At 37.6% G+C, this 72089-nt stretch overlaps 1 long non-coding RNA gene across 2 annotated transcripts; it reads right to left on the bottom strand.

Annotated features, from left to right (window-relative positions):
- Positions 1 to 13220: 13220 nt before the first annotated feature.
- Positions 13221 to 50839, bottom strand: LOC136145178 (uncharacterized). 2 transcript variants are annotated; one of them, XR_010658714.1, is made up of 4 exons: positions 50674 to 50839; positions 26697 to 26854; positions 16030 to 16168; positions 13221 to 13567 (listed from the first exon to the last, which is right to left on the bottom strand). It is a non-coding gene; the product is annotated as an uncharacterized lncRNA (long non-coding RNA). The 2 variants fall into 2 exon arrangements; XR_010658715.1 differs by lacking the exons at positions 13221 to 13567; positions 16030 to 16168 and adding an exon at positions 24694 to 25015.
- Positions 50840 to 72089: the final 21250 nt, after the last annotated feature.

Here is a 72089-nt window from a genome sequence, read left to right on the forward strand (position 1 = left end):
TACATAACATACTCATATATCTCATGCTGCTATTTACACTGAGTAAGTTATTGATTAGCACCTCCAAATTGCTCTCAAGTTTGGACACTCATCTGTGTCACTTGGGGAGCTTTAACAAATACCCGTGCCTTAGTCACACATCTGGAGATTCTGACTCAATTGTCCTGAATGAGTATAGGCATTACTATTTTTAAAAGTTTCTTGTTCAGTTACTAAGTCCTGTCTGACTCTTTGTGATCCCATGGACTGCAGCACACCAGGCTTCCTGTCCTTCACTGTCTCCCTGAGTTTGCTCAAATTAATGTCCATTGAGTCCGTGATGCTATCTAACCATCTCCTCTCTTGATCCCTCCTACTTTTGCCTTCAATCTTCCCCAGCATTAGGGTCTTTTCCAATGAGTTGGCTCTTCACATCAGGTGGCCAAAGTACTGGAGCTTCAGCTTCACCATAAGTCCTTCCAATGAGTATTCAGGGTTGATTTCCTTTAGGATTGACTGGTTTGATCTCATTGCTGTCCATGTCATCAAAGTAATGTCTTTGCATTTTGATATGTTGTTGAAGTTTGTCATAGCTTTCCTTCCAAGGAGCAAGCATCTTTTAATTTCATGGCTACAGTCACCATCTGCAGTGATTTTGGATGCCAAGGAAATAAAATCTGTCACTGCTTCCACATCTTCCCCTTTTGTTTGCCATGAAGTGATGGGACGGGATGCCATGATCTTAGTTTTTTGAATGCCTAGTTTTAAGCCAGGTTTTTCACTCTCCTCTTTCACCTTCATCAGGAGACTCATTAGTTCCTCTTCAATTTCCACCATTAGAAAATTTCCTTGGATGTTCTAAAATGCAATCAGGATTAAACGCTATTGGTAATATGCAAAAGAGAAGGAGAGAGAGACTGAATATTCCATCCATATTCTAGGTCAGTGGGAAGTTGTACATCTACCTGAACTGTTTGACAGAAGGAAACCTCGGTTTGATTCCTGGGTTGGGAAGATCTACTGGAGGAGGGCATGGCAACACGCTCCAGTATTATTGCCTGGAGAATCCCCATGGACAGAGGAGCCTGGTGGGCTACAGTCCAGGGGGTCTCAAAGAGTTGGACATGCTTAACGACTAAGCACAAGCACAAGGAAGGGTCAGAAGCATTTTCTTGTCATGTTATGTCTTGATGGACTAGCTCACATTGTACTTTGTCTCAGTCTAAAGACCCACACCATCCTCTTAAATTGACTACCTCCAAAGCCTCAGTGTCAGTACCACAGTAACTCTGCCAGGGTCTTTCAGCCTAGATTCAGAAAGGTTCCATGCTTCACAAATTATGTTTTTGATTCACATCAAATCCTTAAGTGATTAGTAATTTTATTTATACTGCTTTAAACTTCTCTTTTTAAAAGAAAGAAGATATCACATTGTGTCAAAAATAAACCTGGCCAAATAGTAAGTCGATGCTCCAGATTAAGACTGCAGGGCTCTCTGCTCCCCATTCTACTGCTTAACTCACTGAGGCATGAGGTTAGGGTATGGCTTTGAAGCCAGCCACAGCCTCTTTGGATTAATCCTTAGGCTTAATGCCTTAAGACTTAGTGAGCTGCAACGTGCCAATTCCCACATGTGCCACTTCTCTTAGTGATGGGTTCGTTTTTGCTTCATCATTTCTGCAAGCATCGTAAGTGTCAAATGGGTCGATAAAAGCATCAGTATTAGGACAGTTCATATCCCAGTGGTCAGCAAGGGCTCACATGCAGAGAATCAAGTGGCGTATCACTCCACGAATGTCTCCAAGACATGAGAATTAGGCTGCATTGACACGTTTCTCAGATGGAGCAAAACAATAATTTCTAATCTGCTACATTCCATTGTTGGGTTGCTCAGTCACTCATAGAGACTTCTGGTAACAATTAATACAGTCATAAAAAAGGGAAAATAACAGGGGAAAACATGCACACAAATTGAAAGCAGATATCTGAACACTGTTATCCCACAAATTTAGATCAACCACACGTCTGCCTGGAAACTTGTAAATAGCATACATAAGTGATGTTATCATATAAAGTGTGGTGGGGAAATCACAATGGAGCCCATTTGTACATTCTGGAATTAATATCTATGTGCAGATAATTAAGAGAACAATAAAAATACGCGAAACAAATGTACACAGGGGAAGGTAAGAACTGAACATGGTCCAAATATGTCATATTGTGGAAACCTTGGGGAAATAAAGCTTTATGGGATACTGGCAGACAGCATTGCTGCTGGAACCAGGATTTTCAAGCCTTTCAGCCTGGAAATAATGTTTTCAGTTAATAAGGGTGTGTGGGTGGAATTAACTCACCACTCCCACTATTGTAACCAGAATTATGTGCCTCATTTCCATACCCGGTCCTAAAAATTATTCTTGCAATTCCTCTTATGAGAAGGCTTTTGAACAAGCCATGGTAGCACCAAATGATATCAAGATACACCTTCTTTATGTTGCTTATGTGCACATACTCTTACTTTGCAAAGTTTTAGATGTGCAGACAGGCAACTGGAACACTCCAGCATGTTCCAAGAGAACAGACCTTAACCAAATGTGTCAGTTTTAATTTTTGACCCAATTAAAATTCTTTGAAGACTGCTGAGGTTATTAAAAGGCGAAAGTATTACATCTAGCAGTGTTTTCACAAGCTAGTGCTTCCTGGTTTTAGGAACATGTATTGAAAGGATATTTGCAACAATATAGACACAAGGCCAGATATGGTTTGAGTGATATAAATCTTTTGTTTATGTATCTCACATACAGTGCAGCAGGCTTTGGGTTGGGGGGTGGAATGTCTCATATTTGAGGCACAATTAAGTGCACATGTAGCTTTCTGTGCACAATTCACTGTGCACTTTGATTTATAACAGACTAGATTTCAAAATCGATAGGTTTATATAATCGTGTGTGCTCCTGGGTGTGTGTGTGTGTGTGTGTGTGTGTGTTGGAGAAAAGGGAGTTCAGATTTGTTTTAAGAAGTCTTTTGTATTTCTTTATAAATTCCAGTGAGATTTAAAAATATATAAATATAATATTTATATTATATTAAAATATATAATATATTAAAAACTATATATTATAGTTAAATATATTTTAAACTATATTTATAAATAGCTTAAAAATGAAAAAAATTAAAACACAATGAAATTTCTAGACATGCTTTCCAAATACCAAAAGACCTGCAGTTTCTTTTGAGAGAGATAAACAAAAAGGATTAAGCTCATTGAATAGTGTAAGCACAAAGGATTCTGTCACAAATTGCTTTCAAACAATACTTTCCCATGTTCACTTAACTTTGTAAAATTGTTAATAAGGAAAAAAGAATGGTACTACTCTCAACAGTGAATAGACATTTTAGATGGTCCTTAGTAAAGTGCTCTGTCAAAAAGCCAACATGAATAAAAAATTAAAACCAAATATATTACCCTATAATAAATTATTTTTCTTCCATGATCTTTGTCCTATAGCTTCTGGTGATTCATAATCAGTTATTTTGTATGCCTCCATGAGAAACACAACTTTCTCATATGCTAACAAGTCTTATTTGACTTAAAATGGAAATGTTATCCTATTGGCATGTGGTATGAGCTTCAACAAATGTAAAATATCTCAATTTGTTAGTAATGGAAGGGTCCTAAATAATATTTGTTTTTAGTCAAGGAAGAGGGCAGTTAGGAGAAAGGATGACACATTCAATGAAGCTTTAATCCTGTGCCATCTGTAGATGGCAGTTATGGTGTAGTCGCTCAGTCATGTCCAACTCTTTGCACCCCATATACTGTAGCCCACAAGCTTCCTCTGTCCATGAGATTCTCCAGGCAAGAATTTTGGAGTGGGTTGCCATTTCCTTCTCCAGGGAATCTTCCCCACCCAGGGATCAAACTCGAATCTGCTGCATTGAAGGCAGATTCTTTACTATGGAGCCCCCAGAGAAGCCTTGCCACTTGTGGGACTTGAATGAAATTATTATTCCCCAGCCTGTTGCTGGGAAGATTTGGAGAGAAAGCTTTTTGTCTGTGATATTGTCCATCCTCCTGTTAGTCTCAGGGTTGGTAATTCTAAACACATGAGTGCTCTTTCTATCTAGGACAAAACCGGTGGACAAAAAGGTGGCATGTCACTTGGTCTACATAGAGCCACACGGAGTTGCCCTTACCTGCCCTTCCCCCGTCCCTGTTATGCCCTTTCTCAGCCTTGCTCCTTAAACAAAACTGTCTCTGAAATGTAAATTCATTCATACTACCCGGGACTAAAGGTCACTGCTCTTCTGGGCCTTTGGGATTTTAAGAAATCCACTTAGCTATCTGGCTTAAACTAAAATCTTATAGCGACCTTCAGAAATAAAAAGAACGTCCAAGTGAGTGTGTGAGTGTGTGTGTGTTATTCCGGGCACAGTGAAAAGTTCTCTTGAGGTATAACACGCTGAATGGGGACTACACTCTATTCTGTCCACTTAGGAGGACAGTCCTATGTTTGGGAGGTCCTCAGAGATCAAAAGTGCTTCACATTTATACTACTGTTAGCATTTACAATGTTAGAAAACAATAACACAAATAAAGCTTTAGTGACTTGTAAGTGTTCTTCAAGATCTCCTTTTCTTAATTAAGATCTCAGAGCTAGTCCAAGAGTTACTCTTTTCCAGGGCTCCTAGTATATTGCACTCACTCCGTATTGGTTTGTTTCAATAGAAATATGATGTGACTGCATTTTATGTTTGGCTGATACCATCTGGAGGTGGGTTCATGAGGGCCACCCTCTTGATTGCAAAAGGAAACCAAAATCCAGTGGTAAATCAACTTGGATAATAATGAGCACAAAGAAAAAATATAAGTACAAGAATTACTGGCTTTAGTAGTTGCTCTAATATTGGGAGCTGACATGTAATAAAAACAAAAGTTAAATTTCATTAACACTTGCAGTAACTGGGGTACCTAAGACTCCTCTCCCCCCAATAAACTCACTGCTCTTTAAGATGGAAACAGACTTATTCAGAACCCATGTATATACCTTATCTTCAGGTGCATCATGATCTTAAAATGATTCTCTAAAGATTAAGCAGGAATAAGAATTTTAAATTCGCATCCAAAGCCTATTTTGAGATATGTGTGCAGTATCTGCTCCTTTTCACATAAGATCAGCTACTCCCTCCCCTCCACCACTTCCTTTAATCTTTCAAACTCTTACCATCTGCTATTTTAGTCACTGGGTGAATGCAGAGGTATAGGAAATACACATATGATATTACCTTCATAAATTTTCCAATCTCGTACAAAATATGATGCACAAACAAATAATTTTATTACAAAGGGGCAGTTTCTTCCAGAAAAGTTGTACAAGGTGCTCTGAAGGCATGAACAGGAAGAGATTTTGTGATATTTCAGGTGATTTTTGAAGGATGAGTAAGGATTGTTACAGGAAGAGGCAGAGATATGACAAGTCAGTCACATCAAGTAGATTTAACATTTCAAAAGCCATAAGAACCTCACATGGCTGGAGAATAAAGGAGAATAAAAGGGGACAGAAAAAGTGATTAAGGGTCACCATGATCAGATAGGTGAGAGTCTAGACTGAACAAACCAAGTCTGAATATAAAAGTAGTTTGGACCTCACCTGATATACAAGCTGCTGCTGCTGCTAAGTCGCTTCAGTCGTGTCCAACTCTGTGCGACCCCATAGACGGCAGCCCACCAGGCTCCACTGTCCCTGGGATTCTCCAGCCAAGAACACTGGAGTGGGTTGCCTTTTCCTTCTGCAATGCATGAAAATGAAAAGTGAAAGTGAAGTCGCTGGGTCGTGTCTGACTCTTCGCGACCCCATGGACTGCAGCCCACCAGGCACTTCTGCCCATGGGATTTTCCAGGCAAGAGTACTGGAGTGGGTTGCCATTGTCTTCACAAGAGGGGATTTTAAAAACATTTGTCATAGTATGTATGTTATATGGAGTGCACAGATGGTGATGGGGAGAGGATTAGATAGGAAAAGAGAAATAGGACAGTTCTGATTGAGCTGAAAATCTTCTTCCCGTTTTTAAGTGTGAGAACCAGCCCTGGTAGGAACCAAGTCGCAGACTGTCAGACTCGCACTGATCAAGTGGGAAAGCATGCAAGATCTGCAGACCCTTCGGAGTGCCGGCTGACACTGTGTCTGCCTTGCACATGGTGGAGAGTGCACAGTCAAAACAGTGAGTGATGCTCATTCCTCATGCCTCATTAATATGAGACGAAAGGGGTAAGACTCACATTTTCAGCTCCACATCTTTAATAGAGAAATGTCAATGGGTGGTGGCAAATTGAAATGACAAAAGATTACCCTTTTTTTTGTATTTCCAATGGAGGTGCAGGGTATGAAAAATGTGTGTATATAATCCATTATCAAAATCCAGAAAAAAAAATTCCGACCAGTGTAGTCATATTGTCTACGATTCTCTGTGCTAGTCTGACATAGAGATTCTTTCTGGTGTCATGGGGAATATCTCTCAAGAAATTATAATATATATAATGTTTAAACATCTAAAAGAAGAGACAGACAACTTCTCTAGCTGATTATTTGAAGGGATGTTTCATAAATAGACAATAGGAAATAAACAAAATTACAGTGGCCATTTGAATTATTTTCTTTTAGGATGGAAGCAGTTTAGTACTGTACATAGCTGGTCAAGACATTGCACCTGAACTGAGCATGTAAGCTTCTAAGTCAACTAATTCCAAAAAGGAAAAGCAACAACATATCATTCATTCATTCATTTACTCATTTTCTATTTCCGCAGATTCACCATTTTAAGTAGCTTTAAGTAACTTTGTGTACTGTGGATACAAAGTTAATAAAAACAATGACTCCATTCTTGAGGAATGTTCCTGCCGGTAGAGATAAAAAGTAGGCATGCAAAGAGATTGATTGTATTCAATAACATGATGTGGCAAGTACAATGGAAAGATGGAAACAATTCTTTCTAGGATCTTTCAGGAAGGGTTCCCAGAAGTGATATTAGAATTTTGTCTTGAAGTGTGAATGGCAATGAGCCAGGTTTGAAAGAAAATGTCCAACAAGGAAATTGTAGCTTAAAAACGTATCTAAGAAAAATATTTTAAAAGTCTTAAGATATAATAGAATGACTTTCAAAAGCAATGGTAAGCAATAGGTAACAGATACATTTGAAGTCAGCAAGCAGCTTGGAGTCTGTCTTTTCAGAAAATGCTGGGTAGTCTACTTTATTTTGCCCAGAACATTAACAAAGGAAAATCTTTCATTTTATTCTGTGGTGAAATTTCTCCTAATGCCATGGTTTTCTTCCATCACAAACTCATTTTTAATAACATCATTATTAGAAACATTATTTTGGCTATAATATATAAATTATATATAATATATAAATTATACATTATACCACCATATTGCTGTCATTGTTGTAATTATATATTTAAATATTTTAGCTCAGTGGGAAATGATCATTGGACTTTGAATTTCATCTGTTGAATTACATTCTAAGTTTTGTTTCTTAATAAGTATACAAATTCAGGTCATGTATTTACTGTGTTCTTAGGACTTAATTTACTAACCTTTAGAAAGGAGATAATTTCCCTAAAGTGGAAGATAAATGCTCACTGGATCAGACTTTAAATTGAAAATATAAAATGCTGTAAATGTGATTGTGACATTATTATAATAATGATTATCTGTGATATCAATGCATGTCTCTTTAGGCAGAGGCAGAACGAATATCCTGTTAATGAGAAATGTACTCTGCTCAGCTTTTTCTTTTGGAAGAGAATGGGGGAATCTAAGCAAAACTATTTTCTCATCTTAGCCCTATTAATTATCAGTGATGTGACAATCTGTTTACCTTTCTGAATCTCAGTGTTTTTCATGTGTAAACTGTGAGTGGAAATAGCTAACACTTATACATAAAATATCTTTGCATTTACAATTTTGCACCTAATAGCTTGTGTAATTTATACCTAACATATTAAGTAAGCAATTGTATAACCCCTCTGTTTCTTTGTGCCGAAACTGAACCTCCAAAAAGTGTATCACTTGTTGGAAGTCCCAGTTTAATAACTCAGGAAGCCAAACTTATTTCTCTCATTTGTTCTCGTACTGTAGGTTCTTTTAAAACACCATGCAGTTGCCGTACTGAATTCTTGTTGCATTGCATTTCTTCAGGGCTGTGGAAGAGACCACATGAAATAATGTATTCAGATTCTAACTAAATTAATGCCTATCCATAAGGTCCTATTACTGTTTTCATGCTCTAGCAAATAATGTAATATATCTGTGCTTATATCCATGTATATCTGAGACTTTTCACATTCACTTTAAATTATATGGTTAATATTTTATTCCCCCAAATTATAAGATAAAATAAATGCTCTTCTTGAGTTTTTATGCTGATGACTTTTTGTAAGTATAGAAGATTTTAATTTTATTCCAGATATGTAAGATAAGGTAGCAATGTTTTGCCAGTTCGAGTGTTTTAGGAAAGAAAAAACCCATTCAAACACACGGATGCTCCTAATTCACACACTTAAGCTCTGTTTGCTTAAATTTCATTATAGGTTATGGCATTCTCAAAGAATTAGCTGTGGGCAAGGAATAAATCTTTATTCCCTGAGAATAATCAAGTGAATCACCCTGGGATAGGAAAACAGGAGTGAAACAAGGATTTGAGTACTTTCAAGCCCAGTATTAGATTTGAGGACCCTTGTCTGCCTACACTACAGGATTTTAAACAAAAAGGTATCCATTTACCTTAAGAAGTACAAAGTTTATTTAAGAGCCCCTGATTTCTTTAGAATATGATACGAGTCTTGGCATTGAGCAGAAACACGTGATTTCACAACATGTGTCCACATGTGGTTCACGGACTCCACATGTGTTCTGTCAATGGGTCCTGTGACCTTGCTGTGGATCACATGTGTTTTACATATGCTTTGTATGGTTCACATCTGTTTTAAACATTTTTTTTTCCTCTGACAGTAGACACTCTTGTTATATTACCATTTGCTATAATAATTAAATTCAAGGAACTGAACTTGAGAGGATTTGTGGGGGAGGGCATTTGTTAGTTTTGATTTATATTTGGTGCTGTGTTGAGTGATACCCATTATAGCTGCTTATCGTATCTCTTTGTAGGCATACTGTTGCTGCGTTTAACCTCACTGAAGCCAGACTAATCCAGAGATGTTCTTAAATTCCTATGACTCATATGAAGGCTATCATTTTAGAAGAGACCTTGAAAACATACTCTGGATTTAGGAGGAAACAAACAAATAAAAAAAGCCCTGACATTTCCAAAAGGAAAGACTTCTTTTTAATTTTATATTGTAGATTCAGAGCTTAAAGCACTTAAACACATAGAGTAAGTAATATAATATGAGTCATATAACAAAAATTAAATTTAAATGAAAACCTTTTGTGGTATATTGTAGTCACAAAGAAGATACAAAATGAATGTGGACACTGGACTGTTTTACTTATTTCAGGAGAAAAGAAAATTCATTGTAATTCAATGAAATACTTTCTATTATAGTACACTTAATTATCTCCTCCTTTTACCCCCAGGAAGTATCTTTTTAAAACTCTCAGCTGTATCTGAATACAGCTACCAATTAAACAGGGAAGTAATACTTTTTATTAATTATAGCATATTTGTTTATATCCATCTTTATAGAACATTCTAAAATTAGAAACTTGCCCCTTGAATAAAGCAATACAGAGCTTAATGAAGTCTGAGAAGCAGTGACTCTATTTTGTATCTTTTCTTGATGTGTGGATGTAATGCTCATTAGTGCTAATAATTCTTGGAAATAAATGAAGAATATTGGTTTGTGGCTATCTTATCTAAACACTGAGTAGGAACGTGGCGCTCCCCAGCCAACAAGGTGCCTAATGTTCAGTTGGCCAAATGTTAAAAGAGATTTGGTGCTGTAGGCGATTAAATCCACAGCCTGCCCCTGCGGACCAGGCAGCCGTAAATAAGCATTTTAAAAGAATCTCAGCCTTTAATGAAGAACAGGGGAATTTCGATCAGTAATCAGAAACAGCTTTGGAAGTATAGGGACAGTGGTATGCATATTTTGATTTGGTGCATAGAACATGCATTGTTTTAGAGACATTCCAAAGAATGGATCCCACTATACTAGTAAGTTCCACGGGTTTTGGACCTCTAAAGAATTTAGAGGAATCCATCTAGAGTAAAAAGAGGCATCCTGGCAAGAAATGCTTATACTTAATTAAAAATAAATGGCATAGAATGAAATGAGACAAAGAACATGTACATTAGAAGAAGGAAAATATTTAAAATACAAAGTGTAGCACTTCTAATGCCTGCAGGTATTGCCTATGAATGTGTGTACATATTTAGAAAGAGCTTTACAATATAAAAGAAAACATGCTTTTATCTTTTTTTTTTTTCAGCATTTTTTTTTTTTAATATTATTTTATTAGTTGGAGGCCAATCACTTTACAACATTTCAGTGGGTTTTGTCATACATTGACATGAATCAGCCATAGAGTTACACGTATTCCCCATCCCGATCCCCCCTCCCACCTCCCTCTCCACCCGACTCCTCAGGGTCCTCCCAGTGCACCAGGCCCGAGCACCTGACTCATGTATCCCACCCGGGCTGGTGGTCCGTTTCACCATAGATAATATACATGCTGTTCTTTCAAAACATCCCACCCTCACGTTCTCCCCTAGAGTTCAAAAGTCTGTTCTGTACTTCTGTGTCTCTTTTTCTGTTTTGCATATAGGGTTATCGCCACCATCTATCTAAATTCCGTATATATGTGTTAGTATGCTGTAATGTTCTTTATCTTTCTGGCTTACTTCACTCTGTATAATGGGCTCCAGTTTCATCCATCTCATTAGAACTGATTCAAATGAATTCTTTTTAACGGCTGAGTGCTTTTATCTTATAGTTTGTAATAACAAGCATATTAATGCAGTATATGAAATCATTCAGCTAATGAATCATCAGAATTCTCAGGAGGAAATACAGTTCCATTCCCATGTAGTTAAACATACTTAAAACAGACTAGGAAAACATTAAAAGTAAAGGCAAGTCAGAGGAAAAAAGTAAGAATTGGTAATGGGAGCAACACAGTTAGATGGATGAAATGAAAGTAGATTAAAATGCTTCATCTTGGGGATCACTATTCTAACTAAACTGAATAGTCAAAGTTTGTCAATGTTTTGTTTTATTTTTCTCCTTCTGCTTGGAGTCAGTGTTCACCCCATACATCTTGTTGCTCTTGAGATTGAAATTTAAGAAGCTATGGATTCAGAAGTATAATGTAAGGCAAGTAATGTCTATATGTGGAGAAAGGTCGAAAAGTGGTACCAAGAATTGGTAAGGCTGTCCTTTGACTCAGACCATGCCGCTGCCCATCACGCTTTCAGAGATGACCTCTTACAGCACTGTTGATACCTTGCTGGGTGAGGTATTTCTAAAAGGTATTCCAGTTACTTATTGTCTTGCTCACTTTCGTGAGAGGAATGACCAACAGTATGTGGTGAATGAATGAAAGTCACAGGCAAACCCAAAACATCATGACAATAATAAGTCCATCACTTTGATCTTATACCCAAAGCAAGCAAATCTTGACAGTGTACTTCACTGTCTCCTTGATCCTCTCACTTAAGTATCTAACAATTATCTCACATTTAAATAAATTAACAGCTAGTTTTCTGATTCTCCCTGATTCCCCAAACAGTACATATCTCACAATTTTGCCAGCTCCTTAAAGTCAACTCCACCCTCCAGATACTCATACCAAAACACAGAGGTTGTCTATAACCTCTCTGCTTCTCTCACCACCAAATCCACTCAGTATCATTGGTTCTGTTCCCAAAGGCTGTGTGTTCAGTCACTCAGTCATGTACAATTCTTTGTGATGCCATGGACGGCAACAAGCCAGACGTCCCTGCCCCCCACTATCTCTCAGAGTTTGTTCAAAGGCAGTATACTCTGAATACATACTATTTTCCCATCTTCATCCTTGTTACCCCCATCCAAGGTATTATCATTTCCTGTTGGGATTATTGCAACAGCCTTCTAATTGCATCAGTTCTTGCCCTCTTTCAGTCTATTTGCAACACATCAGTCAAAGACTTTGCAAGCCATGGTTAATGATGATTTTTTACTCCCATTCTTCAATGCTTGCACATTCCACTGAGAGTAAAAGCCACATTTCTTTAAAAAAAAAAAAAAAAAAACCAAAAAAACTGCATGATCCCATCTTCCGGAGAGTCGCAATCATTTCTCTTCCCTCATTTTGTTCTGGACACTCTGACTTCTGCAATGCCCAATACACCAAGCACGATTCTGCTACAGGGTATTTGTGCTTACTATTACTTTTCCTTCAAACATTCAGGGCTCAAATATGCCCTTGGATTATTCACTCTCTTCTGTAGGTTTGTTCTCAAATGTTAACTCATTGGAAAACGAACACTCCCTAGCTCTTGCAATTTTTCTTCACAGCATGTATCTCCAACTAATATGGCATTCATATATCCACTGTATCTACCGTGGTATCAGCCATATAGTATTTAGTCAGTAAACTTTTATCAAATTAGTAATGCCTTCATTATAAGTGAAGAAGAATAAAGGCCTGGAAATCTTATCAAGTCTCAACTTGTCACAGGAAGCTACAGACTAAAGAGCTAGAAAGTAGTGTCCACAAAAGGCAACATCAAAAAAAAAAAAAAAAAAAAAAGAGAGAGAGAGAGAGAGAGCTTTAGCTGTTTGTTCCCAGGACTGTCCGAAGGCTGTTGAAGGACACAGGACATTCAATGGGAAAACAGACATCAGACATCCTTCACATGTTTCCTCTCTGCTAGTGATTCTTTTTCTTGAACACACAGAAGATTCTAACTTTATGAGATAAAGACTACAGCCATCTTGTTCTCAACAGTGAGGAAGGACTTCAAGGTACAGAGATTTTAAATAACTTGTCCAAAGGCACTTGGTTAGAAAATGTCAGAGTCGGCGTTGAAACAAAGGCAAGAAAGCTTAGGACCTTCTCTCTTAAAAACTGTAATATATTTCATTGAATACTTTTGTGGTCAAAGAAGACTCATACACTTCTCACTTTATTACTTAATAGAATTTCTGGAATTTAAAGTTTAAGTAATTTTGAGATTATTGTGACCCTACCAGCTAGGCCCTGGCACCGCCTGAGATTTTGAAACCTTGCAAAACTCACAAAACATGATGGAATAGGCATCTCTGTTTTACTTTTTTTTAAACTGAAGTAGAGTTTATTTACAATGTTGTGGTAGTTACAAGTGTACAGCAGAGTAATTCAGTTATACATATGTATCTGCACATGCATGCTAAGTCATGTCAGCCGTGTCTGAATCTTTGCGACCCTATGGATTATAGCCTGCCAGGCTCCTCTGTCCATGGGATTCTCCAGGCAAGAATACTGGAGCGGGTTTCCATGCCCTCCTCCAGGGGATCTTCCTGACTCAGGGATCAAACCCGTGTCTCTTGCATTGCAGGAGAATTCTTCACTGCTGCACCACCAGGGAAACCCAAGATATATATCTGTAGATATATAGATATGAAAATGAAAGTTAGTCACTCAGTCGTGTCTGACTCTTTGTGACCCCATGGACTGTAGCCCACCAGGTTCCTCTGTCCAGGGAATATTACATATATATATATTTCATATTCTTTTAACTTATAGGCTGTTATGACACATTGAATAGAGTCCCTTGTGCTATACAGTAGGTCCTTGTTGGTTGCCTATTTTACATACAGTAGTGTTTATCCCAAACTCCTAATTTATTCCTCCCCTAATGCAAAGTAGATTAAGCCATGAACAGTCAACTTTAAAAAGATATAATTCTCAATGAGGATGATTATGCACTTAGACTATAAGCCTAAATGTGTTTACTTAATCCATTCATTGTAGAGTAAGAACTGGCCAATTTTTGCAGGAATGACTTTAACCACCTTGAACTTATTAATAGAACTGTTACATTTGGACAGCTTCTGTGATTTACATTTTATACATTTTATAAACCCAATAGACTATCCCATAGCATCTAGATACTTATTATTTATACAAGAAAGTAAGATTTTTTTACACCTATAATGTCCAATGGGCTTCCATTGTCACTGACGGTAAAGAAACTGCCTGCAATGATCCCTAGATTGGGAAGATCCCTGGAGAAGGGAATGATTACCTCTCTAGTAGTCTTTCCTGGAGAATTCCATGGACAGAGGAGCCTGGTGGGCTATACAGTTCATGGGGTCACAAAAAATCAGACACGGCTGAACGATTAACACACTTTCACTTTCATAGTGTTCAATATGCTGTGCTATGACTTTGTACTCACAGTTGTATGTTGGTGTGGGCAAATATCAGATGCATACATATACATGCCATAGACACATACGCTTGCATTTCTCCTTGGAAATATTTGGCAACGCACACAAGGTTGGATAATGCGTTTGCTGTTAGAACTTGGCCTTAGTTCTTGAAAATATATTTATTAGCTATGAGAAAAATTCTTAAATTCAACTTAAGGAAAGAAGAATCTCTTTAATTTTTGTTTATTCTTCCTTAGATGCTTTACCGTCTGAGCCACCATGGAAGCCCAATCCTAAAGACAGAGGACACCTAAAAGTTTATAGTACGATTTTCCCTAGGACTAAACATGAGACACAGAAATTTTCAATGGTTGTGCAAAAGGTATACTGTTATTAAACAGCAAAGAGAGAACTTGATAGTTGGTGTGTGGCTTCCCAGTCTATTGCTTTGTGAATGTACAGATCAAGAGACCTGGGACAAGTATTTACCTTAAATAACCAAGCTGCAGGCTTCTTAGAGACACATAAAGGTTCTCTATGGCTCCCAGGAGTCCTTTCTGTCACTATTATTGTGTCACATATCTCTGACCCTTCTTTTAATTTATTCCCTTAATTTTTTGTGTCTTTTTATATGAAATGAAACACTGACATTTCAAAAAAAATGAATGCATCAAATGATGGTATGTTTTGAATTTAAATGTGTATGTGTAGACAGATAAATAGATAGACAAATAGATCTCATTATTTCTACTACATCAATAGACATTTAATATTCAAACTCAGAACTCAGATACCTAGGGAGAGGTGAGTCTGGGAGTATACAGATGAAGATAAGCCACCCTTTTCTTTTCACATCAAAAATAGAAAAATCCAGTCTTCTCTCCTATTTTTTTTCTTGATTTTTAACAGTAATTCATCTCCTATTTTTCAGCACTGATTGTTATACTAGTCTTTATACATATATGTGTGTGTGTGTGTGTGTGTGTGTGTGTGTGTATTCATACATTCAGCTGTTACGCTTTTCCCATAGAAAACACTTCACTTGGCTTCTTTTGTGGATAAACATTTAAAGCAAAAGATGAACAAAGTAGGAAGTAGGTATGCTGAAACACCATCTTTCCCAGTGTATTGCTGAGTACTCTAAGCTCTGAAGAGCTTTTAAGAAATATAAGCTCTTAATGCTAAGATCATTTTTGTGTTAACAAATACTTTTCTATAAAGTCAACTCTCCAGCTGTATAAAATATTGTTTTATTTATTTGGGAGTTTAAAATTTTTTATTGCAGCCAAGACATCTATCTTTTATGATGATGCATTTTGAATACACAGTTGGGTTAAGCCTTACTACTTTGGTCTAATAAACAGAGAGATGAAAATTGAGCAGCTGGATGAAGCCAGGAAACTCTTGACTTTTGTGTCACTTGCCTCAGCCACCTGGTTGCCTACAAAGAGATCCTGACCTATGTCATAGAAGCACTGATGTGGAGATTAAATAACGAATAGCTGCAAGTGATTTTGAAGGGCAACTCAGGATGACTTTAGGGTGTTAGTTTACCCTGAGTGCCCCGTGAGAAGTCAAAGAGCAATCCATTGCACTTGTACCGTGGCGTCAGACTTGACTCCTGGCAGGTAACCAATACTCTTTATTTTGATTATAGTAGGAGGCCAGGATTAAAAAAAAAAAATACTCACTTAAGGATGAAATTATATTCAGTCCAAATGATGGAAGATCTTACAATTCTGAGCTTTTTTTGCCGTTCTTTGTCAAAGTGAAAAGGACTTTAATTCAGTTCAGTTCAGTTTAGTTGCTCAGTTGTGTCTGTGAAAAGGACTTAGAGAAAGCCAAAAGATGTTCATTTTTTAAAAACTTTTAATTTCATAAATGCTGAAGTAAAACACTATCTTCTTGGGCTAGGGCTTTGTTATATTGTTTTCTTTAAAATATAAAGAACAAATTTTTGAGAGTTCTTAAAATTAAGAACAAATTTATTAAATTAATTGAAAAGGCTGATACCCTTTTTCTGTATAGACTCCATAAGATTTGAATATGGGTTATTTTGTGCAAAAGGATATAGACAGTTACTTAATTGAATGGTAAATAACAATCAAATGATGAAACTGCTTTAAAACGTATGTCTTAAAACTTAAATAAATTTATTCACACCAATTTTTTTTAATCTTCAATTGTAAGAGAAATTTGTTAACAGTGATTTAGCCATTTCTTTGGAATCTACTTACCATACTTCTTGAAATGCGTGCTTGTGTGTTCAGTCATGTCCGACTCTTTGCAATCCTATGGACTGTAGCCCAGCAAGCGCCTCTGTCCACGGAATTTCCCAGGCATGAATACTGGAGTGGGTTACCATTTCCTACTCCAGGAGATCTTCCCGACGCAGAGATTAAACCATGTTTCCTGTGTCTCCTGTATTGGCAGCAAGATTATTTACCACTGTGCCACCTGGGAATTCCTATTCTTGAAATAGTTTTCTATTTTTTCAAAGCAAGGGTAATCCTTCCATTCCCCACTTCTCCCCCCTGCCAGCACAAGTTCTTGTTATCTCATATCTGGGCTATTTTCTCCTTCTCACCAATCCCACCCCTTCCAGGCCCTCCTAGACAACATCCCACTCCATCTATTATCATCCATGTTATGTGACCTTGGGCTTCCCCAGTGGCTCAGCAGTAAAGAATTTGCCGGCAATGCAGTAGACGTGAGTTTGATCCCTGGGTCAGGAAGATCCCCTTGGAGGAGGGCACAGCAACCCACTCCAGTATTCTTGCCTGGAGAATTCCATGGACAGAGGAGTCTGGCGGGCCACAGTCCATGGGACTGCAAAGAATCAGGCACAACTGAAGTGACTGAGCACACACACACCTATGACCCCCCATCTCCTAGAGTACAGAGTTCAAAGCCCATATTCTTGCTCTGAAACCATTCCACATTTCCTTTTCGTCTTCCCAATTTTATCTTTGCTTTTATTTTTCTGCACAAAACTTTCCAGCCAAATGATTTTATTAATTAGTCCTCTTGAGAATTAATTCAATAAGCACCTACTTATCATCTACCTTGTGTAAGATCAAGGCTCTTGTGTCTGTGATGCTTCTGAAGCTACAAGGCAGCAGCTCCCCAACCCACCTGGTTGTGAATATGCTCTCCCTCCAGTCAATTGCTCTTTTCCTAGTTTCACTTGAAGACTTATCTGAAACATTCTAGTCTTAAGGATCGAGACTCTTCTATGTATATAAAGACTGTATCACTTTATCAACATATTTGCTGTATTAGCTAATTTATAGAAGATCGGGAGCTTGTGTCGTGTGTTTATTTCTAGCCTATATAGGCTGTTTGCAATATCCTTCCTGTGTGTGTGTGCTGGTTGCTCAGTCGTGTCCAACTCTATGTGACCCCGTGGACCTTGGCCCACCAGGCTCCTCTGTCCATGGAATTCTCCAGGCAAGAGTACAGGCATTCCCTTCTCCACAGGATCTTTCCCACACAGGGATTGAACCCAGGTCTCCTGCATTGCAGGAAGATTCTTTACTGTCTGAGCCACCAGAGAAGCCCATCCTTCATTTAATACAATCTTAATAATCATTTATTGAAAGAAAACATAAGGAAGTAAAAGAGAATATGTTTTAAGTTAGATACAAGCTTGAACCCTGTTTGTGCCCCTATCTAGCTTTCTTTAGGCAGTTTTATTTAATTCTTCTGAGTGTTTTTTCTTCATTTTGCAATGGTCATGATAATAAATACTCCATAGGGAGCTCTGAATGCTAAATATTTAATCACCTTTTTCTCTTTAATATGAAGAGGAGCTGAAACTAGAACTTGTGGATTTTTTCTTTAGATTTTTTTTTTTTAATTTCAAAGAAAAGATTACAAAAGAATCATAATCCATTCTTGCTACAATCAAACATGAATTGTCTTTCTGGTTTATGTACATGTTTAACATTTACATATGTGTGATTGCATTATGGCTGATTTTCTTTGAACTGAGGTTATTGTCTCAAAAGAAAGTCTGGTTTTAATATTTAACCATAAATAGAAGAAGTGCATTTCTGCTTGCAAGTGTCATTAGACATAAGAGATTAAAGATTTGTCCATTTGAATCATAATTGCCTAGTAACAAATTTCATAGCGGAATATTAACGAGTTCAGATAGTAGCTAAGTTTCTCAATGGCTCCATCTGTGGTGTATACTGCTGGTCACTCAGGAAGAAGTGGGTCTACCTCTCTGGATCATGGCGCAGCATTTCCACCTCATATGCCACAATCCAGCCACCCAAATTTAGAAACTGTAAGTCCTGACACCTTGCAGCTCTCAGCAAAGGAAAACTGTCACCATAGGAAATAAAAGTGCCAACCTCTCAACCAGAGAGAACCAGTCATGGTAGTTGGTTCTGCAAACCACCTAGATACTTCCTGAGTTTTAATAATAAATGATAGCTTGAGATCACAAACGTGGTAGATACTGAGCATCTTTCTCTAGATCCTGAAGCATCACAATGCCTGAGGGTTGTGCAGGCAACTCAGGGACTTGAAAAAGCAGAAAATATAGATGTCCAAGAGAGAAAACATTAGCAAATTCATTATTATTCTCACCTCAGAAGGGGAAACGACCTGAATAACTATGAAAAATGAAAGAATAACATTTTTGATTTGGATGAGATACAAATTTGGGATTCCCAGATGGCGCCAGTGGTAAAGAATCTATTTGCCACAATGCAGGAGATGCGGGTTCGATCCCTGGGTTGGGAAGATACCCCGGAATAGGAAATGGCAACCCACTCCAGTATTCCTGCCTGGAAATTTCCATGGACAGAGGAGCCTGGAGGGCTACAGTCCACGAGGTCACAAAGAGTGGCACATGGCGATGAGTGCAATGGTTATGACTACCTCTTATCTGCTTTCTTCTTTTTTTAAAAAAGAGCTTTTTGAAAAAATTGTGTTAAGATAGGAGGGATGCGTGCATGCTCAGTCTTGTCTGACTCTTTTGTGACCCCGTGGACTGTAGCCCGCCAAGCTTCTCTGTCCATGGGATTTTCCAGGCAAGAATACGAAGCAGGTTGCCATTTCCTTCTCCAGGGGATCTTCCCAACCCAAGGATCAAACCCACCTTTCCTCTGTCTCCTGCATTGGCAGGCAGATTCTTTACCACTGTGCCATCTGGGAAGCCTCACGGCAAGGTATACATAGCATAAATCTTCCTGTTGCAACCATTTTAAGTACACAGTGCAGGGTTTTAAGTAACTTCACATGATTGTGCAACAGTCACCACTACCCATTCCCAGAATTATTTTTAACATCCTGTCCTGTACCCAGTCAACTCTATTTCTCCCTTCTTCCCTCCTGATTCCAACTTTGGCAAACCACTCTCCTTCTTGCTGTCTGTATGAATTGGAGGACTGCAGGTACCTCATATATTGACTTTCTTTTCTTCACCTTTCACTCCTAAACATATAGTGTTTAAAATGTGTTGTCTTTGGAATGTGGACTTCATTACAAACCACTCACTAAGAAGTGCTGCAGCCCAGGGAGAATTCCTATGCTGGTGGTTTGATCTGATTCTACTCTGAGCAGCCCAGCCTGCTACTGCCTCCAAGGATGGGGGCTCGGTGGGCTGGCCTCCTGAAAGGCCCCACGGGTTTACTTTGAGAGACTGTTATGTGACCCTGCTGAGGCAACCTTCCGATCACAGATGCCCATGCAAAAACCTTTACCATTAGAGTGTAATGGAAAGCAGATTTTAACATTCAGGGAAAATGTGATTTCAGATATATTAAAGATCTTTATGTGGAAAAGGCATCTTTTTAACTGAGTCCCCACAGGAAACACGTTTCCCCTTGGGTGTTATGTAACATAAGCATGATTCGGTCTTCAAGATAGAGTTCAGGCAATTTAATGGGGGACAAGCAACAAACTCGAACTATCCAGACTTGAACTTGAAAGAAGTACAGATGGAAAAAATATAAAATGATCAAAATTTATATAAGATTGCTCTGATCAGGAAATCAGTTCATCAAAAGAAATGGTTTGCAGAGTATTTACAACTCCATAATTTAAGATATTCTTTTCTCCATAAGCTGCCTTTTAATGCTTCATTGCATGATAGATGCAAGGTAGAATACTATACATAATAAATTCCTACAATTGACTAATCCTTTCATAGTTATTTGTGTGTATAGAGAATAATGTATTGCCCTGCAGAGAATACCAGGTTTTAATTCACTTAAGGGACTTCATCAACATAAAAATTGGAAAAATATGTGTTAATTTGCTCTTGGATCATCTGTCAGTGTTATTATCATTAGCAATAATAATCATAATATTGTATACACTACTCATAATTAAATCATTTTTCCTTTTCATTCATATAATGCTGAAGGTTTTCCACACTCATTTCTAAACATACAAACGTCAGTGCTAAGGTACTACAAAGGTATTAAAACTGAATTTTTATGCATTGATCTAGCAGGAAGCAGTTTCCCCTGATGTCAGTGAAAGAAAATTACTGGTTTATTCTCTGTGCCCCTTTCCAGAGAAATAAACTTGCATTTATGTTATAAGCAGCCAAACAGCATCTTTTATATATAAAACTTTAGAGTCAAATGCCAGTACTTCGATCTGATATAATTCTCTGATAAGCATTATGGTATAATGTGTAAAATGCCAGGTAAACAAAGACTTATAGGAAGAGAATTCCTCAAGGGAGACCAAGATCCAAACCTGTCAATCAAAACCTCAGGCACATTTCTACCCCTACATCCAGCCAGTGGTATTGCTACTGAGTGAGCAAGAATATAATATTTGAATAACTGTAAGGCACACAGTAGACCTTTGTTATGACCTCTGGCTTTGCACATAAATAATATCTTCACAGGGGGAAAATCATCAGTCTGGAGACAGAGAATTTGAAGAAATTCTTTGCCAAACATTTGCCTGTGCCTATTTTCCATCATTCCCCGTGCATCCTGAATGATCTCAGAGTTTACAAGCTTCAGTTAACTCCTGTAGTACCCATTTTGTATTTCACATCCATTTTATTTTTTTATTTATTTTTTCTTTCTTTTTTTTTCATTTATTTTTATTAGTTGGAGGCTAATTACTTTACAATATTGTAGTGGTTTTTGTTATACATTGACATGAATCAGCCCCCCCTTCCAATCCCCGCTCCCACCTCCCTCTCTACCCGATTCCTCTGGGTCTTCCCAGTGCACCAGGCCCGAGCACTTGACTCATGTATCCAACCTGGGCTGGTGATCTGTTTCACCCTAGATAATATACATGTTTCGATGCTGTTCTCTCAAAACATCCCACCCTCGCCTTCTCCCACAGAGTCCAAAAGTCTGTTCTGTACATCTGTGTCTCTTTTTCTGTTTTGCATATAGGGTTATCGTTACCATCTTTCTAAATTCCATATACTTGCGTTAGTATACTGTATTGGTCTTTATCTTTCTGACTTACTTCACTCTGTATAATGGGCTCCAGTTTCATCCATCTCATTAGAACTGATTCAAATGAATTCTTTTTAATGGCTGAGTAATATTCCAGGGTGTTATGTACCACAGCTTCCTTATCCATTCGTCTGCTGATGGACATCTTCCATGACCTGGCTATTATAAACTGTCACATCCATTTTAAAATAAAAATGATTCATCACTGTTTAACCTTTACCATTATCTTTCTCTCTCTCAAGTTAAACTTGAACTGTAATGATCATTGCTAAAAATATCGATCATGTTTTCATGAGATATTGAGGAAATCCATGTCTTTCTTACAGACAGACTAGCACCCCAGTTCCTGTTGGTGAGAAATTTGGGGGCTGTTATAAAAAACTAAGCAGTATTTGCAACTGTCTTTTGCTTATCTTTCCAGTTAGGCTGATTTTCTCATTGTTCCAAACACAGCAATCTGTTTTCTGTTTTCCAGTCCATGCTTTTTGTATTCCATTCTGCCCTCTGAAATAGTCTTTGTCCTCTTCAGTGACAATCCTAGCAATCTTTTATAGCTGAACTCCTCTCTGAAGATTTTTTACATCATTTCAGACAATTTTATCAACATTTAATAGGTATATTACTACTTTTGCTCTTGTAACTAGCTTGTATGTTTGCATGCACAGATATATCAGACCACTTTTTAAATCAAATATCAACTGCTTGAGACCCAAGGATGTATCTTCTGTTGTTTTCTGTAATCTCTTTAATGCTATTGAGTCTTATCTCACTAAAATCCATCCTCCTTTTAAATTATAAGGAGATGTGGTACACATATACAATGGAATATTACTCAGTCAAAAAAATGAGATAATACCATTTGCAGTGACACAGATGGATCTAGAGATTATTATATGAAGTGGAATCAAACAAAGGCTAATATTATATGATATTGTTTATTGTGGAATCTAAAAAAAATGATACAAATGAATCATTTGTATCTGTATTTACAAAACAGAAATAGATTCACAGACCTAGAAAACAAATTTACGGTTATCAAAGTGGAAAGGAGGGGATCAATTAGAAGTTTGGGTTAACAGATATCATATTATATAAAATATACAAAAATTATATATATAGGCTTCCCTGGTGGCTCAGGCAGTAAATAATCTGCCTGCCGTGCAGGGGACCTGGGTTTGATCCCTGGATTGAAAAGATCCCCTGGAGAAGGGAATGGCAGCCCACTCCAGTATTCTTGCCTGGAGAATCCCATGGACAGCAGAGGCTGGCGAGCTATAGTACATGGGTTGGACATAAGTGTTGGACATAAGTGACTATGCTTCACTATATATATGTGTGTGTGTGTGCGTGTGTGTGTCTGTGTGTGTGTGTGTGCATGTGTGCATGTGTGTGTGTCTGTGCATGTGTCTGTGTGTGTGTCTGTGTGTGTGTGTGTCTGTGTGTGTGCCTGTGTCTCTGTGTCTGTGAGTGTGCGTGCGTGCGTGCATGTGTGTCTGTGTGTGTGTGTCTGTGTGTGTCTGTATCTGTGTGTTGTCTGTGTGTCTGTGTGTGTGTGAGTGTGCATGCGTGCGCATGTGTGTGTGTGTCTGTGTGTGCCTGTGTCTGTGTGTGTGTGTCTGTGTGTGTCTGTATCTGTGTGTTGTCTGTGTGTGTGTGTGTGTATGTGTCTGAGTCTGTGTGTGTGTCTGTGTGTGTATGTGTATGTCACTTTAGTCATGTTCGACTTTCTGTTACCCATGGACTGTAGCCCACCAGGCTCCTCTGTTCATGGGATTCTCCAGGCAAGAATACTGGAGTGGGGAGTGGGTTGCCATGCCCTCCTCCAGGGGATCTTCCAGATCCAGGGATTGAACCCACATCTGCTGGGGCTCCTGAATTGCATTCTTTACCTCATGCCACCAAGGAAGCTATATATATATATATATAAATATATATATATCTCATGGAATCATCTTGCTGCATACCCAAAACTAATACAACATTTTGTAAATCAACTACACTTCAACAACAATTAAAAAAATAAGGTATGAGCACTATGAAACTATAAATAAATTATAAGCCATCTTTCTAAAATGATAATCTGTTTGCATTGATTCAAACCTGAAATCCTTGCTGACTGTGACAGCAGGCTCTGTGATCTCACCTGTTCCATCTCTCTAGCTTCATCCTAAAGCTTCATCCTTTGCTTTTGTGCTCTTGTGGTCAGGAATTGGGTGTCTTACAGCAGTGCATTTTTTATAGGTTCACCATCTCCGTATCCTGTCAATCCTTCTCATTCACCTATTAATTATAAGTCATCTTTTAAGATTCAGGTCACGCATCACTTCCTCACGGAAACCTTGTCCTTGGAGACCCCGCTGAGTAACACATGACCTCTGGCAGCATCTAAGCCTCCTTTGGGTCCAGGCCTGTGTCATATTACATAGTATTCTGAAGTTCTGCCAATGTCTCTTCTTTTCCCTGGGGGACTGTGAACTCTTCAAGGAAAAGGGGCTGTGCTTTATCTGACCCTGGATTGCTTGAATGTGGCATAGGACTGGACTGTAGCCTGCCAGGCTCCCCTGTCCATGGAATTCTCCGGGCCAGAATACTGGAGTGGGTAGCCTTTCCCTTCTTCAGGGTATTTTCTCAACCCAGGGATCGAACCCAGGCTCCCGCATTGCAGGTGGATTGTTTACCAGCTGAGTTACAGGAAAGTCCTATCACATGATAAACAGGTAACATCCCACAGAAGCGAGGGTACAAGATTGCTACCTTCCTGCTTCTCTAGTACCTTGTGGTTTACTGTCTGGGGCTGAACTTCAGCTACACTTTTAAGTAGCTTAATAACGATGACCCATAAAATAAGTAAATGCGTTTGTAAAGTTTTCCAGAAGTGGTTTATTTTTATTGTGTGGAGCTTTAGCAAGTAACATTGAGTTTTAGCTTGATTTTATTATGAATAAATATGGACCTTTTTAAGGCGGTTGGTGATGAACCTTGATTTTTTTTTTTTTTTTTTTTGCTTCATTAGTCTGTGTCCTTGCTGAAGGTGGTCACAGGTTTAGGCAAACCCAGAGACTATTTAGCTGTTGGCTTTCTGTTTCCCTGAGTTAGCGGGTGACTACTGTCAGCTTCTTCAATTGGCTTCAAAGAATGGAACTGTTCTGGCTTCAGTCCACTTTCACCTGTCAGCTCCGGGATGCCGGACTGCTCCTGGGAGAATCACGGAAAAGTGGATGAGCCCCTAAAAAGAGACATGATGGTGGGGAGAAGGCATCCAACAGAGGATCCAGAAACAGCCAAGAAGCGAGATTGACCAAAGATGGAGTTATATGCGGAGATTGTTTTTCATCTCAAAATGTGCCATTGTATTCTACACTCTCCTAGAAACATTTCAAGTGCTCCATTTCCATATATTGTATGTTTGCTTATTTTCACTTCACGTTCTTCATTCCCATTGAATTACGTGTTAATCTATTAACTGTTGCTCTTTGGTACTTCTATCACTTTATATAGTCCCTTAAAAATTGGAAGTAGAAGTTTTCTAGTGTGTTTTCCTCTTGGTCCAACTTCTTTTGAATCTATCCCATATATGCAGAAAGATCTCAAGTGTGTGGGCCAGTCCAAATGATACCAAATCCACATTACTGAAAGCCTACACTCTAGAAAGACCTCAAAGACAAATGGGTTGTTCACTGTTGCAGGGACCACAGTCAAATCTATCTACAGTAGTTGCAAGGAGACTTCTTTAGCCCTATTTTCATATTAATTCAACTAGTGTTTAAATTTAACTGTATTTCTCTAGTTGATTTAAATAAATCATTTGCTTAAAGTATTTGGTTTCAGTAGCTAATTTGTATCCTATGATATCCCTATATGTGGAATCTAAAAAGAACTGATACACATGAACTTACTTACAAAACAGAAACAGACTCACAGTCTAGAGAAAGAACTTTTATGGTTGAAGGATGGGGAGTCGGATAGTTAGGGAGTTTGGGATGGACATGTACACACGGCTGTATTAAAATGGATAACCAGCAAAGACCCAGTGCAGAGCACAGGGAAATCTGCTCAATGTTATGTGGAAGCAGATGGGAGGGGGGTTTGGGGAAGAATGGATACATGTATGGCTGAGTTCCTTTGCTATTCACCTGAAACTGTCACATCACTGTTACTTGACTATACCCCAATACAAAATTAAAAGTTAAAAAGTATTCTAGAGAGTTTAATAAGCGTGAATTTTGTTTGCCCTGACAATTAAAATACATGAATCAATCTCCTGTTTGTACAAATGCAGAATCATTGCTATCCCTAATAATGTAAAACTCTGACAAATTAGAGATCACTACTCCTAAAGGTAGATTGACCACAAGATTTTTTGGGGCCTAAGAATCAGCATTTGTCTCAGGCACATTTAACATCCATTCATGGCAGAAGGGTCAGGTTTTTTTTTTTTTTTCCTGTTTGATATACAATTCTAAGGGGACATCATGTTTGCTTATATTTCCTGTTTATAATTTTTTTTTAAATATTATTTTATTAGTTGGAGGCCAATCACTTTACAACATTTCAGTGGGTTTTGTCATACATTGACATGAATCAGCCATATAGTTACATGTATTCCCCATCCCGATCCCCCCTCCCACCTCCCTCTCCACCCGACTCCTCAGGGTCCTCCCAGTGCACCAGGCCCGAGCACCTGACTCATGCATCCCACCTGGGCTGGTGGTCCGTTTCACCATAGATAATATACATGCTGTTCTTTCAAAACATCCCACCCTCACGTTCTCCCCCAGAGTTCAAAAGTCTGTTCTGTACTTCTGTGTCTCTTTTTCTGTTTTGCATATAGGGTTATCGCCACCATCTATCTAAATTCCGTATATATGTGTTAGTATACTGTAATGTTCTTTATCTTTCTGGCTTACTTCACTCTGTATAATGGGCTCCAGTTTCATCCATCTCATTAGAACTGATTCAAATGAATTCTTTTTAACGGCTGAGTAATATTCCATGGTGTATATGTACCACTGCTTCCTTATCCATTCATCTGCTGATGGGCATCTGGGTTGCTTCCATGTCCTGGCTATAAAATACAACAAAAGAGAATAGAGGGATTGAATATTTGAACTGTTCCTTAACTGTATCACTGATTTTGGGGGGAACATGGTGTGATGGCTTTTATATATTCTCTACTTTTTCCCCCCAGTTTTATTGAGATGTGATTGACATATGACATTGTATAAGTTCCATAATGATTTGATACATGTTTATAATGTGAAATGATTACCACAGTAAGTATAGTTAACATCTGTCACCTCACATAATTACAAAATTGTTTTTCTTTGTGAGAGAACTTTTAAGATTTACTCTCTTAGGGACTTCTCTGGTGGTCCAGTGGCTAAGACGCAGTGCTCCCAATGCATGGGCCTGAGTTTGACCCCTGCTCAGGGAACGAGATCCCACATGCTGCAACTATGAGTTCCCATGCTAAAACACTGCAACTAAAACTCCTACATGCTGCAGTGAAGATCAAAGATCCCACATGCCACAATTAATAACTGACACAGCCAAATAAATACATATTAAGAAATATTTACTCTCTTAGTAGTTTCCAAATATACAAAACAGTATTATTAACTCTGATCATTATGTTGTATATTACATCCCTAGGACTAGAAATTTACACCTTCTTATGGTGTAGCCATGCATTCCAGGAAACAAACTCACTCAGAAGGACAATGTAGATAGTGGAGTGCAGTTTATTATACCGGCGTGCCCAAGGCAGTGTCTCCTCTTAGGCAAGGACCCCGACCAGTTTTTGTGAAAACCTTATATACGCTAAGTGTACGTGCCCAAACCCACCTCCCCAAATTCCCTGAAACTAGTCTGAACAAAGGAAAAGAAAGATACAATCAAAGTTACCAGTGATTCATATGTCTTAAGCGTAGGTAGTTAATAGTGGACAATACCAGTAGGCCTGTGGTCATACCCCAATAAGCATAATAGAATTTATGATTCTATTCAGTTACACAGATAATTAGGGTATTCTTTCAGGTGACGAGAGTCTAGGTACAAGCCCTTGGGCTCTTCCATCCAGGGGGTCTGGATTGCCAGTTGATATGTCATTTCCATAGATACGGGGCATAAAGCTCAAAATCCACAGTCCAGCCCCAAATGGAGTCCTGCTTTCAAGATGTAGCTTATTCCGTCTGTTTCCTTCTTCATTTGTAGTGTACCTCTACCCCAGCTCCTACCTCTGGAAACCACTAATTTGATGCCTTTTTAGGAGTTTTTGTTTTTCCAGATTCCACATTTGAGATCATGCACTGTTAGTCTTTCTCTGATTTATTTCACTTAGCATAAATCCTGCTCTACTTTCTCAAAGACTCTGTTATTTGCCTTAATTTAATAACAATAGAAAATATTTATTGAAGATCCCTATGAATATTAAGACTAAATTTACAAACTGTCTCACGCATTTGCACAATGTTGCACAGAGTCATTTAACTAATTTCTCTTTTGATTACACATTTCCTAACAATATATTCGAATCCCAGTTGATGTTTAGTGAATTTTCTGGCTACTTTGGCCTCACAGTTGATGAAATTTGCCTGTAAAAGTTGAGAGAAATGATGAGCTGTATTTTTCTGTTTGTTTGACCAAAATGTTCAGTTCAACATGCCTTAGACACTAGCATTTATTGATATTTTTGCTATGATGGTTAAAGTATTTGCGTACCTTCTGTTAATGGTGAGATCACCACCTTGCTACAGAATTAACCTTGCCTTCAGTTAAAATGTGACTAAATGTGGTGCGGCAGAAATGGCTGGCCTCTTCTTTCTTCACTAGAGAATTGCTGTTATTGTTCAGTTGCTAAGCCCTGTCTGACTCTGGGATGTTCCCAAGGACGGGATCATGCCAGGCCTCCCTGTCCCTAGCTATCTCCTGGAGCTCTTGTGAACAAAAAATTGAAAGAAACAAAGTAAATTGTTGTGATTTAAATAATTTATTATGTGGATCTGTGTAGATCTTTCATTTTTTTCCCTTACTCCTGGGATTCTAGTTGCTTTTCTCTTTTTCTTTTGTACAGGATACAGAAGTATTTAGGGCCAATTTTGTTCTTCTACAATGTGAGAGAAATACCAGTTTAAACTTATGTAACAATAGAGGATTGGGGCCATAAAAATGTGATTACGAATTGGGGAATATGCCTTGCATAAAGTGAGTCAGAAAAGATCTGGAATTTTCCTAAAGACTTATACAGACTGAAATAAAGTCTGGTTATAAGGTAAAAGAATTCTGAGAGACAAACCTTCAGTTAAACCAAAAAAGAAAATAGCTATGGGGTAACATTTTAGTCAATAAATCTAGAAATATTTTCAGAGTTTCAGTTTCAAAAAGAAAAAAGAAAACCAACAAACTAAAGAAGTGTAAGAGATCTAAGAGATGTGGCCAAATGACATTTCTTGGAAAATATAAGTGAAATTTTTATTTGATAATTTATATCAGTATGGACTCATGAATATGTATTCTATTCTAAAGTAAAAGCCAGGGCTGCTATATTAATTTTGTTCTTGTGTTGGTTAGTATGAGCTTCTACTCTATATTCAAAAGAATGTTTTAGAAGAAAAATTAGCTATGCAAATATTCAAGTAAGTGGAAAAAGAACATGAGAAATCTGAAAAATGTTCAAAAGAATTAATAATAGCAATAACAATTAACAAAATATAAACATAATAAATAAAACTAAATCCAGTACTTTAAAGAGACAAAGATATATTCTATGTAAACCAATTTTTTAAAAAGGATATTAGGTTTGAGATATGAAAGAGACTGAGAAATCACATGGCTACTAATTATAGCCAATGATGTTAATAAATTTTAAATGCAATTTTATAGAAAAAATTTTAGACACACACAAATTCTGAAATCAAGTTAGGCTAAATTGAGAAAACACAATCGACCAGTGCTATAGAAAATGTTAGAAATGGTACTTTATGCCTCTGCTAAAATGTCTCCTCCATTGGATCCACTCTGACCACTGTATTTAAAATTTTAGTTCCTCTTCTTGGTTTGTCATTCTCAAACCCTACACACTGCCCTACTTTTAATTTTGTTCCATTGCATTTATCAACATCCAAGATACTACACTGCTTGCCTATTTGTTACACTTGTTGTTGACTGTCTCCCTTGCTAAAGTGTTGTCTCAAAAGCTTGAAATTGCTTGTCAGTATTGTTCACTGATACATCCCAAGACTCTAGGACATTTTCTAGTATACAGTAAATATTCAAAAGTTTTTGTTGAGGGACTTCCCTGTCAATCCAGTGGTTAAGACTTCACCTTCCATTGCAGGGTGGCAGGTTCCATCCTGTTGGGGAGCAAAGACCCCACATGCCTCAGGGCCCAAGCACCAAAACATAAGACAGAAGCAGTATTATAACAAATTCAACAGAGATTTTAAAAAATTGTCTACATTAAAAAAAATCTTAAAAATATCTTTGTTGAATAATAATAAAAGGATGAACGTATTATAAACAGGATTGCAATGAACATTGGGGTACACGTGTCTCTTTCAATTCTGGTTTCCTCAGTGTGTATGACCCTCAGTGGGATTGCTGGGTTGTATGGCAATTCTATTTCCATTTTTTTAAGGAATCTCTACACTGTTCTCCATAGCGGCTGTACTAGTTTGCATTCCCACCAGCAGTGTAAAAGCGTTCCAGGACATGAAAGCAACCTAGATATCCATCAGCAGATGAATGGATAAGAAAGCTGTGGTACATCTACACAATGGAATATTACTCATCTATTAAAAAGAATGCATTTGAATCTGTTTTAATGAGGTGGATGAAACTGGAGCCTACTATACAGAGTGAAGTAAGTCAGAAAGAAAAATACCAATACAGTATATTAATGCATATATATGGAATTTAGAAAGATGGTAACGATGACCCTATATGCAAGACAGCAAGAGAGACACCCATGTAAAAAACAGGAGAAAGCGAGGGTGGGATGATTTGAGAAGGTAGCGTTGAAACATATATATTATCATATGTGAAATAGATTGCCAGTCCAGGTTTCATGCATGAGACAGGGTGCTCAGGGCTGGTGCACTGGGATGACCCTGGGAGATGGTTGGGGAGGCAGGTGGGAGGGGGATTCAGGATGGGGAACACATGTACACCCATGGATGATTCATGTCAGTGTATGGCAAAACTACTACAATATTGTAAAGTAAATAGCCTCCAATTAAAATAAATAAATTAATTTTAAAAAAGGATTAACATAAAAAGCTTTCTTATTAAAGTAAAAAAAAAGACAGTGATACATTACATTACTATTATTGTTGCTCTAGAGGTCCTGGGCTTCTCAGGTGGTGCTAGAGGTAAAGAACTTGCCTGCCAATACAGGAGTCATAAAAGAGATGGGTTCAAACCCTGGGTTGGGAAGATCGCCTGGAGGAGGGTATGGCAACCCACCTCAGAATTCTTGCCTGGAGAACTCCATGGACAGAAGAGCGTGGTAGGCTACAGTCCATGCGGTCGCACAGAGTAGGACACAAGCTGAGGTGACTTAGCACACACAGCATTCACCAGAGGTCCTAAACTACTGAGATAAGGCTAGAAAAAATACATACCCATACGTAAATGTATATAGCAATTTGTACACATAATTTGTAAGTAATTTTGAAAAATGCAGTTAAAACATCATGTTTAAAATAGAAATAGCAAGCAAAATAAACCAAATAATCATACCCAATATAAAAAACACAAAATTTTAGTGATATATTTTAAAAGCCTTTAATAAAAAGTTCTAACTTTTTGGATGAGAAGACAAAATTTGGAACAATTTCACTTCTCTCTAAATTACTCTAAAAACATCAAATAAAATTATAATTAAAATCACACTATGATGTTATGAGAATTAGCAAGATGACTATAAAATTCATCTGGAAAAGTAAATGATAGACCTAAGACTGCAGTTGGGAAATTCATTAAAAGACAAAGATTGTAAGACTGAAATAAATCATCTAAAATTTGAAAAATTTCCACCTACAAACTGATGCAGATCATTTACAATGAAAGGACATACTCAGGTTTAACATGCAAACATAAACATATAAAAAGATTCCTAGGAAAAATTAAGCTTCGAAATATGTCTCACTTTGAGGTTTCTTCTAGACATGCCTAGCACATGTCTATGTTAAAGAAATGGACACATTTAGGACTGTAGATTATATTTTTCATTTAATATACTATATATTCAATTTGATATAGACATTTTGATTAAATGCAATATTGTCTGGAGAATAAAAATATAAATAAAAGATTATTAGGACTCGTTAAACCATCTTGTGAAGCTTAAAAATTGCAAAGCACCACAGATTCAAGAGAATTTTTCATTCAATGAAATATTTAAAAATTAAAAAGTAAACTATTACTTCAAGAATACATTAAAAAATCTGAACAGACTATGTATGAAACAAAAAGACTTCCATTCCATAACGGTTATAAAGTTTTGTTTAATTCTTAAATTTTTATAAATGATTCAATGACATGTAAACAGTTTAAGAATATAGAAAAATAAGGAAAAGGTCATGTAGATCTCTGATTTTTGAGAGTATTTCCTTTTCCTCTTTGATTTTAGTGCACTCAGATTTTGCACTTTTCTTTTAAGTGGATTTTGAAATTTATATTTGGCATCAAAAATTTCCAGTAACAATAATTGCCAAAAATTGGTAAACTATTGTAAACAAATCTAACAATTCTAAACAATTCAATTCTGTGTAGTATTATCCACTAATTTTTAAAGTGCTCTCTATAAATCTGTATTTCATTTTAAAATTATTTGATATATATATATATATATATTTTCCTGGTCAAACTTTTCAACTACTTGCCAGTTTTATTTCTTTTCTTTATTAAGAGGATAAATGTCAAGTAGTCAAGGTTGTTGAAATGCTATTGATACCTAGTATTAAAAACCGTGATAGATGGGGCAATAGAGGGGTAAGGGATTAAGAGGTAGAAACTATTGTGTGTAAAATAAGCTACTAGGATATATTGTACAACATAGGTAATATGGTTAATATTTTGTAATAACTATAAATGGAATATGATGCTTCCCTGGTGGCTTGGCAGTAAAAACCTGCCTGCAATGCAAGAGACGCAGATGTGGGTTCAATCCCTGGATTGGGACGATCTCTTGGAGAAGTCATGGTAACCCACTCCAGTAACCTTGCCTGGAGAATCCCATGAACAGAGGCGCCTGGTGGGCTACAGTCCAAATGGTGGCAAAGATTTGGACACGACTGAATGACTAAGCACAACCACACTGTCAAGGTTCATAAAGTTAGTACCAATCATTTCTAAAGATCTGGAGCACAAGTGAAACATGGATTCAGTTCACAATCTGAAAATGGAAGTTTTTGAGTACTTTCATTGCTCATAAAATATGTTACTTTTCCTGCCAGATTTCGACATTTTTTTTACCTGGACCAACCACATCTCAAAATGTTCAGTTGTAGAGATAAAGCCCCTCCATCCAATGTACAATATTATTTATAGTGTTTCTGTCATGCCCTAGGCACTCTTCCAATGTTCTAATGATCAAGAAAATGGCAAAATAGCATAGATAGGGAAGATCCGCTGGAGAAGGGAAAGGATACCCACTCCGGTATGCTGGCCTGAAGAATTCCATGGACTGTATAGTCCATGGGGTCTCAAAGAGTCAGACACTGCATAGTGACTTTCACTTTCACTTTCAGATAGAGATAGATGGAGATGTGGACATGCATGTGTATTATTAAATATTTCAGTAAGAGAGCATCAGCAAAATAATATAGGTTTCTCAGGTGGCCGTAGTGGTAAAGAATCTGCCTCCTAATGCAGGAAACACAGGAGATGCAGGTTGAATCCCTGGGTTGGGAAGATCCCCTGGAGTAGGAAATGGCTACACACTCCAGTATTCTTACCTGGAAACCCCACGGGCAGAGGAGCCTGGTAGGCTACAGTCCATGGGGTCTCAAAGAGTTGGACATGTCTGGGTGACAGAGCACACACAGCACACAACAAAATAATACAGAATCAGAGCATAAGGAAACCAAAAAGTGTATATTTGTGTTTGTGTGTGAACAATGTGAAGGGAAATATTAAGCAGCATTATTCTTCACTTCTTGACACTCAGTCTTGAGTCGAGTGTTCATTCAGGTCACTTTATTTCTCGTTGAATCAGGATTCTATAAGCACTGACATGTTTGGAAAGGTTCCATAGTTTGAAGCTGCCAGAGTCAGTGCCATAGATTTTCTCTAGCCAGAGAAGTGTAATCTGCTGCCATGTAGCATTCTCATATTTTCAGATGGTCATTCAAGACATGAAGTGAAGACCTTGATGTTTAGTCTATTTTCTAAAGAACCAGATATCTCACAACCATAAGTCACATATACTTAAATTGTCCCTGAAATACTCTGCAAAGTTTCTGCATTATTTCCCTTTTTCAGTTGAAGCTTTGCTCTGTTGGTGTTTATATCACAGATGGTATGATATCTGCTTCCTATTGTATTATTAGGTTTTTCAGAGAGAGAGGCTGCCTAATTAAAACATCATGATTTATTTAAAAAATATTGCATTCTTTCCCATCCATTTGAAATAATTTCTTGGAAATAGTGTGAAGATGAGAACTTAGGCAGAAACTGGTTCCCAGGAAACTCTCTTTTTTTGGTTCCAAAATTTCTTTTCTAAATGGAAAGCAAACTTGTAGTTACTCAGCTTCATCTTTATACTTAGAATTGGGGAATAATCCTCACCTTTCCTGTCTGACAGCTATAGTCAGTTGCCAGGTACCCATGCCATGGAAAGTTGGTATGTGAAGCTCTACATGTCAGTGAGGGCCCAAAGAAACCACTTACCCATTCCTGGAATAAGAGCACTCCAGGAAAGCTGTTGAGTGGCTATTTCCAATTCTAAGTCTCTTTTCATATAAAAACAATAATGATAGTACTAAATTAAGCATCCCGAATCCCCTTGCTATAGTGCTGAATTGCAATGAACCTGGACTCGGTGCCTGTGGACTGATGGCATTCCCCAATCTCATTACTGGAAACTCTGTCTTGTCATTTAACATTTAGTGGCGCGTGCAGTGTTGCAGGTGGAATTTTCTTTTGGTTTAAATACATGCCTGTAACAGCAAGTTGGCGTTCTCTTTATCTGTAGAAGGATACACAGGGACATTCATTCATTTTTGCAATGTTGGACAAATTTTCTTAAGTACCTGTTGTACTCCAACACAACACCCTTGGCTGAGGGAAACAAGAGAAGTATCATTCATGATCCCAAGAGTGCAGATGCTTGTATTGCAACTTCCAGTTTTATCTGAAATTTTCTTTAACCCCATTTCTTGTTAAGCAACAGTGATAGCAGACACCATTTCTTGATCACTTATCATGTTCCAGACACTGTGCTAAGCACTTTCTAAAATCAGTTCATTGAATGTATTATTATTTTTCCAGAAAAACACCACTTTACAAATTCAGAAAAAGTCTGAGAGTGGTTTATATCTTGCTCAAAGTAACAGCCGAGTAAAGTAATCTCACAGCTAGTAGGTACAATAGTAGAGCCAGAATCTCAATTCAGATTCATTTCACTGCAATGTCATTTATTTGATTGCTTAGTCTATACTGCCTTCAAAGTACTGAGTTAAAACTAAAGTTCTTGCATTTTCAAAGAACAGCAGAAGTCAAAGTAAGTAAGGAAAAGAATCAGTTAGTAACACCACAAAGCCAGTTTCTACATCAGAAGCCTAAGAAATATCATTTTCTTTCCTCATTCCTGACACAGAAATCTTTTGCAAGTGTTTGCGCTCTTAGACCAGCTTCACATTGTTTCTCTGTATCAAGTTTTGCCCTATTAATCTATTCCCTGAATTATCACATAATGATCAATCTAATACACAAACCTGATCATGTCACTCTCATGTGGAGAACTTGTCGAAGGCCTTCCATCATCTCATCTAATGCTCCCTAAAAGGCATGGAATTTAGCCCCTTATGTGTCATCTCCTGCCACCTACTCCCCACTAGAGAGCCTGGTGGAAAACATATATATATATATTTTCACATATCATTTTATTTTGTACATTTAAAAAAAATTTCCGGTATAGTTGCTTTACAATACTGTTTTACAGTATAAAACAAAGTGACTCAGCTACATGCATACACTTTTCCTTTCCCTCTTGGTCCTCCCTCCCACCCCTCATTCCATCCCATCCATCTAGGTCACCCAGAAAGCATTGGGTTGAGCAATTTTGCTATACAGCAGGATCCTACTAGCTAACTGTTCTACACATGCCAGTGCACATACATCAATTTCAACCTCCCAGTTCATCCCATCAACCTACTCCATGTCTGCATGTCTGTTCTCTACATCCACATCTACTTCTGCCTTGCAAAGAGGTTTACCTGTACTATTTTTCTAGATTCTCCATATAAGCATTCGTGTGCAGTAATGTACTTTCTTTTCAAAATTTCAAACATGGGCTTCCTTTCTCCTTTGGTGCTTAAGCACCTCTCTGTATTTCTAATAACCCAGCACACATTTCTATCTTGGCATTTCTCATGTGAGACTGGATGTAGTTATTTTTGTGTTCTTTATCTCCCAGAAATCTAGACTACTTCAGTGCACAGGCCATGTCATTTTCATATTTGAACTTTCAATGCTTAGCCAAAGGCTGAACAGTAGATGTTTGTTAAATTGAATTAAGCCAGACTGACGGCAAGACCAACTAACCATAAAACCCCAAATCAGAGATACTCCTCATTGTTCTAGTAGAACATAGGAACTGCTTTGGCAAATAAATTTGGCAAAAAAATCAATGGGCTTCCCTGGTGGCTCAGACGGTGAAGAATCTGCCTGCAATGCAGAAGACCTGGGTTCGATCCCTGGGTTGGGAAGATCCCCTGGAGAAGGGAATGGAAATGCACTCCAGCATTCTTGCCCAGAGAATTTCATGAATAGAGGAGCCTGGCAGGCTACAGTTCATGGGGTCACAAAGAATAGGACACGACTGAGTGACCAACACTTTCTTTCTTTCAGGTATTTCTCCCAAGTTTCCCACATGTTCACATTTATTAATCACATAATCTTAGACCAACCACTTCATAACTTGAAGTGAACCTCAATTTCTTATTAGTTAAATGATTGCATTCTCTCAGCCTTTGACATCATTCCAGGTGAAAGGCTATGGTTACCGTTCTAACTACCCTGCATACTAGAAATGACATTTCAGAAGTTATAAGTCCTCTAGAGGTCACAGATACAAATTAAAATGAGATCTATACACAAAGAACAATCCAAATATAATACAGATTCCATTTGTAGGCAGAAACTGTTTCCCCAACCCAATTATCCACCCTAAAAAATGACCTGCCAAGAGTTTGAAGGAACTAAGTAAGAAAATGTAGAGAGAAAATTGCAACACAGCACCCCCAAGTAGAAATCAAGCTCTAACCATTGGGACAGTATCATAGCCTTAATACATTTTTAATGTCTTATCTACCTGAAAAGCTGCCAGAATGGGCATGCTTTCTACCACCTAATGAACCTATTGGAATCTAACAGGACTAAAGATACACGGGCAGCCATCCTTGGTTCCAAGAAGCCTTACTTCTTCAGTGAAACAAAGGTTTATCTTGAGAAATAGCATCAGCTATGGCAAAGGACTCCACATGAAAAGATCCCTCATTAGTGTGGCTGGGCGGTTGGTTTTCTGGGGCTGGCACAACATTCGTCTCTTTAGCTATAACAGATTCAAGTTACTGGTGTTGGAAAGCTGTCCAAGCAGTTTACAAAAATAGCAATGCAGAGCCTGCAAGAGTCATACACACTGTATTTCACAGTCTATTCCCCCTACTTAGAAGGCTCAAATTGTAGTTCTAAAATTTGGAGACTTAATAGATCAGTTGAACAAAGGGGAATGAAACTTCATTGTCATTGAAAGTTTAAGGCTTTGCTGAAGTGGGATCTGGTCACAGTTGACTGGTTGCTGAAACTAGAATCTTTTTTATGTTATTAAGAATCAATTAAGCATTGCTCCCCTAGGTATTGCCATGGCCCCTTGGCGATTTATCCAGGGTTTGTCCAACCATATTTTTTTGTAGGTGTAATATAAATGGGTCTGATTTAGATCAAGGATATTTTTAAATTAATGAGTGGATCTCAGGGACAGACTAATGAAAAGCTTTATAAGAAATTTTCTCAACTACCTTCTCTGCATGTGCCCAACTTTAAAGTACTGAGCAGTTTTCACCGACCTTCTCTTGAACAAATCAACAAAATTAAGGATCATATTTATTAAAGACCAAATAAAAATTACACTGAATTCTAGAAATAGAATGAAAAACACACAGCCCACAGTAACATGAAGACTGCTTGAATTTGCCTTCAGAACAGGAGACAGTTTTACTCAAAGAAATTATAAAAGTCATAATTAAAAAAAATCACAGTTGAGGGATGTGTTAAAAGCAGATCATGGGTCTCAGCTTTTAGTGAATTTATTTTGAACCTCCTCAAGCAGACACTGCAAATTTTTACATTCTAATGAGTGAACTAAAAACATATATTTCAAAGCAAATAGCACTCATAAATTACATTTATGACACATGAGGTTGCTGACTGCTGCGCAGAGAGCACAGAGTAATGGTTCTAATATGCACTCTAGCTTGATTTTCTCAGTTCCCAACATGCTCTAATTCCACACTACAAATCTTTAAATGGCAGTTATATTTTAATTAATGTGATTATGTGCTGCCATTAGCAAAACCTCCCCCAGCACATTTCTCCTGCCAGGCCCATGAATGCCAGTAAACCATTAACATAAAAGGGCTGTTTGCTTATTAAATTCATCTACACAAATAGGCAAGGGTTGCAATTGTTGATTTGCCACTGAAAGAAGAGAATGAGAAGGAGTTGCTCTGTGCCTGGCAGTTGCAATTATCTGGTGTAATTAAGTCTAATTTATAAAGCCCCCCTCAAATGAGAAAGTAACAATTTTTGTTAATTAACAAGAGCATTTGTAAAGCTCGTTAACTCCATCATTCAGAGGCTGCCTGGAAAAATGGGAGCATATGGCTATGATGATGGGACATGTTGCCTATGTGTATTTGTGCATTAATCTGTTTGGAAGGCCTAATGATTGAAATGGGAACTAGAAAGGGAGGTTATATTACTGAGGAAAGAAGATCTACTGTTTTCATTTATCTTTACAGCAATGTGAGTGCTTTGTCATTATCTTCTGCATATGGTTTCATTATCCTGAAACAGTGCTGAGCATTGCCTCATACCGTCAGGCCCATAAGCCTGCAGGCTACAAGGGCACTTATCTTTCCTGATGACTGTTGAATCATTTAAAACAAGTTATTAGTGAAACAATTAAAATGATATTGGTTCACAATTGTATTTATAGCTGGCAGGCATAATGGAACATTCTGAATAGCAGTCGGGGGTTCTCAGAATGGATGGAAAATGCTGTTAATCAGAGACAAGAGAAACCTCTAAAGAAAACCTAAATTGCAAGAGCACATTAATTGTATTGAAGCATTTCATTTAATTGAGAACAAAGGGAAGGTAAAAATCATATTATCAATGTTTTATGAACATGAAGAAATAGGAAAATTACTATGTCATTTGTCACATATCTTCTGCTGGAATTGAAAATTAAAAAGGCAGTATTTAACTTTAACCAGAGCAGGCCAAATGCATCATGTTGTTATAAATTTTCATTTTCAAAGGGAGCTCCAGAATAAAATAGAACAAATAAGTTAATTAACTCATAAATACAGAGGAAGACCTTTGGGCAGAACACCCATGCACATGGGGAGGAGTCCAATGAAATTCAGAGTTTGTTAAATGGCTATAAAAGACATTGAGGGCTGTCCCTACTCCATTACACTCATGATTCTTAAGAAATTGCTGGGATCAGATTTTCAGCCAGGAGTATATAAATGTTATTTCTTTATTGCTATTGGTGGTAGAAGAGCCTGGAATTTGTCAGACATGGTTGACAACATGTAGATGAATGAAGAGCCAACTTCTCCTTTCACATAAACCAACCCGAAACATGCCCTGAGTGGTATTGTGAACAGGAACCAGCGATCACACCACACTGTATGTGTGGAGGTGTTGATATGTACTTGAAAGAGGTAGAAGTGAAAGACTAGAGCTGGAGTAGGTGGCAGTGAAAATGAAGCTGATTGGAATAAACAAGACTCATACTTGGGAAATCAGGTTTGTAAGCTGCTCTACAGGCAGCAACTCTTTGCAGGAGGCCGTTTGCCTTGTCCCTTTAGCAAAGCGAAATTTTAACTTAACCTTTACACCAAAATCCCCTGTGCTTCACCAATCTCTAGCCTAGGCATACCTCTCAAATCTTTTGATCACACAATGCCTTGTCTGACCTGTTGATTCTTTTCTTAGATTGAAGAAGTAGGAATGGAGAATAATTAGTTAATGGGTGATGAGATCTCTTCCCCATCTTCTACTTACTGAAGTAATCCTGGAAACAAACTGTGTGAACAAGGTAACATCTAAAGGTAGATCACAAGATGTCAACAAACCTGCACACAATGAAAGATGGCAAAGAATCTGATCCCATATTTCAAGGATTGATATTATTTTCTCTTAAAAAAAACTTTTACGATCAAGTAGAACCCTGGAGTTGGTTCTTGTACATGAGTCTGACTTATCACCAGGTTGCTGGCCTCCTGAATAAGCAAACTTCCCTTTTCCAATCAACAATTGTCTCTCAAACATTGGCTTTTGAGCAGTGAGCAGCCAAATGTGAGTTCAGTAACAATTTCTTCAATGAAAATCTAGTTCATCAAACAAATGAACTGGTCTCTAGTTCAAATCAGTTTATTTTGGTGTATGGATGCTCAGTCATTTTGTCATGTATCCAACTCTTTGTGATCCCATGGGCTTTAGCCCGCCAGGCTCCTTTGTCCATGGAATTTTCCAAGCAAGAATACTGGAATGGGTTGCTCTATCCTCTTCCAAGGGATCTTACTGACTCAGGAATTGAATCTGAGTCTCTTGCATCTCATGAATTGGCAGGCAGATCCTTTACCACTGCATCACCTGGGAATCCTTGTTCATTTTGGGGTTGTGTTCAAAATATGGACCCTGACATAAGTAGATTTATTGATATCAGCAACTTAAAATCTTTACATTGGACAGAAATATAGATTACAAATAGCATAAAAATAGCACTAGCTATCAACCTGACCATTGCAAATCCAAGATGGCAGTTGTGTGGATAAGCATACCACGGATCTAGAACAGAAAACACATTTTTAAGTACAAAAAGAACTTAAAATGGATATTAAAATAATGTGATGACTTTTCAAATGAGGAAATATTTTATTGACAAAGTCTGAACTTGTTGACATAAATGCATCACAACATCATAGACAATTTAAGGAGACTTGAAGAGTTGTGACTTTGAAAGGTATAGATTATAATAGTAACAGTTAACGCTTATTGAATTCTTACTGCAGAACAAGTGTTGTTTTAAATTTATAAATTGAATTGCAAAAACTACATAACATTTCTCAAAAATCTCTATGACATATTAATATCTTTATTTTATAGATGAGGAAATTTACTTGCAGAAATTTTCTATAATTGTGTGCTTGAGGACACATAATCACTGAAAGAAGTCCTTTTCAATTGATTTGGTGAATTATAATTCATTGAACTCAACATCTGAATGCATTTGTTTCTTCTATTCATATATCCTCTTTCACTGAGAAAAATATTTTAAAATAAAATTCCTATGAAAATTTTAGTATATTAATTTTTCTAGTTTCTGAAATTTTTAACTATACACACACACACACACACATATATATGCACACACACACACATATATATATTGGAGGAGGCAATGGCTACCCACTCCAGTATTCTGGTATGGAAAAAATCCCATGGACAGAGGAACTTGGGGGTCACAGTCAGACATGACTGAGCACATATATATATATGTGTGTGTGTGTGTGTGTTAAAGTTGCTCAGTTGTGTCTGACTCTTTGCAACCCCATGTAACCATGTGTGTGTGTATATACATACACATTCATATATATATGAAAGTCGCTCAGTCACGTCCGACTCTTTGGAACCCCATGAACTGTGGCCTGCCAGGCTCCTCTGTCCATGGAATTCTCCAGGCTAGAATACTGGAGCGGGTAGCTGTTCCCTTCTCCAGGGAATCTTCCCAACCCAGGGATGGAACCAAGGTCTCCCAAATTGCAGGCGGATTCTTTACCATCTGAGCCACCAGGGAAAAACATGTATATATATATATATATAAGTATATATATACACATTCATTTATACAAAGATAGAATAATTTTCAGTTTTATCAGATAAATAATTAAGATAACATTTTCCTGGCTGCATTTAATTGTCTGTTGACTTGTAAAGTGAGGTGGTGGCAGCCAGGTAGGGCAAACAGTGATGGCGTACAGAAGTTAATTATTCTTCACTATTTTTTTCTCCTTTTGGCTTTCTCCTATTCACCCTCATCCTGCTGCTGCCACCGCCGCTGCTGCTGAGTCGCTTTAGTCGTGTCCGACTCTGTGCAACACTATGGATAGCAGCTCAGCAGGCTCCTCTGTCCACGGGACTCTCTAGGCAAGAATACTGGAGTGGGTTCCCATTTTCTTCTCCCCACCCTCACCCAAGTACATGGAATTCTCTGGTCCCAGTACTGTTCCTGATTATGAGGAAAATGGCAAAAATATGACTGACGGCAATGACCACCTAGTTTTTCTGCCAGTGGATCTGAGTTAGTTTAAGCTCATTATTATTGAAAATTTGCCTACAACATATGTATACTCTTGACTCTTGCAAGAAGTAGAGATATAAATGTTTGTTTTTTTGCCTTAGAGTTTTTAAACTGCTACTGGTACCAAATAATAGACTGGTGGTACAGAAAAATATTTCATAATCTGATATACAGTATTTTAAAATTTTCTCCTGAAAATGTATAAAAAGGAAAATCTAACTCTTAACTATTTGTTTAGTTTTCAATCAAAATTTCAGTATGCTACACATGAAAAACTAGGAAAGATATTTCACACAAAACATGTAAATTGTGATGACAGGATAAGGCATAAGATGATGTGTATTGGGTCTATATAAGAAAACAAAAATGGACATGAATATTATGGCAACTTTCTTCTTTTTGAAAGTCTATCTTATTTAGAAATACTAGGAACCAGTGTTTGATGAAGATATGAAAACAGTTATATTTGAGTTTCTTATCTATGTGTACCATTCCATTCCATTCGTTTTACTTACATCTTTCTTATATATTTTGGGACCTCTTCAGAGAAGGCAATCTCAAATGATAAAGAATCATTATAAACAATTTAATGAGACAAAGTCAGTGTGAAGTTCAGAGAGTAAAGGAAAGATGGAGTTGTTTTTATTTGTCTCTCTCTTGTTATTCACAATGTCCATAGTAAAATACACGCTACAAGATGCGGGTTTAATTAAACATGATGACTAAAGAAAGTACAGAAACTCTCAATATACATGCCATTAAACACTGAAATGGGCTATCCTGAGAGCTTATTGAATTTCCTAGCCTGAGAATGCTAGTAATTGTGGAGAATTAGTCTGTTATGAATCCTAGAAGAAGAGATAAAGGAGATCTCTTCTAGTCTGAAAATCTTAAGAAATGTTTATTAAACTATGTATGCCAAAAGGTCATTAGGTAAAAAGAGGTGTCCCAAATACACAGTTCAGCACCCTCTCACACATTAAAAGCTTTGTAAATACTATGCTCTGTTACAGCTTAAACTACATTTTAACTCTTAAAATACTCAATATAATCACTCCATCAAAGGCCAAAAGCTTCTAGCGTTGAAAGCCAAAACTGTGTGCCATTGCTCTTCTCACTGTACAAGGATCAATTTACACAAGGTGATTACTGAGAAAACAATAGCCACTGATAGACGTAACTCCTTTATATAATCAGATTCAATGTTTTAACTTAATGGCAAGGCATAGACAACATTAGATGGGGGAAGGTATTCTTGGGTTGTGACAATGTCATAAAAATTTGACTCACAAGTTTGACTCCTTCATACTCACAAGGATGCCCATATACACAGGCACTTGCTATGAAAACTAATTTCAGAAAAAAACAAATTTTAGTGAAAATTTTGCTTCTCAACATAGGTAATCAAGATAAATGGAATTTGTCATTACCCTACAGCATCTTTCCAGCTAGTGGTGCTATGTTTATTATTGTTGTTTTAGTCACTAAGTCAAGTCCGACTCTTTGTGACTCCATGGACTGTAGCCTGCCAGGCTCCTCTGTCCACGGGATTTCCCAGGCAAAAGTATTGGAGTCGGTTGCCATTTCCTTTTCCAGGGGATCTTCCTGACCCAGGGATTGAACCTCCATCTTTTATGTCTCCTGTATTGGCAGATGGGTTCTTCACCTCTGAGTCACCTGAGAAGCTTCAGAGGTGCTATGTGCTCAGGACTAAATTCTGCTTAGGACACTGTTTTAATGGAGTTTATCCTGGCTGCAGTCTGATTCCCAGCCTTACCACCCTCAAGACAACTGGGAGCCAGGGCAATGTACAAGATAAGAAAAGTAATGAGTAATTTTTCATAGTATCTTTCTTTAAACATATCCAGGTTATGGTTATATATTTACTACCAAAATTTATCAAAGTTCACTCAAATAGTTGTTCTTTTTTAAATTTTTTCTTCCAGTTTTATTGAAATATAATTGACATACAGCACTCCATAAGTTTAAGGTGTATAGCATTATTATTTGATTTACATGCCTCAGGGAGTGATTATCACAATAAGTTTACTGAATGGACATCATTTCATTGATATAAAATTAAAGCAGAAAAAAATTTTCTTGGGATAAGAACTCTTAGGATTTACTCAACTGCTTTCACATATAATGAGTAGCATCACTAATTATATTTTTCATGTTGTAAGTTACATTCTTAATATGTATAACCAGAAGTTTCTACCTTTTGACTACCTCTGTTTCTCACAATCTAGAAGTGTTTAAGAACAAGTTATGTGCCGATTTTTAGTTTCTTCTACTTCAGACTTACTGAATAAGGAGACTAGGAATGGAGAAGAAGACATACATTTCCTAATAATACTTTATTCTATCTTCTCTTTGTACTCCTTCTTTAGAGAGAGAGAGAAGAGCCAAGAATAGGAAGCTAAAGTGGAACCTGAGACCAGGATTGCAGTATTCCCTCATTTTGTCCAAATTCCAACCTTCTTAAGCATTTATCTGGTTTCTCCATGGTCAAAAAGTAAAGCAGGAAAAAATGAGGAAATCAGGAAAATTATTGTTTGGTTATCCCAGTAAGAGGTCTTTCCTTACTGATAATGGAATTCAGTGTGGTTTCATAACAAGTCCAGTTAAATTTAATTTATGCTTTCTAAGTCATGTGAAAAGAAAGTCAAACCCTGCTCTGTGTTTTGAGAACTATCTTTCAAGTTTCTCTGGTATGTTGACATGTTACTAGAGCAGCGAGTTACCAAGTGGAGCATTCTCCTTGGCAAAGCTCCCTTAATACCTCTGTTTGACTAATTTCAAATATTATTTTCCAATTGCATTTAATCTAACTACATCACATCTCCTGTTCCTTTAATCTGGTCACTACTGAAACTTCTAGACTCATCAGTTATTACCTATCTTGTTTATATTTCCTTGCTTCATCTCTTCCTACTTTTGCTTCCCCCCCACCTCAGTCCTTCACAAGGAATATTCTGAATCTTGATGCAATACTAAACCCTCTTACTTCCATTCTTAATTAATTATTTATCAAGGGATCTGAAGGTGGGAAGATGTTCTCCTATTTCCTAATCTCAAGATTCAGACCACACTTGTTGTCCAAGTGCCTACCTTCCCCACAAACCACACCACCCGCCCTAATGCCTGCCACCTTTTATTTTCCTAGTACCTGCTCTTTGGTTAAGGATTTATGTTGCATTTCCTGATACCAGGACACCATGATCCGTCACACCAGTTGTCATTCAGGCTGTCCACCCAAATGTCCACGTTTATAATTCTTAACTTTCGATCTTCTCTGAGAACCTCACTCTGCTTATTTAACTTATATGCAGAGCACATCATGTGAAATGCTGAGCTGGATGAGGCACAATTTGGAATCAAGATTGCTGGGAGAAATATCAATAACTTCAGATATGCAGATGACACCACCCTTATGGCAGAAAGCAAAGAAGAGCTAAAGAACCTCTTGATGAAAGTGAAAGAGGAGAGTGAAATAGTTGGCTTAAAGCTCAACATTCAGAAAACTAAGATCATGGCATCCAGTCCCATCACTTCATGGCAAATAAATAGGGAAACAATGGAAACAGTGAGAGACTTTATTTTTTGGGGGGAGCTCCAAAATCACAGCAGATGGTGACTGCAGCCATGAAATTAAAAGACGCCTGCTCCTTGGAAGAAAAGTTATGACCAACCTAGACAGCATATTAAAAAGCAGACATTACTTTGGCAACAAAGGTCTGTCTAGTCAAAGCTATGGTTTTGATGATAGTATGTAAGTATGGATGTGAGAGTGGGGCTATAAAGAAAGCTGAGTGCCAAAGAATTGATGCTTTTGAATTGAGGTGTTGGAGAAGACTCTTGAGAGTCCCTTGCACTGCAAGGAGATCCAGTCAGTCCAGCCTAAGGGAAATCAGTCCTGAATATTCATTGGAAGGACTGAGGCTGAAGCTGAAGCTCCAATACTTTGGCCACCTGATATGAAGAACTGACTCATTTTAAAGGACCCTGATGCTGGGAAAGATTGAAGATGGGAGGAGAAGGGGACAACAGAGGATGAGATGTTTGTATGGCATCACTGACTCGATGGACATGAGTTTGAGTAAGTTCCAGAAACTGGTGACGGACAGGGAAGCCTGTTGTGCTGCAGTCACAAAGGGTCAGACACAACTGAACAACTGAACTGAACTGAACTGAACTGAGAACCCCACCCACCCTTCCGTTCATGCACAGATTACACCCTCAGTTCAGTTGTCCATTGCTAAGAAGATATTATGGGTTTGTCACCAAGAAATGCCATCAGATCAAAAAAGTTGAACTCTAATTCCTTCATCTTTATTCAAAGCTGTATATTCATTCTGACTCTCACGTGATTTCACACAGTGGTGCCTCTAAGTGACCTCTGTTTTCTATTTTCTCCACCTACAACTTTCTCCACCTTCCTCATCCCACTCATTAGCAATTACTTGCTCTCACATCTCTACCAAACTTTGTAGCACTCAGGAGTTCAGGGACTATAATCCACCCATTGCAAGTTCCCTGGTGGCTTAGATGGAAGAGAATCTGCTTGCAATGCAGGAGACCTGTGTTTGATCCCTGGGTTGGGAAGATTCCCTAGAGAATGGAATGGCAACCCACTCCAGTGTTTTTGCCTGGAGAATTCCATTGACAGAAGAGCCTGGTGGGCAACAGTCCTTGTGGTTGCAAAGAATTGGACGTGACTGAATGACTTCCACTTTCACTTTCAAGCTACCCATTTCTCTATGTATGCAAGGAGTGCCAGGTAGTAGTATAACTAGGCAGAGCCATCCTTAATCACCATAAAAGCTTAACTTAACTTCATGCTATTCACTTGCTCTTATCCTCAGCCTCAACAATAAGTTTGAGTTTGTCCCTGGCACAGTTGGACAAGATAACCAAACAACTATCAATCTCTTCTGTGTTCCACATGTAGAACACAATTCTAAATCAAGTACAGAGGCACACTATTCATCTTGTATACCTCTGCAGCTAAGTGAACTGATGGAAAAAATACCATAGGTCTGAAAACTGCTACAGAGGGCTTCCAGGTGGTGCAGTGGTAAACAATCCACCTAACAATGTAAGAGTTGCGGATTTGATTCCCTGGAGAAGGAAATGGCAACCCCTTCCAGTATTTTTGCCTGGGAAATCCTGTTGACAGAGGAGCCTGGTGGGTACAGTCCATGAAGTTACAGAGAGTTGTACCTGACTGAGTATGTACACACTGCTAAAAAATCCACTTTTTTTTTTTGGCCTTGCCTAGGGGTTTATGGGATCTTAGTTCTCTGACCAGGGTTTGAACACCAACCCCCTACAGTGGAATCATAGAATCATAGCCCTTGGACTGCCAAGGAATTCTCACAAACTCACATTTTCTAATCTTCTACCTGATCTTTCAATTTTAACACCTAACCCTCTTAGTGTATTATAATAGCTCTTTGCTGAGATGAAAAAGGCCTTCAGGCTCTCGGTATATTTGGTACAAGCTTCCCTCTGCCCACTCTAGCCAGATGATAGGCTGTCTTTCTTCCATGTAAAGCTGAGCTTTCCTCCCTGCTCTTCCATCTTCAGCAAGACCAGGGTTATCTTGCTTTCCTTGTTTCTGTCTTGTCTTCCTCCTGACTGTTAGGCACACATCCACGTCAAAGTGATTTTCTGAAACACAAATCATATCATATCACCACTCTCCTAAAATCCTTCTCAGTAGCTCTCCACTGCTCTTAAGTGAAACCTAAATATTTCAACTTTGCTTTCAAGACCCTGAATTACTTGATTCCAGATGTCTCATCTCTTGCACTTCATTCCTGTTGCATTAGGACTTCCTGCTGAATCTTTTGCCTAGAACACCACCCTTTCACCCACTCAACCCTTCACTTTGTAACCAGGCTGTTCTGTCCTCCATTGAGTCACTCTAATTTCACCTCTACCTCAGGGTTCACTTGAATCTTCAGATTTCAAATTAAACTTTTACTTTCTTGAAGAAGCTACCGTCGAGGCTCCAGATTTGCACTGAGTGATGTGTTCCCATGAAATCCTGTGTTACCCCTAACAGAGCCTTTATGATAATGTGCTTTCATTTTGTACATACTTGTCTGTTTCTCACTGGACACTAAGCACTATAAAGCCAAGTATGCCATTCATCTTTTTCACTGATTTTTCTTAGAAGACAAGCATTAGGATCTGACACATAAATATTTTGTGAACTATACACATTAGAATTGGCCCAAGATCCTAGATCCAAGAGCATAGGTAGATCAACAATTCAAATCTGAAAGGATTCACAAAAGTATATGACCATTTTGCAAAGACAACCAGACATGATGGTTGTGTGATCTAAAACAAAAGAAAACAAAAATTAAGGTCATTTATCAAAAAACAAAGGACATTAAAGAATCAAGATAAATGGTAAATGTTACAAACATTCCTAACTCCTTAGGAATTACCTAATGGCTTACTCCAAAGAAAATAATGAGTACTCAGATTAAAAACAGCCTTTGCCTCCACAACCTTACCACAGCCTGACCTCAAATTCCAAACCAAGTAGAGTGTTTTCTAGAGAGAATATCAGTAGTCTCTTTACATTACCAAATGTATCAGAGGATCTGGATACATGGGCTGTGTGAGAATTCAGATGCATAGAATGAAACTATTTAGAAAAATAGTTGACTGCCAAAAATACATGGGAGACATAAATAGTATATTTTTATTTTTGACTGCTTGACTGTTTCTATTGAATATACCAGAGCACTCACATTGGTTGAAAAAAATTTCTTCTGCTTCAGTTCAATACATTTACATTGTTTACATGAAGTGATCTCCCTGTATTCATTTTTAATTATAGATTTTATTTATTAAATGTCAATCATACAAGGCCCAAGTTCAGAGCCAGAGAGGACAAAGATAGAACCTTGCATTTGGAGTGGTTCTTTCACAGAGAGAGTGGGCCAGCAATTTGTCAGAGAGGTCATGAGTATTTTGGCCAAAACTTATCACAGATAAAGCTAGTGTTTCCTTGAGGTTATTTGAACAATACCCATGCAGTTGTTAAAAGCAAATTAATGGTCACCTAAAGCCTTTATTTCATAACAAATATTCAGATTACTTGGTTTTCTCAAACTGTATAGTAGGATCAACAAGGCAGGTTATAAGCCTAGCTATATCCTGGGTATTAAAGTAAATGAAACATTTTGGTTATAGATTTATAATTTATAAATCATCAAAGCATCTGGCATTATGCACATTATCTACCAGAAAACATACTGAAAGAACCAATTTATAAGGAGCAAACTTATTTAAATTTTGTAGGAAAAAAATTCTGAAAAATTTTTTGTGTTTGGCAAATGAAAATTACTTATAATATTTCAAAATGCATAGCTCCTCATAGCTATTCTCTTAATTTCCTCTCTCCTGTTTTATTTTAGTGAACATTAAGATATTTGTATGTAATATTTCATGTACGTACACTCCTGATCTCAAACTTTCTACTTCTATTTTTTTATACTATCACAAATCTCGAGATTTTAATATTACTGTCATATGTCTTTTAGTAATATCATCATCCCAAAGGTTGGAGAAGTACTTCTTTTTAGGTGAGGATTTTTTTTAAGTTTATTAATTTTTTTTATAAATTTTAAGTCAAGCCTCACAAAATTTTAAGCTATAATCTTGTTTAATCTACTTAATTTTTAAAATGACTATTATGATTGAAATGACCTCCCCACAAAAATCATCTCAGTTGGCGGGGGAACAGGAATCTTTAGCATTTAATTCAGTAGTAAAGTCCTAGATCAGAGTCATAATTATATCTATGAAATGATGCCATGTGGTTGGGAGCCACAGGAAAGCAATCATATACCCTTATCCTTAGATAGCCCAGAATAGCATGTCCCTGGAGCCTGTAGTTTAAGTGAAATGTATGGGCAAAGTCAGAGGAATGAATGCTGGAGGCAGCTCCCACCAAATTTTAGTTCTTCCCAAATGATTCACTTAAAGCAAGTAAGTCAACCCTCAGCGCATATAGCACACAATTAGTGGGAATGAAAACTCACCCATTGTCTTTCCAAAATGGCTGTTCCTTCCAGCACGACCCTTAAATCCACAGGTCTCCAAAATCTTGCTTACATGAAGCACAAGGAGTTTGAATTACTGGCTGAGTCATCAGGTCACAGAGACCTCAGATAGAAGTTTCTATTGTTTATTTAGGAAATGAAAGAGATTTGTAGAAATATGGAAATTACAGTCTGTCATTTGTAGGGCAGTCTCTTTGTTTTAGGCATTCTGAAGAAATAGGCCAGTGCTATAAACAACCTCACACGAAAATTTTTTCAGTGCCACAACTTAGAGAAATAATAAAATGTAATTGATAGGCTTGGAGATCGTGAAGGAGCTGTTTGTTGTTTGTTGAGGGGGTTTTGCACCACCGTGTTCTATTACTGAAATAATTTACTTTTATATCCGGAGCTGATATTGAAATCAGTACATTTCTGGTACAAAATAACTTTAGGCATTTTAAATATCTTTTATGTCCAAGTAAAAACCAGAGAAGGAAGCCTTGGTGTTCCTAAACCACTCTGGATGTCTTATATTTCCTTCTTTTGGAAGCGTGTACCAGTCATTTAGTGCAGAGAGAGAACTCTTGTGCTCAGACTATTGGGCGGTGGTGAGAACACGCAGCCAAGCTGAATGCCTTGCCAGATTGAGGCGGTATGTTGCACTTCCCCGGTTGATGGATGCCGACACACACATTGCTCCCTAATCAGCCGACTTTAATAATATCCCAGCCCTGTTGAAGGGACTGGGTAGGTGTGAGCCTCAGTCCAAGCCTGACCCTGCTGGATTTCATTCAGCTGGAAAAACGAACATCTAACACCACTGGGAATGGGCTTTGCTTATATGGGAAGTCCTCCCAGCCACTGCTTTAACTCCGTTGACCTTTTCTCCAACACTTAAAACTGCAAGGAACTTGGCGATGTTAGAGAGGGGAAAAAACACAGTTTTCAGAATTTTGGTTGGCAGGGATGCAAGCTACTGAGACCAAATGAATTTTTGCAATAAGAGGCCAACTGTGATTGCTGAGGTTCACTCATTTTTGTCTAGATAGCCTGCTGAGTGATACATGTGCCCTATTTTTAATGACTATTTCTGATCCTGGTGGTATACACCTGCTCACGTGCCTTTTTCTCTCCTAAATTAACAAATTCCTCAAGCACTTCAGCTTCAGTTGTGATGAGATTCATCTCTCCTTTAAGATGCTGAAGACTGGACACTTACCTTTGGTTAACTAACTTTGGTCTATAAACTTCCAACATGTCTCATTTTTCCCATAACACCTGGGAAGCCAGCCCATGCTTCTAAGTATGATTGTCTTGGTTGTCAGCAGTTAGGAGGGGGGTGCAAACCAAGCCTCACTTTTCCCTGGACTTTGGTTCTTATTTGGCTCCTGTCCCAATTCATACCTGCTTCCCTGGTAGCTCAGCGGTAAAGAATTTGCCTGCAATGCAGGAACCCTGGGTTCAATCCCTGGGTCAGAAAGATGCCCTGGAGGAGGAAATAGCAACACACTCCAGTATTCTTGTCTGGGAAATCCCATGGACAGAGAAGCCTAGCAGGCTACAGTCTGTGGTGTTGCAAAGAGTTGGACATGACTAAATGACTAAACAACAACCATAGATAAACCAAACCATAGATAACCAAAGACAGGCAAATTTGCACCATGTCCTAGAGCATATGAGAAATATGAGTCTGTGACAGGGAAGAAGAATATACATTATTTCCTATCACAATTCTGGACTTTTCATTTTCAAGTTTACCTTATACTGAGCTCCTTTGAAAAGTCAGTAGATCCAATTAAAACACCATTTTTAGGAAGTAAATAATTTTATTATCGCGGGTTCCACAAGACAGAATTCACAACACTTAACAAAACCATAAAAGCAGTGGTTGCTGTTTCCTTGGAAAGAAATCCTTGGTTTCTCAACCCTCATTTATTACAAAATGAGTTTGATTCATTAGAGAGAATTGGGAATTATTTTCAATCCCAAGAGGGAAGGTCTCTTCAAAGAAGTTTGTTTTTTAGTTAGTTTGCTCCACTAACGGCCTCTAACTCTGCTTTGTAAGATTTAAAACATCTTTTTGTATGATGTGGAAGGGAGCAGAGGCTTGCTTCCATATTATCCTGGCTTATAGCTCTATTCATGTGTGTTTAACTTGCATTTGGTAGATACAAATGAAATGCATTGGTTCTCATTTATTTCAGGTACAGATTAGTTAATGAGTGTATAATAGCAGTCTTGATAATTCTGTAGGTAAAGTAGTCTCCAATTAGATGAATACATAGTGCCTGGTGAGACAGTTTCATACAAGCAAAACACCTAGTATTTGGTGCCAAATGAGTGCTATGCCTCTCACAGGTCATAGCTAATCAGTTACAAAGTGAATTGAACCCTCAAATATTGCAGACATATTGAGTCGTCTACAAAGTTTATTCAAGTTTCTCCTTACGATACTAACGCAATATTTTGCTGCTAAAAGTGTTATAATCTCCAGAGAGCATTAGTCCTTAATATTTCTGAAACATAGACATGGTGATTTTTATTCACATAGAAGTAAAAATAGAATCCTCTCCACCCAATGTAGCAATAAATACTGGTAAACAAACAAATGGGAAATGAAAAGACTGACTCAGAATATCATATTCTTTCACTCTGTTGGATAAATCCTATGCAGATGTTAATGACATTATTTACTTTCTGCATCAGAAGCAATATATTTCCTAAGGCAATATCACTAGTTTTTAATGACGATGGACTGAGCTATGATAATAACTTAAAAAAAAGAAATGTAATAAATTTTACCTTAGGTCCTGTTATGTGAAAACTTGTATGAAACAGAAGAATGTTAGCTAAATAACATTTACTAGAGGTGATTTGGACTTATAAGTGATAGCGTCTTAATTGCCAAGATTGCTGTATTAACATAGAAGTGACAAGTTTAAGATAGAATAACATTTCAGGATTAAAGCTTTAAATTAACAACTCCGTAGGCTCCACTGCAATCTATCATGTTGAAGATGGGTGAAGTTTATATTCAAGGATACCTCTTACATTTTCTAGGATTTCTTGGCCTTATTAATTCAAATCTTACTCTCAATGCATGCATGTAGCCAAGATAATTACTAGAAGGCAAGATCAAAGCCAGCATATTATAGTCCTATTCCATTTTCTGCTGATGTGAGTGATCTGCCTTTCCTTTGATGTTGTATGCTTCTACAGCGAAAGTACAGAGGATAAAAATACTACACCATGTAATCTGGCATTTATCCCATGAGAGCAGAATTCCAAATGGTGACACATGTCAAGAAGTTAAAAAAAAATAACTTAAAAGAGTCCTATGCTTTATAAAGTGACATACTCTGCATTTAAACACCATCAAACATCATTTTCCATTACAAATTTAGTCCCTGATATAAAATCCAAAGAATTTTTGTAACTTTAGTAAAAGAAAATAGTTACCATATTTACTAGCAATTACATTAAACCTGTGCCCGAGCCTTTATCCCACCTAATGAGGGGAGTTGAGAGGAAGCAGACACACAGGGTACACACATTTACATTTGTGTTTGTACATCGATTCAAGGATTCAGTCAGTCAATGGGTCCTCAACACGCACATACAGCTGGTTTTAGTTTGCTGTGAATCTTCTGTCACCTTAGGTCATGAGGTTGAGCAACTGGCAGAGCTCTGGACTACTTGTTGATTAGAGAAAAAGAGTTCTTGTTCTATAACATTATGTTTAACTTAAGTGTTTCTTTTGTGCTATATAGTCGCTTTAGTCGTGTCCAACTCTGTGAGACCCCACAGACGGCAGCCCACCAGGCTCCCCCAACCCTATATCTTTGGCAATATTCTATTAGATACGATAAGTTGTTAATATGATCTTGCTCTGAGAGTGTCTGTTCTTGTCCTAGTTCACATTTTAGAAATATATTAAATATGCAGGACTGTGTGTGTTCATGTGTGTTTTGTTGCTTATGTGCACATGAACATAGACAATGCAGTATTCTTTCTAAATTATCCTTCCTGGTAAATTAAATTGAATTTTTGCCCCTCTGAAGGAAAACAGTATTTTCCATTCATTCCTAAGTCACTAGTTGATTCTGGTCCATTCTATTTTGGACTCCGAGGCTTCCAAGGTACCATGATCAACATAGAAGTTTTGTTAGGAAAATGGAAAATTGTTTAGATTTCATGACTGTCATCTCTAAAGCACAACAACCAATATTGAGAGAATTGGTTTCATAAAATACAAAGTAGCACACACACTTCACTTCAAATCAAAATCAAAACTATTTTTTATTTTGAAAAATAATTTCTTTCCTCTTTGCCATAAACTAAACTTTCAAGAACTTACAAATGCCAGAATGATTGTAAAGAGTGGCAACTTGGCAAGACATATATGTTTAAAATACAGTTATATACACTTGTTATATACATAGTTTATATATATATATAGTTTATGTGCTTGTATTTATTTTTATGCTATATCTATAATATATATTAAAGATACTATAATATATTATATATATATTATTTCTTGCTTCTACCTTCACCATTGATTGAAATAATTCTCTAATAGTAAGGTAAAATAAAACAAAATAAAAATCATTAAATGTAGTTGAAAGCTTCCTTGATGACTCAGTTGGTAAAGAATCCACCTGTGATGTGGGAGGCCTGGGTTCGATCCCTGGATTGGGAAGATCCCCTGGAGAAGGGAAAGGCTACCCACTCCAGTATTCTGGCTTGGAGAATTCCATGGACTAAGGGGCCGCATGTAGTTGAATACCAAATATAGACAAACACTTTTGGTGATCTTTGGCATATCGTAGAATGCAGTCAGGAAAGAACACAGAATATGAGCATATGCCATATGTTATGATGACTTTTGGAGACTAAACATGCAGCCTTCATATAGATCTCTAATAAAATTTTAAGGTACATTTTAATACAAATGTTTCTGAGATGGAATTAAAATAAGGATCAAGAGTCATATTTTGCCAACATGGGTTCAGTTGGAACAAATTACATCTGTGAAATCTCAGTCCCTTTAATTTGAGTGGTTCAATAAGAAAATACCATTTTGGGGAGGAGGAAATCAAGATGGCAGTGTAGGAGGACATGGAACTCACCTCTCCCATGAACACATCAAAACTACATCTACATATGGAACAATTCTCCCTGAAAACTAACTGGAGACTAGCAGAAACACTTCTGTAAGACAAAGGTTATAGGAAAGATCCATGTGGAATTGGATAGGAAAGAAAGAGATGTGATCAGGTCAAGACTGTGCCCTTGGGAGGAGACTCAGAGGAAAAGGGAGATAATAAAGGTGGAGACCTCCCCTGGAAAGTGAATTGTTCAAAACCACATTCTGGGCACCCCAGCTCTGGGGTCTGACAAAAGAATGGTAAGCCCCCTTGGCTGATTGAAGAGTCAGTGAGATTAACAGGAAGGTTGTGGGAAGCCCAATTTCTGCTCATGAAGAGTATACCAATGTTTGCTTGCACCTGAAGTGGGGAGCAGGGGCTAAATTGAAACCACAAAACTGGCTGATTGCCTTTTTTCTGTGACCACCTTGGTGCAAGGCTCAGCCTGAGCCAAGCAAATACTCCAGCAGTTTGCCTTATGTTGCTGCTCCATGCTGGAGGAAGGGTCGGCATGACTGAGGGAAAAGCTCAATCTGAGATACTGTTGGGACTGAAACCCTGAGTCTGAATAGTGAGGAGGCAGCAATTCCTGGTGATTTCATAGGTGGCACATCAGAGGCAGATCAGGCCTCTGATGACAGCTGAACCTCCACACCCTGTACCCTGAGCTTTGCTGAGCACCCACACTAGCCCCTCTTATTCCATCCGTGCTTCCCTCTAAGGCCAAGGGTGCTGGTGCTCTGATGACCCCTGAGCAGAACAGAAGCCCTTCCTCACACCTGGCTCCGGCCCTAGCACCTCCAGCTCCAGCCTCACTTCCTACCAAGGTGACTTCTTCCAACACAGCCTGGGGAAAGACTTGACTTGTTTTCACATCAAATTCAGCTCTGCGATTAAAGCCATTGGGCACATGCCAATTGTATAATGACACTTCCACATAAGGACACACCATAAAGACTGCCACAGGTAACTGTTTCACCTAATTTCATAGACAGAGAAACATAAGCAAAATGAGAAGACAGTGGAATTCATCTCAGCTAAAAGGGCACCCTTTAAACTTTAAGTTAAGGAGATCAGTCCTGGGCATTCATTAGAAGGACTGATGCTAAAGCTGAAACTCCAGTACTTTGGCCACCTCATGCGAAGAGTTGACTCATTGGAAAAGACCCTGATGCTGGGACAGATTGGGGGGAGGAGAAGAGGATGACAAAGGATGAGATGGCTGGATGGCATCACCGACTCGATGGACATGGGTTTGAGTAAACTCCGGGAGTTGGTGATGGACAGGGAGGCCTGGCATGCTGAGATTCACGGGGTCGCAGAGAGTCGGACATGACTGAACAACTGAACTGAACTGAACTGAACCCTTAACTTTAAAGATGGGAACCCTGAAAAAAAAAAACCCCACAAATAACGAAATAGAAATAAACAATTTACCAGATAAAGAATTTGAAGAATTAGTAATAAGAAGCTAACTGAATTAGAGAAAAAACAGATGAATAGAGATAATTTTAACAAGAAACTAGAAAAAAATATATAAAGATAATCAGAACTGAAGAATACCATAGATGAAATGAAAAACACTGTGGAAGGAATGAATAGCAAACTAGGTGATATAGAAGAACACATAAGAAATCTGGGAGGTAGAATAATGGAAATTCCCCCATCAGAAAAACAAAAAGAAAAAGGAATTTTTAAAAAAGTGTGACCAGCTTAAAGAATCTTTGAGACCAACTAGTGTACCAGCATTTACATTATGGTGTTCGCAGAAGGAGAAGAGAAGGGGGTTAAAAATGTGTTTAACGAAACTGTCTTTGAATACTTTCCATGCCTGAAGATGGAAATACATCCCGGTATAGGAAACAAAAAGAGCCCCAAACAAGATGAACTCAAAGAGACCCACACCAAGATACATCAAAATTAAAATGGCAAAAGTTAAAGAGACAATTCTAAAGTCATCAGAGTTAATGAGTCATTTACAAGAGAATCTCTGTGAGGTTATGAGTTGATTTTTGAGCAAAATCCTTACAGGCCAGAAAGGAGTGGCAAGATATATTTAAAAAGCTGAAAGGTAAAGCAACCTATGATACTCTACTCAGTAAGATTATCATTTAGAATTGAGAGAGATAAACAACTTCTCAGACAAGCAAAATTGAAAGAGTTTATCAGTACTAAAGTGATTCTGAAAGAAATGTTAAAGGATCTACTCTAAGTGGAAAAGAAAAGCAAGTAATTTTATATGGGAGAGGAAAAAAGTAAAAGCAAATATACAGTAAAGGCTGAGAATCAACCACTTAAACAAGCTGGTGAAAAGTGAAAGTGTTAGTCACTCAGTTGTGGCCGACTCTTTGAGACCCTGTGGACTGTAACCTGCCAGTCTCCTCTATCTATGGGATTCTTCAGGCAAGAATACCAGAGTGGATTGCCATCCCCTTCTCCAGGGATCTTCCCAAACCAGGGATTGAACCCAAGTCTCCTGCACTGCAGGAAGATTCTTTACTATCTGAGCCACCAAGCTAGTACAAAGATTAAAAGACAAAACATATGTATGTGTATATATATATATATATATATATATATAAAATCAAGTAAAACTATAGTAATTAGTAAATGGATAAACATAAAAATGTAAAACATAGCATCAGAAACACAAAATGGGAAGGATGTAAAAAAATGTAATCTGTCAGAGTATGCTTGAACTTAAAGGACTACATGTTTAAAACAAATAGATATAGGTATAGGCTGACATACAAGAGTCATAAACCTGCAATATATACACAAAAAACAAATAAATTAGCATAGGCATACAGCTAAATAAAATAATCAAACTGCAAGAGGAGAAACTAAAAGAAAAAAGAACAGGGAAGAATTTTAAAAAAAGTTGCAAGTAATAAAATTTCAAGAAGTGCATATCTACCAATAATTACTTTAAATATTAATGGAACACACGGTCTGGTCAAAAAACCCATCTATATGCTACTTATAAGATAAGCATTTCAGAACTAAAGACAGACTGAAAGTGAGGACATGAAAAAAAAAATTCATGCAAATGGAAACAACAAGAAAGTGGAGGTAGTCATAGTTATATCAGACAAAAAGTCTTTGAAACAGATTCTATAACAAAGGGCAAAGAAGGGTGTCATACAGTGATAAAAAGGTCAATAAAAGAAGATGGTAGTACACTCATTAACATATACACACCCAATACAAGAGGGCCTAAATATGTAAATCAAATATTAACAGATAGAAAGGAAGAAATTGACAGCAATACAATGGTAGTAGGGAATTTAATATCTTGATTATATCAATGGACAGATCATCCAGACAGAAAGCCAATAATGCAATTGTGGTCTTAGTGACACAATAGGTTGGCAAATTGGAGTGAAATGGAATGTTCCATTTAAAAAAACAGCAGAATGCACATTATTTTCATATGGAACATTCTTCAGGACACATCACATGCTCGGTCAGAAAATAGGTTTCAACAAATTTTAAGGACATAGAAACTACTTCAAGCTTTTTTCCCCACCAAAATGGTATGAAACTAGAAATCAATTACAGGAAGAAAAAATGGGAAAAGCACAAACACTTGGAAACTAAAAACATGTTTTTAAAAAGCCAATAGGTCAATGATAAAACCAAAGAGGAAATCAGAAAATATCTTGAGGCAAATGAAAATATACAAAGACCTCATACAAACCAACATCAAAAACAAAGATCCCAATTAAAATACGGGCAGAAGACCTGAATGGACATTATCCCAAAGAAGATAAACAGATGGCCAATAGGCACATGATATAATTCTCAATATTGCTAGTCGTCAGAGAAGTGCAAATCAAAACCACAGTGAGATATCACATCATACCTGACTATGACCAAAAAATCTACAAATAACGTGTTGGCAAGGATGTGGAGAAAAGAAAACTCTAGTAGTACACAGTTGGTGGGATTGTATCTTTGTGTAGACACTATGGAAAAACAGTATGAAGTTTCCTCAAAAAACTGAAAACAGAGCTACCGTATGATACAACTCTACTGCTGAGTATATATCTGAAGAAAATAGAAACACAAATTAAAAAAGCTATCTGTATCCTGGTGTTCACAGCAGCATCACTTAAAATTGCAAAGATGTGGAAGCAACCTAAGTGTCCATCAACAGATGAAAGGATGAAGCTGCTGCTGCTACGTCACTTCAGTCGTGTCCGACTCTGTGCGACCCCAAAGACGGCAGCCCACCAGGCTCCCCCGTCCCTGGGATTTTCCGGGCAAGAACACTGGAGTGGGTTGCCATTGCCTTCTCCAATGCATGAAAGTGAAAAGTGAAAGTGAAGTTGCTCAGTTGTGTCCGCTTCTTAGTGACCCTATGGACTGCAGCCCACCAGGCTCCTTCATCCATGGAGTTTTCCAGGCAAGAGTACTGGAGTGGGGTGCCATTTCCTTCTCCATAAAGGATGAAGAATATGCAGTAATATGCACCATGGACTAGGAATATGAAGAATAAAAGAGCCAATCACTGATGGCTCACAGTTAATGGTTAATATGTGTATCAAACTATCATTTTGTACATCTTAAGTGTATACACACTTAAGTGTATACACACACACATATATTTGCGATTTTTACCTCAATAAAATGAAGTAAAAGAAAATGTACCACAGAATATTGCTCAGCTATAAAAAAATAAAATTATGCCATTTGCAACACTGTGGATATTCTTATGTTTAGTGAAATAAGTCAGAAAAAGACAAATACTGTATGATATCACTTACATGTGGAATCTGAAATATAAACCATATAGTGTATACAAAAAAAAAACAGAAACAGAGTTGCAGATACAGAGAACAAAGTAGTGGTTACTAGTAGGGAGAAGAGTGGTGAGAGGGTCAAGATAAGGAATTAAGAGATACAAATTATTAGTATAAAATAAACAGCAAGGATATATTGTACAGGCACAGGGAAATATACTCATTATATTGCATAATCTATAAAAGTATTCAATTTCTATGTTGTACAGTGAAACTAATATAATATTGTGAATCAAATATATGTTAATACAAAAAAGAAAATATAATTTTGTTCAATTTATTAATCTTGATCTTTCTGGCCTGCTGTATGTCTTGTTCACTATCCCTGTTCACTAAGTTCTTCTATTTACTCACTGGTTAGTGCTTTTCAGTTTCTTTTACTAGGTCTTCATTTTCCTCAGTTCAAACACTGGATTTAAACAGCTATCAAGTATCTGAGGGCTTCCCCCACCTCCCTCCTGGCCCAGCAGTAAAGAATCCACCTGCAATGCAGGAGACTCAGGAGATGTGAGTTTGTTCCCTGGGTTGGGAATATCCCTTGGAGGAGGGCATGACAACCCACTCTAGTATTCTTGCCTGGAGAATCCCATGGACAGAGGAGCCTGGAGGGCTAAAGTCCATAGGGTCTCAAAGAATCAGACACAACTGAAGTGACTGAGCATGCTTGCACAGAAGTATCTGGGCGCCTTATTTGTCCTCTGCTGCTGCTGTTGCTGCTAAGCCGCTTCAGTCGTGTCCGACTCTGTGCAACCCCATGGGTGGCAGTCCACCAGGCTCCCCCATGCCTGGGACTCTCCAGGCAAGAACACTGGAGTGGGTCGCCATTTCCTTCTCCAATGCATGAAAGTGAAAAGTGAAAGTGAAGTCGCTCAGCCGTGTCCGACTCTTAGCGACCCCATGGACTATAGCCCACCAGGCTCCTCCATCCATGGAATTTTCCAGGCAAGAGTATTGGAGTGGGGTGCCATTGCCTTCTCCACCTTATTCGCCTACTCACACTCATACCTACTAATACCTAGGTTATCTCATATACTTACAACAGGTTTAACTACCACCGGATGCTAAAACTCCACCAATTCTACTCCTTGTTTCTGATCTTCTCTCCGAGTCATTGTCCAACTTCTTTGCCCAGTTTCGTCTTTGGCCATTTACATTTTCTGTTATTCAAACCCCACTGAGCCATTACTGTGTTTTAGGCACTGTTCTGGGCTTCCTAGGTGGCACTAGTGGTAAAGAGCCTGCCTGCCAATGCAGGAGACCCAAGAGACAGAGCTGTGGGCTCCTTCCCTGAGGAGGGCATGGCAACCCGTTCCGGCATTCTTGTCTGGTGAATCCCATTGACAGAGGAGCCTGGCAGAATACAGTCCATGTGGTTACAAAGAGTTAGACAGGCCTGAGACAACTTAGCATGCAAGGCCCTGTTCTAAAAGGGTTTACATGTCATAACTAATTTAATCTTCATAAAATTCCATGACTTGATTACATTGCTACTCTCAAATTATGGTTACTTCCAATATACTCACAGATAGACTTATATCTCAAAAGTTATAAGTCCCAAACCTCTCTTTCCCCTCCACAGCTGACTCTTTGCCAGTTTCATGGACTGTGTAGTTCATAGGGTCACAAAGAGTTGGACATAAACTGAGTGACTTTCACGCCAAGAGATGGAAACATCCATTCATTTTTCCAATTGCTTTAAAGTTCTTGGATCAACCTAGATTTATTTTATTGCTTTTCACAGCACATCCAACCCAACAGCAAACTTTGTCCATTATCGAACCACATCTCAAGGCCAAAGTTATCATCTCTCTCAGAACTATTGCAATATCCTCCTCACTGTTCACTCTGAGCCTGAGTAATTCTATTGCATTAAAAGAGAAATTAGTGATTCTATGTTCAATGTTACCTTAGGGTTTTCCAGCTTACTTGGAATAAAATGTGACATCCTTAGTATGGCCTAAAAGATTCTCGTGATAGTGCTAGTCCATTTTTGGATTGTCACTTAACCCACCATTTTCTACCTCATTTCTTTTTTTTTTTTTTTAATTTTTCAGTGGGTTTTGTCATACATTGATGTGAATCAGCCATAGAGTTACACGAATTCCCCATCCCGGTCTCCCATCCCACCTCCCTCTCCACCCGATTCCTCTGGGTCTTCCCAGCCCAACAGGCCCAAGCACTTGACTCATGCCTCCCACCTGGGCTGGTGGTCTGTTTCACCACAGATAATATACATGCTGTTCTTTCGAAACATCCCACCCTCCCCTTCTCCCACAGAGTTCAAAAGTCTGTTCTGTACTTCTGCGTCTCTTCTTCTGCCCTGCATATAGGGCCATCGTTACCATCTTTCTAAATTCCGTATATATGTGTTAGTATACTGTAATGTTCTTTATCTTTCTGGCTCATCTCACTCTGTATAATGGGCTCCAGTTTCATCCATCTCATTAGAACTGATTCAAATGAATTCTTTTTAATGGCTGAGTAATATTGGAGAGGGTGTGGAGAAAAGGGAACCCTCTTACACTGTTGGTGGGAATGCAAACTAATACAGCCACTATGGAAAACAGTGTGGAGATTTCTTAAAAAACTGGAAATAGAACTACCATATGACCCAGCAATACCACTTCTGGGCATACACACCGAGGAAACCAGATCTGAAAGAGACACGTGCACCCCAATGTTCATCTACCTCATTTCTTTTGATCTCTTTCCTAACATCATCCTTATCAAAGTTGCTTTTCCTTACTGCTTTAACTATAAGTAAATATACCTCACCTCATTATCCTATGTCCTTTTTTAAAACTAGCCTTAATTGTCAAATAATGTGCTCTATAGTATTTGTTTATAGTCCCTTTTCCTTACTGTAATATTGTACAAGTTCCATAGGACTATGGCATTTTACTTTTTTATATTATTGAATCCTGAATGCCTAAATTTGTGTTTGGGACAATTAAGCATCAATTAATTTTAAGTGAGGAAATTAGCAAATATCTTCAATAGTTTTGTGAATTGTCCCAAATTCACTAGTTATTTCTCTGGAGGTGGACCAAAGTACAGTAAGAATGATAAGTTCTCTAGAGGAATCCACTAATTTGGATAAGAAAAGGAACTGACATGGTAAGAATGTATTAGCGAAGCAATTAATATGATTTAAAGGGTAATTAATTTAGCTGTTAAACAAAAGCAATTTGAATTGGTTATTAAAATTTATCTAAACTGTTTAGCTTTGCAAATCTCTATCTGCTCATGAGGATGTTCTTGCTCTACTGTTCCTTAGTCATTTTACTTCTCATAACACTGATACACTTTTCCTTATACATTATGCTTTAAATTAAAATTATAATATCCTTTGCTTAATACATTTACTGTGTTTGTGTGGTCTAGAGAAGACACAATTTTTTTATTATTACTAGAATGTGTTTTATTTTTATTTTCCTTTAGCTGGGCCCACAGCTGTTTAGCTGTTCTAGTAAATGAAGGTGTTGTGTGTGTGTCTGTCATATATGTCTTTAGAAGGAATATATAGAACATTTGTGGAATAAATTTGTAGCTGGGAGGTAGATGCCCAGGCAGACAGTGGATTACTTAGCCCCAAGCACTTCTAAATGTAGCCATGTAATGGCATCCTTGCCAATAAAAGATGAATCAAAGTGATGGATGTGCGTCACCTTCTGGTTCAGGACTTTAAACACTGCCCATATGTTCTATATCTTCTCCTTCCTATGATGGAACTGTCTATGTTCCAATTTCCTTCTCCAGGAGATCTTCCCAACCCAAGGACCAAACCCACACCTCTTATGTCTCCTGCATTGGCAGGCAAGTTCGTTACCACTAGCACCACCTGGGAGATCTAATGTGGATAATTATAACTATTATTTTGTGGTACACCGCTGTTTCTAAAACATTTTAACAGCAATTATTTCATTTGGTTTTTAAGCAGTTCTATGAAGTACAGTGCGGAGAAGGCAATGGCGACCCACTCCAGTACTCTTGCCTGGAAAATCCCATGGGCAGAGGAGCCTGGTGGGCTGCAGTCCATGAGGTCGCGAAGAGTCGGACACGACTGAAATGACCTAGCAGCATCAGCAGCATGAAGTACAGTGAGCAGGTGTTATCATATTATACATTAAAAATATATATATATATATATAATCTCTATTCAGCCATTAAAAAGAATAAAATTTTGTCTTTTGCAGCAACATGGATGGATTTGGAGGGCATTATACTAATAAAATAAGTTAGACAAAGACAAATACTCTATAATGTCACTTAGATGTGGAATCTAAAAAAAAGTAACAAACTATCAAATATAACATAAGAAAGCAAGCTCACAGACATAGAGAACAAACTTGAGGTTACCAGTGGGGAGGGGAAAAGGGAAAGGACGATATAAGAAAATGGGACTAAGAGGTACAAATATTGTGTATAAAGTAAGCTTCATGGATGTATACACAGATATATTATACAACATGGGGAATACAGCCAATGTTTTGAGATAACTGTAAATGGAATATTACCTTTAAAAACTCTAAATCATTATACTGTAAACCTGTAATTTGTATAACATTATACAACAACTATACTTCAACCAAAATTAAATATTTATGTATCAAAAATAATAAAAAATAAAAATATATAATCTAAGTATCTTAAACTTTATATGAAGATCTCTATTTACCTATCTATCACATGCAAAGGTAAGTTTCTAGATTCCAGAGTCCATCATTTCTTACTCATCACGCAGTGTGTAAATTAAAGCTTGCAATCTCTTTGGAAAACTGTATTGCTGTCTCACATTACATGTATAGATAAATACTACCAATTCATGCAGTAATAGAATAAATGAGAGACAAAGGTTAGTAAAATTTCTTCCTGCTTCTCTGGAATATTGACCAGTAATGAGAACATGTTTTGAATTGAAGGAGTGAGAGGTTTTAAATTAATTCAATATTTTAATGAAGTTAGGCTTCCCTGGTGCCTCAGATGGTAAAGAATCTGCAGGAGATGAGAGTTCAATCCCTGGGTTGGGAAGACCCCCTGGAGAAGGGAATGGCTACCCACTCCGGTATTCTTGCCTGGAGAATTCCGTGGACAGAGGACCCTGGTGGGCTACAAGTCCATGGGGTTGAAAAGAGTTGGACATAACTGAACAACCATTTTTTTTTTTTTGTCATGAACCAGGTTTTTCCTGATATGGCTTCTTCTAATGCAAAATTTTTTCAAAGAAAGCATCTTGTGCCAGACGGCAAAGCTATATACTTGGAAATATTTATAATTACTATCACTAAAACCATTAACATCGTTATGAAAAATAAATCATCTATTATATTTTAAGTGAGAGTGACCTTGTCTTTTTGTACGTTTTTATAAAACTAAAATTTGAGAATAGGGAAAATTTTTATCAATTAAGCAACATGTAACTTTCTGATCTGTGTGCCTACAGCCTAACAGTGTATTTTGAGAATGATGTGTTTCATTTTGAAAAGTCTGAGACAGTGATCCTGTGCCTCATCATCCATGGGTGGCTGACTGCCTGAACGTTTTGAGAGAAGTATTTACTCAGTCTTTTCAAACAAATTATGATATTTTTGTTGTTGTTTAATAAAATTTAATTTTTCCACAAAACTGCTTAATTGACTGGACATTTCAGCATCTTGTATAGACAGCCAATTTCTTTAATGAGTATTCCCAAGCCTAGTGAACAGTGATTTCTTAAAGGAACTCATCTGCTACAAATGCTTTAAGTATGATTTAGTTATTCAAGGCAGACACAAGGAAGGTTAAAAGGGGAGGTCATTGAAGCAGCTCAGAAACCACTTTAAATGTATGAAAAATGTGTATTTTCCCTTTTCTCTGGGTAAATTGCACAGTAAGCTACCTAAATGGTGCACACAGCTCTCATGGCTTGGGCTATAGACTACATATTTAAGTGGTCCCCATTATGTTCACATCACACAGAAGCATTGCATATTAAGAATCACAATAATAGAAAAACTACTATAACATTATTAGCATGGTTTTATTTTTCTTATGGCTTCTTGACTAGTTTGACAACTACCTACTGATTTTTAAGAAATGCCTAAATTGCCAGTTATACATACTTTATATTGTAGAAGATAGACAGCTTTAGCTTTACTCGCGGGGTCATCCACAGGAAGCTTTTCAGACAGATATTTGGGGGTCTTGAGTTACAACGAACCTTCCATACACAGGCCTCCTTGTTATCAATTAATTCTACTTACTTCTTCATCAATTTTCTCCCCCTTCAGTCTTGACGGTTTTATGACCTGGACCCAGGCAATACCCTTAGGCGGTCCATGTGATAATTGACACATTTTCTAACACGGTATAGTGATGCCCAAGTCACTGCTTTCAGGCTGTGACTTGAGCTTATTGGAGTCTGCAGCAGGGGCTCCTTTTATCCTCATACATCAGAATACACTGACAGCTCTCCCATGCAGGGACCACGCGGCTCTCTCCCCCAGGAAAATATATGCAAACACTTCCAGAACATTGTAATAGTTGCTAGGCATCACAATGGTGACATCTTTATGATAAACACAGTATGCAGAAGAAGGTCTAATAAAAGAATAACAAATTATTACATCCAGAGGGCAATTTTACAAGATTAACGGGTATAATAAATTACTGCTAGAGTCAGAATACTGTGTTACCTTTTAAGGTATTTCGCAGTGGAGACAAAATGAACTGGCCTATAAAAACCCAGAGAATGTAGGAGAGAATAATAAACTGCTTTTTTACGTATCTGAAAGATAGTCACAATCCTTGCCTTACAGTATGGTGAGTTCAGCAAGCGATTAGTGTAAATAGGGTCACACACAATTCATGCTAAGATGTTTATTATTATTTTTCATACTGCTATTGTATGTTCAGTTAACATTGGAATCTATTTAATATATACTTCCACCTTAACGAAACTTGTAGCAATTTGCTTCTAAAAAATTTCAACACATATAATATTGGATAGTAAATATCAGGGCTTGAATATATTTAATTAAAATTAGTAAGCATATGCTTTTGATAGAATATTAGGATATTTTGATAGAATATTAGTTTTGGTGTTTCTTTAAAAGACAGTGAATTGCTTCTCTTGATTATTTTGATCTGATGTTCAAAAGTGAAAAAAAAATTCTACATTTCCATATTTAATCTATTTATTTTTAAAAGTAACCAGTACTTCTTTTTTTTATGTCTGTACTTATGGCATATTATGAAGAGGCAAAAATAGAAACTTTTGTTGCTTTAACACTTTAGATATGACATTTGTGATATATATAATTATTATTATATTTTATTAATATTAAAAGAATAGTAGCTATTCAGATATTTCCAGTGGTGACTCTGATCTTTTCTAGGAATACATAAAATTCAATAAAAGAACAGAGGGGATGGAGGAAGGGAAAGAGAGAAGGAGAGAGAAGAGAGAAAGAAAAGGAAAGAAAGTAATGTCATGAGGTTGTTCAAGTATGTTCTTCCCAAATATTCTGATATTGAAGTTGAAAAGTTGTTTTCTATTAAAATATATTTCAGTAGCTGCCTTAAGTATGATTTGTTGGTTGTAAATAATGCAGGCAGCTTTTATTGATGATTGTTTTGAGCCTCTTGTTGCTGTTTTGGGTGGGACATTGAACTGACCCAAGAAAATTTTGCAGTAAAAACATTGCATTTACATTCCTTTCATTTCTTGTTATAGCTCATGAATATGTAGGGCTTCCCAGGTGGCACTAGTGGTAAAGAACCTGCCTGCCAATGCAGGAGATTCAAGAGACATGGGTTGAATCCCTGGGTCGGGAAGATCCCCTGGAGTGAGAAATGGCTACCAGCTTCAGTATTCTTGCTCGGACAATTCCATGGACAGAGGAGTCTGGCAGGCTACAGTTCATGGGCTGCAAGGAATTGGACATGACTGAGTGAGGACACACACACATACACACACACCCACATACACACTCACACATGGATACTTAAAGTCAGGAGTATGTTCTATTTATCTCTTTCCCATCACCCACCACCCTCATAGTGCTTTCTACTGTAGCTGTCATATAGTGGTAATTTACAAGTGGAAGAATGTATCAAGCGTAGAGTGTTCTAACAGCATCACATTTAAGGGTCTAAAAGAATGGTCTTCCCCTGATCAGAATTATAAATAGTCCTTTTGACTGATCCTGTGTTCTCCTCAAGTTGAGGTTGCTAATGCTGACAGTATAGTTTTGTAGGTGAAGAAGAGGAGTAGGTAAGAGTGATAATTACTAGGTGTAGATTGGAGAAAGAGTTGGGAGTGAGGGATAGAGAAGGGATTGAGCTTCCTCAAGAAGAATTTATGCATTACCCAACTTACTGGGAGATATATAGAAAGAAAATGGAAGCTCATTCAAATTCAGTGTTTTTAATTGGATATCTGTGGGAGATCTTACCCATTTTTTAAATTGTCATCTAGAGAATGCTTTATTTACTCCTTTGTTGATGCACTCCCTTTCTTTATGTAAATCCAAGTTTCTGACCTATCTCAGAGTATTTCTTGCATATCTGAAGTTGCAACTTATTAAACTTATAGTTAGCTGCATCTTATCTACTTTGCATAGGCTTCCCTGGTGGCTCAGAGTCTAAAGAATCTGCTTGTCATACAGGACACCTGGCTGGATTCACTCTCTCCATTGGGAAGTTTCCCTAGAGAAGGAAATAACTACCCAACTCCAATATTCTGTAATAAAATTTCATTTGGTAGATGAAACATTTCAAAGTAAATATGCTACATTTATAATGGACAAAAAGCAGGAGTTCTTGACAGAAAAAAAATGTTAATGTGAACCACCAGCCTGTGTTTTATAAATAAGTAGTAGAAATTTTTACAGAGAAGAGGTTTTAGCTTTCTACCACTGTATCCCCCAGGTTACATGCCTAATCTGTGTTCTGTAACTGCTAAAGATTAGCCCATTTTTAGTGTTGACACTTTGTACTTGGCTTGGGGTTAAAAAACTTCCACTAGCACCTAAACCAAAAAAGGTCTTTTTAGCTATTATTTCAATAATATATTCTATGCACTTTATAGTAATGAAACATAGCCATCTTTCATGGATTAGCAAGAAGTATCACCGGTTTTTCACAGGCTTTCAGGTGGTGCTAGTGGTAAGGAACTTACTGGCAATGCAGGACATTTTTTTGCTTCCCTGATAGCTCAGCTGGTAAAGAATCCACCTGCAAGGCAGGAGACCTTAGTCTGATTCCTGGGTTGGGAAGATCCCCTGGAGAAGGGATAGGCTAACCCACTCCAGTATTCTTGGGCTTCCCTTGTGGCTCAGCTGGTAAAGAATTGGCCTGCAATGCGGGAGAGCTGGGTTCGATTCCTGGATTGGGAAGATTCCCTGGAGAAGGGAAAGGCTACGGACTCCAGTATTCTGACCTGGAGAATAAGAGTCACACAGGACTGAGCTACTTTCATTTTCACTTTCAGGAGACTTAAGAGATGCAGATTCGATTCCTTGGTTGAGAAGATCCCTTGAAGGAGGGCATATCAACCTGCTTTAGTATTCTCACCTGGAAAATCCCACGGAGCAAGGAGCCTGGCCGGCTCCAGCCCATAGGTTTGCAGAGTTGACAACTGAAGTGACTTAGCATGCATGCACAGGAACTGTGCCTTTACTCACTATCATGGTAAGAAAGATTTGTTGTATGTATAGACTCTGCTATAGAAGCTCAAAATATTTTATAGTCATTAAATATAAATATTTTCTACCAATTAATGTTATATGCCAAGCATTACTATTCCCAGTATACAGATGAAGAGCCAAAAAGGAGGCTGCTGTGCCAGCAAAAATTTGTTCTATATCTTGGGAGAGAGAAATGGACTGCAGAAAAGGCATAGGTCAACAGTAACCTTTAAACTTCTTGGAGCTAAGTTTGCATGAGGGCTTATTTGCTAAGTCATGTCCGACTCTTTGCGACCCCATGGACTATAGCCTGCCAGATTCCTCAGTCCATGGGATTTTCCAGGCAGGAATAATGGAGTGGGCTTTCATTTTCTCCTCCAGGTGATCATCCTGACCCAGGGATTTAACCCACATCTCCTGCTTCCCTTGCATTGGCAGGCAGATTCTTTACCACTGAGCCACCTGGGAGCTAAGTTAGTGTTAGCCTAAAAAAACGGAAAGAACATCCATGAATTCATTAGCCACTCATTCTTACTAGTCTGAATTCACAACAGGCTAAAGACACCAATGGATGTTTCAGTAATTTTGCTTTATTAAATGAGGACATTTTTCTTAGAGATCTTTCTGCCTTAACTTTAAGGAATGGGCACAAATACCTTCATTTGCTGTTCGGATGGGAATTGAATGAACTGGTGGGTTACAGCTCACTGTGTGACTTTTTTTGTTTTCATTTGTGTTTAGCCTTTCACCTGACCTCTGATCTTCAGCTTAGTAATTTAGCGCCTTCATTTTTTGGTTTTGTAAATTTTGGCCTTATGTTGAATTTTTGATTTGTGTTCTTTTTCTTGACTTTTGCTCTTATATATTTTAGATCTTCATAGATAAAGCTAAGAAGATGAGACTTTTCCTCTAAGAAGTCATTGAATGAATGAGTGAAAGAAAGAACTGCCAGTTGCAGAGCAAAGATCATGTCAAGAACAGGCTTGTAATACTTTACAGATGGCTGGTATAGAGCAACACTTTTAGCTCTGTCAAAAGATGTAAAAACTTGAAAGGAGTTCTTTCTTGTAGAATTAAAGTTCTGATCAAAACTCTGTTTAGTATCAATATCCAGTATTAATGGCTATGAATAAATACCAAACCTATAGGGAGATTATTCTAGACAAACTTTTTATTTAAAATTGGTAAGTCTAAGTGCTTTACTACTATTCTTATTTACGAACAATCATGTATATTTTAATTGTTTTCTGATTAAAGTCCTTCAATAATTTTTTTACAGAATTAACTAACAACACCTTTATTGGAAATAAATGCTATTTCTTTTATTGTGACAGAATGTTGGTGAACTTTAAAAAATAATAAAAATAGTTTATATTACTTAAATTTGCTTAAAATGATCATGTATTATTTTCCAGAATTTTTTTTTGGGTTTTGCTCTGAACTTATTCACTGATTATCTCTAGTTCTGGCAATCATAAGATTGTTTTCTACATCTGTGACTCTATGTCTATTTTGTATATAAGTTCAGTCATTGTTTTAATTTGCAACTCTCTAGTTACATTTAATGCCGTACATCTCTGCATATGTTCTTTTGTCACCCTTATATCTTTTTTGGTGAGATGTCTATTCAGAATTTTTACCCATTTTTTAATTCAAGTCTATTTCTTTACTTAAAGACTTTTTTAAGATTTTTTGTGTATTTTGGAAAATAGTTCTTTATCAGTTGTATCTTTTACAAATATTTTCTCCCAGACTGTGGCTCTTTTTATTCTATTGACACTTTTTCCCCC

This window comes from Muntiacus reevesi, chromosome 12 (genome assembly GCF_963930625.1).
Source record: "Muntiacus reevesi chromosome 12, mMunRee1.1, whole genome shotgun sequence".
Lineage (NCBI taxonomy): Eukaryota > Metazoa > Chordata > Mammalia > Artiodactyla > Cervidae > Muntiacus > Muntiacus reevesi.